The sequence below is a fragment of the Mytilus galloprovincialis genome, chromosome 13, assembly GCF_965363235.1.
Source record: "Mytilus galloprovincialis chromosome 13, xbMytGall1.hap1.1, whole genome shotgun sequence".
Lineage (NCBI taxonomy): Eukaryota > Metazoa > Mollusca > Bivalvia > Mytilida > Mytilidae > Mytilus > Mytilus galloprovincialis.
Genome location: NC_134850.1, coordinates 64,728,295 through 64,800,383, shown reverse-complemented (window position 1 = coordinate 64,800,383; position 72,089 = coordinate 64,728,295). Strand labels below are relative to the sequence as shown.

The 72,089-nt window shown below is 32.8% G+C and overlaps 2 protein-coding genes across 5 annotated transcripts; one reads left to right on the top strand and one right to left on the bottom strand.

The window, feature by feature from the left end:
• Nucleotides 1-39,828: 39,828 nt before the first annotated feature.
• On the bottom strand, nucleotides 39,829-64,381 carry LOC143056925 (dnaJ homolog subfamily C member 11-like). The gene is made up of 17 exons (XM_076230121.1): nucleotides 64,266-64,381; nucleotides 62,100-62,229; nucleotides 61,298-61,371; nucleotides 59,810-59,902; nucleotides 58,994-59,058; nucleotides 52,874-53,051; nucleotides 52,251-52,318; nucleotides 51,208-51,272; nucleotides 48,335-48,462; nucleotides 47,598-47,692; nucleotides 46,915-47,031; nucleotides 45,592-45,747; nucleotides 45,125-45,194; nucleotides 44,095-44,198; nucleotides 42,460-42,553; nucleotides 41,786-41,915; nucleotides 39,829-41,081 (listed from the first exon to the last, which is right to left on the bottom strand). The coding sequence occupies exons 1-17, from the start codon at nucleotides 64,335-64,337 to the stop codon at nucleotides 41,047-41,049; spliced, it is 1,674 nt and encodes a 557-aa protein (XP_076086236.1). The 5' UTR covers nucleotides 64,338-64,381; the 3' UTR covers nucleotides 39,829-41,046.
• Nucleotides 64,382-64,448: 67 nt separating this feature from the next.
• On the top strand, nucleotides 64,449-71,629 carry LOC143056926 (dnaJ homolog subfamily C member 28-like). Of its 4 annotated transcripts, none has more exons than XM_076230124.1 (6): nucleotides 64,449-64,531; nucleotides 65,369-66,095; nucleotides 67,008-67,121; nucleotides 68,434-68,600; nucleotides 70,135-70,335; nucleotides 71,199-71,629. In XM_076230124.1, exons 2-6 carry the CDS (start codon nucleotides 65,478-65,480, stop codon nucleotides 71,587-71,589), a joined length of 1,491 nt encoding a protein of 496 aa, XP_076086239.1. In that variant the 5' UTR covers nucleotides 64,449-64,531; nucleotides 65,369-65,477; the 3' UTR covers nucleotides 71,590-71,629. The 4 variants fall into 4 exon arrangements, with proteins under 4 accessions (XP_076086239.1, XP_076086237.1, XP_076086241.1 ...); XM_076230122.1 differs by having other exon boundaries at nucleotides 64,449-64,592; XM_076230126.1 differs by having other exon boundaries at nucleotides 64,461-64,484.
• Nucleotides 71,630-72,089: the final 460 nt, after the last annotated feature.

Below are 72,089 nucleotides of genomic sequence, written 5' to 3'. Positions count from 1 at the left end.
TAAATGTTCCTTCTTCAAGAGGAAAGTCAAGTACGTCGGACATGTTGTATCAGCAGATGGTGTTGAGATCGATCCAGCAAAGACAGAGAAGGTAGTGAGTTGGCCTAAACCTACTAACCCGGAAGATGTCAGGAGATTTCTAGGATTTGTTGGCTATTATCGACGATTCATCAAACAGTTTAGCCAAATCAGCAAACCACTTTCCGATTTGATGCCAAATCCAAATGTAAAGAAATCATCAAAGAAACACCAACAGAAACCATGGCAATGGGGAGAAGAAAAGGAGTCGGCATTTAAGACGTTGAAGGAGTTGCTTATATCAGCACCTATACTAGGATACGCCAACAGTGAATTACCTTATGAACTGCACACAGACGCCTCCGGTACAGCACTAGGAGCAGTTTTATACCAGGAACAACAGGGAATTAAGAGGGTAATCAGCTATGCCAGTAGAGGTCTTACAAAGTCGGAAAAGAGATATCCACCGCACAAACTGGAGTTTCTAGCACTAAAGTGGACAGTTAGCGACAAATTCAAAGATTATCTCTATGGAAGCAACTTCACGGTACTTACAGATAACAACCCCATGACCTATGTGCTTACAACAGCAAAGCTTGATGCCACTGGACACAGATGGTTGGCCGCTTTAGCCGCATTCAACTTCAACATAGTTTATCGTCCAGGAAAAAAGAATGGTGATGCAGATGGACTTAGTCGTCTACCACAACCAACTGACAAGGATTCCACCAACAGAGAGACTATCTCCATAGAATCTGTAAAGACCATCTGTAACTCTATTCTTCCAGGAGCATACATTGACAGTCTTGCTGTTAACCCAACTGTAATACCATCACAGGAAGAAGATATACCGGATACTGAAACAGTTGATTGGGCAGCTGCACAAGCCATGGATACTACCATCAAGCCTCTTATAAAGTATGTCATCGAAGGAAAGAAACCGACAACTGCAGATATTGGACCAACACCACTACTGCGACAGTTCCAATACCTCAAGATGAAAGATGGTGTACTTTACAGAGAAGTTACTATTGGAGAAGACAGGAAGTCACAGTTAGTTCTGCCATCAGAAAACATCAGCGTTGTATTAGAGGCACTTCACAACGACATGGGACATCCCGGAAAGGATAGGACTCTGTCACTGATTCGTGACAGATTTTACTGGCCTGGGATGGACAAAGATGTGGAGGATTGGATACAACAGTGTGGCAGATGCATAAAGAGAAAACACCAGCCCGTCAGAGAGCACCTTTGGTCAGCATTGAAACTCAGTTTCCACTTCAACTTGTCTGTTTGGATTTTCTCACACTGGAGCAGTCAAAAGGAGGTCACCAGAACATACTGGTTATTACCGACCATTTCACCAGATATGCTCAAGCAATAACAACCAGAAATCAAACAGCAAAGACCACAGCACAGGCACTCTTTGATAACTTTATTCTACATTACGGAATACCACAAAGGATCCATTCTGATCAGGGAGCTAATTTCGAAAGTAAAGTTATCAAGGAGCTATGCAATCTAACTGGAATGAAGAAGTCAAGGACTACACCCTATCATCCCATGGGGAACGGGATGTGCGAGAGATTTAACCGTACTCTTCTTGGTATGCTTGGAACCTTGGAATCTCATCAGAAAGCCAACTGGAAGCTCTACGTTTCACCCATGGTACATGCGTACAACTGTACCCGTCATGAGTCCACTGGAGTAGCACCCTACTTTCTAATGTTTGGAAGAAACCCAAGACTACCCATCGACTTAGCGTTTGGCCTACATAAAGATACCAAGTTACCAACAACTCAGTATGTAAAGGATCTACGAGACAGATTATCACATGCATACCAACTTGCAGCTGAAGCATCAAAGATTGCACAAGCCAATCAGAAGGAGGGTTACGATCTACGTGTAAGAGGAGCAGCAGTACAGAAGGGAGATCGTGTACTTGTAAAGATTGTGGCTTTTGACGGCAAGCACAAACTATCGGATACATGGGAAGATACTCCATATGTAGTCATTGACCAGCCGAATTTAGATATTCCTGTTTTCACAGTTGTCAAAGAGAACGGAGAAGGACGAACAAGGAATCTCCACAGGAATTTATTGCTACCTGTCGGGTATATCAGAGAAGAAACACCAACTGTTATACCAAAACCAGTTCCAAGACCAAGGACAAGATTACAGAGGACAATAGCTGAACACCGGACTACTTCAAGTGAATCCAGTGATGAGTCATCTGATGAATCAGTGGATTATTTTGATGTAGACTATGTGCTGGAGAGGACAGTTGACAGTGAACCTACATTCACTGATGAACCAGCTGTAGATGCAACAGAACCAGCACAGGATGCCTTCATTCCATTAGGGGACGCCCAGCCTGAGGGGAACCAAGGGCCAGAAATGGAGACAGCTTCAGGAAGCGCTTCAGATATTGTTGGGGAAGTTATTCCACAGGAGGATACACTTGTAGAACAGGAAGAACAACCCCAGGAACTAGAGATTCACCGGTACCAGTCAGACGATCAGGGAGAGACCGTAAACCACCAGCATGGATTTCTTCCGGTCTGTACGACATCTCAGCTATTGGGACTACCTCTGTTGGTCACACTATCACCAAGGAACATTCGAAGCCAACAGCTGAGTGACAAGAGAAGGCTGAATACATTACATCTTTAGCGAGAACACCATTATTCTCAGGATTACAACGAGAAGCAGCCTTAGCCATTCTAGATATAGTGAACCACCATTAGTTTGAGGAATGACGGGACGTCATTTTATAGCTGGGGGGAATGTGTGGTAGAGCTATATTTTTATGTTTTATGTTATTTAAGATTTTATGTTATTAGAATATTTACTGGATATATTCTATTTACAGTTATTATAATTTGTAATATGCTAGTTTACTCAGTTAGAACATTTCTTATTGTTTATATCTTTTCTATTGGTCAGTATGATTTAGGCGGGAATCTTTTGTTTAACTATTCTTTGTTCTGGTCACTTGGCTAAAATATTTATATGAAGTGGTAGCCATTTTCTTCAGCTCTATTGGAAGTTGTTATATCTTTAATTTGATATTGAAATAGTCTAGGACTTTCATATTCTTTTATAAGGTCAGTTTATTACTAACATATTCATTACAATAACATTCAAGTTTTAATGTTCAAGAGTGAGTGATATACAAGTGTATAATTGTATGAATAGGTGACCGTATTATGAAAGGTGTGTGCGATTGATTAAATAGTAAAGTTATGTGTAAACTATTCATAACTCATAAAGTAATAAAGATAAACTTGATAATATAGTTTTATTTGTAAGATTTAATAAACTATATAAATCCTACATAAAACTGGTAAAAGTATGATTTATACTTTAATTTCTAGTAACATTAATATATAATCTATTTTAACAGTTTGTATGAGTGAGCGTTAAATGATTTTATACTTCTTTAAAGTTAATACAAGTAAATATTTGATTAACCAGATTTAAGGATAGATAACTCTGATTATTCTAATCTAGCAGTATAAATAAGGTTTCTATGATTTTAATATTTTGTCTTCAGGTTATATTATTGAAACAGAATGTAAACTGATTCAAATCAATCAGTTGGTGAAAAGACCTTTGCACTACATGTGAGGTATGTTTATATGTATACAGTTTGTATTGTTCATGTTACTTTTATGTTGCTTTGCTTAAATGTATTGTCTGCTTTGTGTAACTGTTGCAAAACGGAATGTCTTGTTTGCACTTACAATTGCGTGTTATTATTATGTTTAACTAACTATTTTTGGTATGATACTACAAGCGTAGCTATGTATTAGCTGTGAACCTAGTCTGTCGTTGCATATTTCACAATGCACTAAATACAGAGAAATATAGAATGTACTTATTTAATACAGAATTCGGAATGGTGTAATATCGTTTTGTGTAGCTTGTAAAACTATTATTTTAAGGGCAAAGGAAATCTACAGTTTTCTTCTATGCATATAGATATATTGATTTTATAGTAATTGATAATTACTACTGATTGAATTGTATAAGAATTATATTGTTATTATTTCAGGGTCATTTTTGTTAGAATATTGACATCAATTCTGATGAAATAAAGAACCTAAGACCTATCAACGTGTTTGTGTTTATTTAAATACATGGGAAGCACGACTACACAGTTTCTAAAGCTACAAAGAAAGCTTTCAAGTTCATGCAGGTATGGTATGCGGATATCATGCAAAGTCTTACATTCCAGAAGGAAGTGATCTACCGTTTCTGCGGATTCTTTGCATAGTAAGCAGGTTGGATCTACACTATTTTGATTAAATGAAGCTTTGTTGCTTTGAAGATAGTAGGTGCCTGTAAGAAGCTTTAGTTTTGTTTGAAGACGACTTATATCCTGAGATGATGTGCCTACACTTGCAAGACAAGGATGAGTGTTTCGCCAGAGTATATTGTTAGTGGATAGATAATTGAGAGAACTATATAGGGATACTTTTGTTCTCAATTGATCATGCCAGACACTGTCAACTGCTTTTTTTACTTGTGTTTTCCATCAATTTGTGTTGATCGGATTGAGCATTAGATCATGAGCTGAAGGTAGATTATATTGGGCTAGAATGCATCTTGCTTTTGAGAACCAGCTTTGAGAGTTGAAACCAGACATAAGTAGTTGTCGTTCAGCTAGATCCTTTTCTATTGAGGATTCCATTCCACATATTTTGTTATAGATATTTATGACAGCTTTATGTATTGTTCCTTGTATTGGAATTACTCCTGTCATAGTATGGACAGCTGCATCTGCAGTATTATTTGGCAGTGATAGGATTTGTTTCATTGCTTTCCTATAGAATACTTCTAATGGCTCTATGTGTTTTTTGTCTGGAAGTAATATATCTAGTCCATAAATAAGGACAGGTAGGATATATATTTGAAAGATATGTAGACAAGTAATTGGGTTGAGCCCATTCTTTCCGTGAAGACCAGCACCCATTAGGCTATACATTGTCCGTCTGGCTTTAGATATATTTCCTTCAATATGAATGTTGATTGTTTTCTTTAAGTCAGAGCTGTGTTTAATTCCTATATGAGGAGCCGAGCTTGGCTGAAGCATAGCTGTATTATTGATCTCAAATTCAAAGTCTGTATTTCTTGTGGAGGGCACATTTTTCAGTACAAGACTCTTGGTGGGTTGGAGTTTATATTTTTCCTGAATACTGTAGTTTTCAACTGTACTTATCATTGACTGGAGATCTGAAGGTGAATTTGCAACCAGGGCGACATCATCAGCGCAGGTCGGCGAACCACAATATATATTCCCAATGTAGGAACCCAGACCGCTATTTTCCAGTTGGTCTAGAATGTCGTTTATATAAACTTTGTAGAGTTCGGTACTGAGAATTCCACCTTGTCGTACTCCTTGGTGAACAGGGAATGGATTTGATATTAAACCATTCCATTTGATGATGTTATGGCATAAGTACTAAGTTGGCGTATTAAGAGCCAGAGTGTTCCACCTACTCCTGATAAGAAGAGTTTACGATGCAAGCTATCATGGTTGACGACATCGAAAGCAGCCTTAGCATCCAGTAGAGCAACAAAAATAGGTAGTTTTTGGTCCATGGATTCTGCAATTGATTCTAATAGTATGAGAGCACTGTATAGTGGAGAAACTCCGGGAGTAAAGCCTCTTTGTAGACATTTTGAAGAATATCAATAATGTCTCTGATCAGCTGTCTGAGGAGTATTTCTAGTATTTTCCCGATAATTGGAAGTACAGTGATACCTCGGTAATTTTTTGCATCTGTTGGTAACCCTTTATTTTTGAAGATAGGGGTTAGTATTCCATGTTTTAGGCAATCTGGAACTGAGGCTTCCTTGCAAATGTTGTTAATAATTGCTGTTACTCCTTGTAGTAAAGCATCACCACCATATCTGATGTGTTCTGCTGTTATGCCATATATATCTGGCGCTTTGTTGGTGTTAAGCTGGTTTATAGCTTTGTCAACTTCTTCTGATGTAAAGACTAGAGGTTCCGCATTTTCTTTGCAAATTTCTTCAATGATATCAATATCAAATTTCTTGTTGGTATCAGATTTGAGATCAGTAGTTTCCGGTGTTGCAAGCTTGCTAAAATGCTCATTCCAGCCTTGGAGTATCTCTTCTCTTGTAGAATACGTTTTATCTTCTACGCATAGATCTGATATGCCATTTCTTTTCGACTTCCTCTGTGCATTAACTAGTTTGTAGAAGATTTTACTGTCTCTTTGTTTTGCATTCATAATTGTCTGTAATGATTCATCCCTTTGTCGTGCAATTTCTTGTCTTCTGGCTTTTCGCAGTTGTTTCTTGGTTCTTTTTCTGACTTGCATTGTTTCACCAATCTGTGGTTTCCCCTCCATTTTCCATTCATAGAGTGCTTTTTGTTCGTTTTTAGGGAATTTTCAATCTCATCATTCCATATATGTTTGCTACGTTGTGATGACTTTTTTGATGTTGGTACAATACTTTCTTGAGTAGCTATGATGGTATCCATTAGTTTAGTTATTGCAGTTGGATCATTTTCGAAATCAATTATATTCTCTTGGAGGCTTTTGGTTAAACATTCTTGATATTGAAGTAAATCAATTTTATCCCATTTAATTTTGTTTGAAGTAAAATTTTTATCTTTTTCTTTCCCCAGAATCCATTTCTATTTCAATTTCTGTTAATAAAGGATAATGGTCAGAGGTATTGTTTGGTTACATGTCTAGCCTAATGGTGTTGTTGACTTTGTCGGCCAAGTTGCTATGCACAAAGATATAATCAATTGTAGATGACTCATTGCCATTCGGATGGATGAATGTTAGAGGAGTAGGTTTAAATGCAAGTTTTTTAGAGTTGATAAATTCTTCCATCCAGATTGATCTTGCCGGTTTCTTTGAGGATTTCATCAAATCACAGTTCCAGTCGCCACATAAAACTGGGGTACATGTATCTGAGTATTTGGTAATTATCTCATGAAGTTGATCTAAACATTCTTTGAAATGGGTGTTTGCTTGTTTTGATCCATTACAGGGCATATAAGCACATATCAGTAAAATTGGTTTTGGTTTAACTTTCAGTTTAATACATATGATTCTTTCTGATCCATCCTCAATTTTTTCTACGAGATGATCCATGCTTTGCTTCCAAAGAATAGCTACTCCACCATATCCTCTTGGTCTTTGTGTTGGTGGTATTGGATTGTTTTCATCAACAGATTTGCATGTCCATGAAGTTTTGCTAAACAGGTCACCAATATTTTCTTGTTCAAATTTAAACAGCCAATGTTCTTGGATACATATAAAATCACTAAAATATAAAATATTCTTTATACACGCTTGAGAGTTATATACATTTTTACAGTTGAACGTAGCTATTCTTAGAAGCGCAGAATGTTCATGTGCTATGGGATCATCGGAGGTTTCTGGCAAAGTTCTAAAAAACAATTCGACTTAGTATCGGTAACATTATCCAGTAAATGGGTATCGGACCTAGTAGCTTCTCCTTGAGGTTGTACCTCTTCCATTATCCGAGTCATCAATAATACAGATAGGTTTAGGAATATAAAATCGATAACTGCAAGTGTGAACCATTTCCGGAATCTTTTTCTTTCCAAACAAGCTAGATACACATATTGATAAATTAAAATTTCATATATACTTATTTATTTACGGTTGAAAATGAAATATTTATAATATAGATTAGATGAATTGTAATGTTTTATTGTTAAACAGAGAGAAATCCTGGATTTCTTGTTAAAATAAAGATACCCTTCACTAGAATGCTGGACTAGTGAAGTAAATTGTTAACAGCAAGCAATACATAGATTGTTGTTCTGATAGAGTCTTTTCCTGTTCTATCTTATTTAAAGTTATGATGACTTCCTTATCTAGGCTTGATGATGTTTTCTCTGTATAGGGTTTAGTTTGGATAGAAATTTCTTGATTCATGATATGACTGGATGGTGTAGAATGATCTAATTTGTGTTGAGTACTACTGTCGATGTTTTTTGACACTCTCTTGTCCATATTGTAAATTTGCACCTTGCAAGTTTTGATGCGTTGAGTGCTGTTTGTTTGAAGTATCAGTTGTTTGTTGTCTGTACTGATAATTTGGAGGTGGTATATTCCATACATGTGGTGGTATTTGTGATTGGAGTGGCCTGTGTAGGTAAGATTGATGAGTTGGCACCAATTGTGGTGAACCTGGCCAATATGGATGCATAGGTCTATGATTAGGAAGATGACTTGGCATTCTTGTCATGTATGTAGAACCAAGAGATGTAGGATGCTGCATTGAAAATGGATTGAAGTGACATGGTTGATATTCTGGTCTAAAGGATTGTTGCTGTAGAGATGCTTCTAAGTTTTTGAGTCTTTGCTGAATAGATTGAAGTTCCATGTCATGCATCTGTCTGTATAATTGACGGGTATTCTCTATGTGAGTTATACGATCGTTGATAATATTGTTCTCTAAAGTTGAGATATGTGTATTAAAGTTGGATGCATGCCCATTAGCAAAATTGGATGTATGTCCATTAGCACATGATGATGGACCATTGTCTTGTGTATTTGATGGTTTTTGTCCGGTTGTTGAATTGCTTACATCTAGTGGTTGTGTTCCTACAATCTTCATTCGTAAAATACGATTGGAATTTTCAAGTTCTTTATAACTTTTGCCTCTAGATTCAGGGAATAAGATTTGAGATGCGATTGATCTTTTATAGCATCATTAATTATGACCTTCTCCGTTTTCAGCTCTTCTTCCATTTTACGAAGCTTATTTTCTTTTTGTCGTAATTCTTTATCTGATTGAGAGCTTGATATATCTGTTTTATTTCTGATATTAGAGATCGGAGCTGCTAGAGTTGTTTTTGCTGCTATTGGAGAGTGTTGTTCGATTGGAGGAGCTTTATCATCTAGTTGATTTCTGATAGTTGACTCTTCATTAAGAATTGCCATTGCACCAGTTACTCCACAAGCATCAGTTGAATATATTTCCGGGACAACAACTGGCATGCATCTCTTTTGTTGTTGGATTTGATCAGTGCTTTGGTTGTTTCCATTTTTTCTATTCCTTGGGAGATGTTGTTGCATGTCCGTAATCTCTTTTTTGTCTATCTTCCGGGTTTTTACGCAACACCATGCGCATGTCCGCAATCTCTTTTTTGTCTATCTTCCGGGTTTTTACGCAACACCATGCGCATGACCCCGGTATACAACTCGGCCCGCGGACCACTCGGCCCATATATTTCATAAATTTTATTTATAAATTAAAAATACAATGATTATGGAATTGTGGTTATTCAAATATTTTACATAATTATAATTTTGTAAAAATGTTGATAATATCCAAAATGAACAGATTTTTTAAACAAATACATTATTGACCATTATTATGTTTTGAGTACTCAGTAATTATATATTTTAAGATACACGTTTAGAGACGTATTTCATAACATATTTTAACTTTAAAAGTTGTCAACGAAAATTAACACAAAATGCCACATACAACAACTGTTGCGTAAAATTACGTAATTTATGACACCTGCTGATATTTTTACCTGTACCTGTAATTTTAGTTCTACATACATGTATATTCAGACGGCAAGAAATTCAAATTTATAAACAAACAAAGTTATGTAATACAATTCTAGAAGAGCCAAAAATTGTAATTTTAATGCCATTCTCTATATAGTTTTTGATATTAAAAATGTTTAAATTATAAATTATATATATATTTATTGAAGATTTAAAATTCATGTCATCACTGAAAATGAAATAAAATACATGATAGATTTGCACAGGGACAGACGTTGAAAAAAGAGCCCATTGTTGGTTGCAATGCTTAGTCCTTGATATAATGAAGTAGTGTACAAAATTTCATGAAGATCTGACTTGTAGTTCCCGAGAAATTTAAGAAAATGTAAAGTGTGACGGACGAACAAACGGATGGACGTTGGCGGGGTATAAAACATAAACAAGGTAGAAAAGACCGTTCACCAATGTCAATGAAGATATATGTCTTGTATTTTAAGTCTTATTTACAAACAAGTAGTAATATGCCAACATATTATGAATTACATGTAATGTACCATACGAGTAACATGTACATGTATAACTATAAGGTAATAATTTGCACAATTGTGCAAACTTACAACCGAAATTTCACTCTCCCAGGGAACAAATCACAGATCAATAAAAGACGTCCAATGCTAAACCCCCATGTATCATATAATGACTTGTCAGAGTACAGTGTAGGTCAGCACCTAAATTGTAAAGTCTATATACATGTACATTAGACATATGACGATCGCAAACTCAAATGAGCATGTCATTTGTGATTCATTCCTAAAACTCTAGTTGAAAACCTCTCAGATATTTACAAAACATGCAAGTGGCCAGTATGACTAAGGTACAACATGTAAACAATGTACATACATTTCGAATGTTAGTTTGCCTCGTCCTTTATGTTTGTTCTTTAGTAATTATTAGTGACCTGAACCTGTACATTTTATCCACTTAGAAAAGTCTAAGCCCTAAGGTCAGATTATCAACTGCATCCCATTTCTAACAAGAATAATGGATATTTCCTCTGCATTTAACATTAAATTGCTATCTCTTCAAAAGGGCCGTCGTCACCGCATTTACATGTAAATATTGATATGACTTTCTCTTATTATTTTGACTAGGATAACATGAAGAGAGTAAAAAAAGGCCTTCCACCAATATCAATGGAGACCAATGTGTTGTATTTATAGTCTTTATTATAACCAATGTATAGCTAACATCAGTAATGTAAACATACATGTATTATGAATTACATGTAATCACTGAAGGTTCCAGAGAATGGTGTAATAGCAGGATAAACTCAATAATTTTGATACCAAGACATATACTGTAAGTAATCAATTAATGCCAAACTACAGAAACATGCTGTTTGTAATGTTGGAATATTTTTATATAAAACCAGGTGCTCCGCAGGGCGCAGCTTTATACGACCGCAGAGGTCGAACCCTGAACAGTTGGGGCAAGTATGGACAAAACATTCAAGCGTGATACAGCTCTGAATTTGGATTGTGATCAAATTTTTGACATTACATGGTTTTTTTTTACACAAAACAAATGTCAAGATTTTACAAATCAATTAAAGATTTCTTCTTCAAACTTTTTAAATCTAAAATTAAATAGTTGACACAGCATAGGTTTCTGACACAGAATGAATGTGGTCTAATGAACTTAAAAGTTTTTTTTTGCCTTTGAGCAATTCACTATATGCTGTTGAATATTAATCCTCTCAAAAAAATGTTTGAAGAAATTTTCTTTTTATTTATGAAATCTGAAATGAGAAAAATTTAAACCCCCCCTTTTTTCACATCCCCGTTTCCCTTTTTCCAAAACTGATATCAATTCAAATTTCTAATGGAGTTTGCAACAATAACTACTCTTTTAAATACATCATAAAATATTAAAATGTAAAATACAGTGCTTGTTATCACTGAATGGTAAAGATTGGTTGGTAGTAAAAGTGAATATACATTGTTTATTGTATAAAACAATTAAAAAAACTTCATCAGCAACATTTTATATTGACAAATTTCCAATGAAGTTATTTACATAAAGTTATTGGCAAATAAAAATAGAAAATGACACCATAGTCATGTCTGGCAAATGTCCAACATACATTATCTAAAAACATTTTAGATAAGATAAGGAAAAAAAGCTTCATCAGCAACATTTTATATTGGCAAATTTCCAATGAAGTTATTTACATAAAGTTATTGGCAAATAAAAATAGAAAATGACATCATAGTCATGTCTGGCAAATTTCCAACATATATTATCAACTACTATTCTATACAAAGAAAGATAACTCCAATTGAAAATTAATTGCTATTGCACAATATTGTGCAATTAGATATTTCTTGCTATTGTGCAATACTGTGCAATTGAAAATTTCTTCTATTGCACAATACTTGATATGGAATCCTGATTTGGACCAACTTGAAAACTGGGCCCATAATCAAAAATCAAAGTACATATTTAGATAAAGCATATCAAATAAGCCCAAGAATTTAATTTTTGTTAAAATCAAACTTAGATTAATTTTGGACCCTTTGGACCTTAATGTAGACCAATTTGAAAACTGGACCAAAAATTAAGAATCTGCATACACAGTTAGATTTGGCATATCAAAGAACCCATTTATTCAATTTTTGATGAAATCAAACAAAGTTTAATTTTGGACCCCCATTTGGACCAACTTGAAAACTAGGCCAATAATTAAAAATCTAAGTACATTTTTAAATTCAGCATATCAAAGAACCCCAAGGATTCAATTTTTGTTAAAATCAAACTAAGTTTAATTTTGGACCCTTTGGACCTTAATGTAGACCAATTTGAAAACGGGACCAAAAATTAAGAATCTTCATACATAGTTAGATTCGGCATATCAAAGAACCCCAATTATTCAATTTTTGATGAAATCACACAAAGTTCAATTTTGGACCCTTTGGGCCCCTTAAAATACCCAAATGCTTATTTGGGCCCCTTTTTGGCCCCTAATTCATAAACTGTTGTGACCTCAACTCCAAAAATCAATCCCAACCTTCCCTTTGTGGTCATAAACCTTGTGTTAAAATTTCATTGATTTCTATTTACTTATACTAAAGTTATTGTGCGAAAACCAAGAATAATGCTTATTTGGGCCCTTTTTTGGCCCTTAATTCCTAAACTGTTGGAACCAAAACTCCCAAAATCAATCCCAACCTTCCTTTTGTGGTCATAAACCTTGTGTCAAAATTTCATAGATTTCTATTTACTTAAACTAAAGTTATAGTGCGAAAACCAAGAAAATGCTTATTTGGGCCCTTTTTGACCCCTAATTCCTAAAATGTTGGGACCAAAACTCCCAAAATCAATCCCAACCTTCCTTTTGTGGTCATAAACCTTGTGATAAAATTTCATTGATTTCTATTCACTTTTACTAAAGTTAGAGTGCGAAAACTAAAAGTATTCGGACGACGACGACGACGACGACGACGCCAACGTGATAGCAATATACGACCAAAAAATTAAAATTTTTGCGGTCGTATAAAAATTGAAGCATCATTTCATGGTCTTTGGTATGCACTTGCGCAATTACATTTGTAACGGGAATAATAAGGAAATTACGGACTGAATAATAATAACATTATTTTCTGAATTAAGCAATTGTCACTTGTCAGAAAACACAGTTATATAATTTAATGCATACTGACAACATACATGTACATGTATAAGTACATGTATAATTTACACTTTTATACAGTACACAGTAAATGTCAGTTCTTACAGTCATAGTATCCTTAAAAGTGGGGATAAGTATGAAAAAATATTATTGACTCAACGGGAAACGAAGGCAACAACTTCGTGCATGACAGATATTACGTCATTTAAAACGACTTGCAGCGCTCAGCATCATGGGATTCCGACCATGTTCTTATCAGAAATTACGTCACATTAAACAAAGGGATTCTTACCACTATTTTGCCAGGGGGGGGGGGCAAGGGGTTTAACTGTTATGCTGTTATGGGGCAATTTAATTCTTTGTTATCTGTTATTTTGAAAATATATTTGCTGTTAGCTGTTATTGTCTTATTCTTTGTTAGCTGTTATTGGGCTTTTAGTTTTTTTGTTATCTGTTATTGTGATAATGTATTTGCTGTTAACTGTTATTGAAAATTGGAATGTTAGCATTTTATTTGACAGTCAATATTCGGTATAAATTGAAGATCATTGGACATTGGATCATTGGGGTCTACCACTACTGATATGTTTGTCCCGTATTCAGAGAAGGATTCCATTAACATATACCCATCACAGAAGTAAAGGTCCAGGACAATTCAAGTATATCTTATGATTATCCTTTGTAATAAATTCCATTTTTTGTATGAATGTGTATTTAGAATTATATTAATTTTTTGTATGAGAATAATGTTCCTTGTTTCCCCTACGAACATATTAAATTAAAACAATTCTTAATATGACAAAAAGGAAAACATATGGCCAGGAATATCTGACAAGGATCTCAATTAAGGACTAGGTCCTAACAACCACTTAACCTTTTATATAATATGCTACATAGACTCAGCTCTGTGATTCTTTTCAAAGCAGAACCAAATGCATTGTACAATGAAAGTTCCAACCATGTACTTTGGTCCGAAGCTGCACATAACTCATTACAAACAAAGATTTATTTCGTTTCAAGCCATTGTTTCCCTACTGAACTATGTATTCTACTTACTAGTACACTTGATACAATAAAAAAACAGATAAAAAATTGTTCAAATAAGGCCTTTGAAAATAGTGGAATAAATTGCTTTTGGAGTGTCAAAATTCGTTCGAAGTACTTGATAAATTACATGCTTATATAATTGGTGCTTTTGATTTTCTACCCTATATACCACTTTGCCTAATAGTCTTATTAAGAAAAATTTACACACCTCATTAAATGGTCATTTAGAAAAAGTCAGAATATTCAAACTCTTTTAGGTCATTTCTTTTATTAGCAACAAAGGAAGCTTCAGTCAATATATATAAACAATACACCAACGTTTCATGAGAACTGCTGAAAGCATTTTTGAGTTATTTTTGAAAGCTAGAAAATACCACCTTTTTCTAATGAATAAAATCCCTTAACTCAATAACATAAAATCTAAAATTAATAAAAATCGAAAGGGAGTTTACAACAATATATATAAACATTTCAGCAAAGTTTCATGAGAACTGCTGAAAACATTTTTGTGTTAATGTCTGAAAACTGGAAAATCCGCCATTTTTAATTAATAAAACCCGTTAACTCGGAAACGTAAAATCTAAAATTTATAAAAATTGAAAGTGACCTCATATAGATATAAACAATTCACCAAAATTCCTTGCTTTGTGAAAGCATTTTTGAGATATTATCAGAAAACTAAAAAAAAAAACCCACCAATTTTATTGAATAAAAACCCATAACCCAGAAACTTAAAATCTAAAATTTATAAAAAAAAAGAAAAAAAAAAGGGAGCTCACGTCAATAGATATAAACAAGTTTCCAAAGTTTAATGCAAATTGGTTAAGGGCATCCGATACAGTTTCTCGATATAATGTCATTTTTATAATTTTGAAATATGTTGTAGGCCTTGGCGAGTTATAAAATAAAACACAAAATAAAACATAGGTCACCGTGCTTGTTTTCGAGAAAATTGAGGCTGAAAATTGGGGATTTGTGCAATTTTGTAAAAAAATTAGGCAATGTTATAAAATTTTTGGAGCAGATATTCTTCGTCATAAATTATGAAGATCGGGTTCAATCTGAAGCTGTGATAAGTGGCAATAAGGACAAAAATAAATCACTACACGAATAACTATAAAACTATTCAAGTCCTGCTTGACATTGCGGACCAGATGCTCAAAGTGGTATTTTTCTAAACCTAAAAAATGGAAAAAAACTGTTTCTGAAAATGTCATTTTTATCATTTTTCTGCATAAACTGCATTTTGTCATGCTTTCTCCAAATCTCAAATAAAAAATATAGGTCACCGTGCTGGATTCCATGATAATCGCGATTTATCCTAAAAAATTGCGTCACCCCTTTGTAACCTCAACGTTTGCGCTAAAGTGCACGACGTCGCTGGCAGACAATTTCGACGTTATCGCTTCAAATTACCGGCGACATTTTTCAGATGTATAAATATTGCTTGTAAAGTACTATCTATAAATTGGTAACATTGTTTTCGGAAGTAAAATCACGTGAATAACAAATATCTCTCTGTGTTTGTGGTCTAAGTGAGAAACATCTCAAGAAAAGTTATTACGGACTGTTGATAATTTTTACGGCTTTCAAAAATTAAAGACTCGGCAATTTAGAACATGACATACAGGTACATTTACTGTACACACTCGTATATTATTTCATACTGTATGATGACCTCAAGATTTTGTTTGGTTGGCTGCTGTTTCATTACACATACCGGTACTCCTTAATATCCTTTAATTCACGTTTTTATCACTGAGAAAATCCGTTTTTGTTGATACGAATTTTAAAAAAGTTAGCGTCGTTTGGACAGTAATCAAATTTGACGCGCATTGCAATTTGAATAAGAATTTACGTTAGGACGTAAAACATTTCGAATGCGAATTAAACTAATTCGAATTACGTGTGAACACAGCATTATCCTGCAAACGGAACTTCTTTTTTGTACATAAATTGCAGCACATACATAAATTATGCCGTTACTTTTCTCGTTTGAGTTGTTTTACCATGTCGTTTCGGGACCTTTTAAAGCTGACTATGCGGTATGGGCTTTGCTCATTGTTGAAGACCATACGGTGACCTATAGTTGTTAATTTCTGTGTCATGTTTGTCTCTTGTTGAGAGTTGTCTAATTGGCAATTATACCACATCTTCTGTTTTATGTGGTCAGAAAACAGAAGCAAAATCTTACAAAGGAGAATCTTCAATTTACTAATGGATGCTTTTGTCCAGACAGAGAAACTATAATTTTGAAATTTTTGATTTGGCAAAAAAACGATTGAATTAACAGCGAGAGGACTGGATATATACGATTAATTGCGATTAAAATCATTCTCTCATAGCGTAATTCTATTGGTAAATAACTATATATTTTTTTTCACCACAGCGCGTACATAAAATAACGCATGTCCACTCCCCTGTCTGTCCTTCCGGACTTCTGGTTAATTAGATTTTTCAAGTGTACAATTCTTGCCAACTTTCTATAAAACTGATATCGTATGGACACGTTCGAAAATCAGTGCATATCAACTATTCTTTAAAAGAGTTATGTTTTTTGGAAATATTAATTATATTGAAAAATGCATTGTATTTTCTGTCATTCCGTCATTTCTTTAATATATCTATAAAAAAAAAAGAAAGAAAAAAATAAACAGCTGCGCTTCGAGCGCATGATACGCCCTTCGTCTTATGAAAAAAAAAACCAACATAATATATGTTTTTAAAATAACACGGGGGTTGTACGGGAAGTCATGCTAGGTATATCCTGACTCATTCATTATTCTTGCTCAATAGGAAGTTTATATATCACAACATGTTTTATATGATCCCCAAATTGAAGCTCAATAAAAATTCAAGAACTCAAAAATGAATTAAAGAATCATCACGAAAAAGTATACACATCTTAAGAATAATTTAACTAAAAAGTATGTGAAGTTTTATGCAATAATTATAGATAGTTTCTGAGATACGGCGCGACATGTGAACCCCACCCCCTTTTTGTCATAAACTCAATAACTCTAAAATCAAATTCTGAATCATTCTCAAAAGTATATACAAATTCTTCAGAAGTGTGTAAGGTTTTGAGCAATAGTCATAAAACGTTTTCTATATACAGCGCGAACTATAAAAAAAACTGTTCTAGTTTCAAACTCCAGTAACTCATAAAGTTCACCATAAATTATACAGATCGTTTGACAATCATGACTGAAAAAACAAACATGTTCAGTTTAATGATAATATGCTGTACCATATTTACGACGGACAGACGGACGCGGGCATTTTTATACCATCTTACGTCCCGTTAAAATTTTTACCGGTGTATGAACATATTGTTTGCTATTGCCTTTTGTAAGATAAACTACGTGCAACGTGGAGGAAATAGAAACTTTGTTCTTTTATAAAAGTTGTATCATTGTTTGTATTAGCGGCATACCATTATTTTTTTACATAAATAAATTGAATAAATTGTTCAGAAAGGAAATTGACTTCTTGTGTACATACATTTTCGGTATTAGTTTTAAAATATCATTGGTTTTCTGTGCTGTAATAAAAAATCGGACACGGACCAAATCGTGGATGATGAATGATAATAAAATTTTAATTGACATACATGATATTAGTAACACCAAAAGGGTCAGTCGTCTTGACGAGATTGCTCACTATACGATATTTGTTTACAGTAATGTGTTTTATTTCTTATTATGTTATTAGACTGTTATCCTGGTAGAATCAAATGCAAGTTGACTAATATTAATGGCGTAGAAATTAGCATGCGGGAGAAACAGAAATAGGAGCATAGAAATTCCACATTACGTTTTTTATTACGGAAAATGACACGAATTACGTCCCGCAAAAAGTGACGTTTTGAGGGAATTCAAGCGCTTAACGTCTCGCCAAGAGTTAACTCCCTTGAAACTGTATCGGATGCCCTTAAAGAGTTTTTGAGGTAATGTCCGACATGTTGACAACAGACGGACAACAGTATACCATAATACGTTCCGTAAACGAGCGTATAAAAAATATTATAATATATTGAGTAAAACACATTCTAGATACATAAATTAATACTAAAAACATAATCATAGAAAATGGAATGCATTACAAAGGATTATATCCGTAATAAGAAATACTGATTTGTCAAAGACCGAATTATTTTAATATTTCATTTACTGTTATCTGTTTTTGTCCATTTTAATTCCTTGTTATCTGTTATGAGCCAAATCAATTTGCTGTTTTGCTGTTATTAGGACCCCCCTTGCCCCCCCCCCTCTGCCAGGAATCTCACTTTCTTTGTGTCTGGAAAAAAACTAAAAACATCCAGGTTATGATATCTTTCAACTGTAGAGACCAATTAAAAACTCGGTAGCATTTACATGTAAAATATTGATGGTGTTTTTCTACACGAAAAACATAATAAGGTAAGAAAAGACATTATAACTCTACTTGTAGAAATCTTATTCGTTCAGGCATTGCACACCCCACCTTTTATGGCAATGTTGTATATAAAGCGAAAAAGCATTTTCATCATCAAGAACGATTAATTAAACCTTTGAACAGATTAATTCGCAAGGGATTTAGATACGATATTGTTGTCAAGTCGTTATACATGGTTTTCTTTGGTAAGAATATTGACATTTTGATAGGGTCTTTACGTCATAATTAAATCTATGTTCTAAATTCTAAAACCTGATATTAGCCTAGCACGGGTTATGTTTTTATGGTAAACCCTGGCTCGTACGGGAGGCAATATGGTTGATGTTTTGCTTGATGCATAACTTTTTAATCAGTCTGTATACAGTTCGGAGCTGGCATGTCAGTTAACTGCTAGTAGTCTTTCGTGAATTTATGTTATGTTATTATTATTTTATTGGTTTAGTTTCTTACCGTTTTTTCACTACTGACTCGAACTATATATTTACTGATTTTTACTGTATGTTTGATTGATATTATTTGATTACAATGGCTATATAGGGGGAGGGTTGTGATCACAAAAACTAGTTTAATCCCGCCGCATTTTTGCGCCTGTCCCAAGTCAGGATTTTAGCCTATTGTACGTCTTGTTGCGTTTTTACTTTAGTTATACATGTTTTGTATGTCTTGGAGTCTAGAAGGGCATCTATTTAACCTGCTCTGGTGTTAGTAATCAGAGGCCAATTGTAGACCATCCTCTGGTGTGGGTTTACCTCACCGTTCATTGAATACCTCCGGATGGCCTTCAGTTGTATATTTTTCATTGTTGGGTTGTTGTCTTTTTGACATATTCCCCATTTCCATTTACTTCCTATTTTATCAATATCAATGGAGATTTGTGTTTTAATGGACTGATTTAGAAATTGTACTGCTTTCTGGTTATTCACGACGTCGTCGATTGGTCAAGACTTATTTTGCGAGTACACTGCGACGCCGCAGTGCTGTTTACCAGGACGGAAGTTGAATTTCTGAATTAGTCCATTACAGCAGCAATATGAGCATATTATGAATTACACGTAAGGTACCATATGAATAACATGCACAATGTTCATGCATAAGGGGATGCATGATTCAAAATATTTTTCAAACTTAAACAATCTGTGCCAATAGCTCTAGCCAAAAGACCGAGCACTAGTAAAAATTCATTCGGGTAGTGAAAAATACTAATTTTTTGTTTGTTCATTTAGTAACATTTTATAAGAAGAGGCTCGAATGAGCCTTAATCGCTCACCTGAGAATCTGTGGGCAAATGGAAAAAAACGTGATTAAAAGCATTTCTACATGCAACAGTGAAAAATTTGGGCAGGGGTTCTCCTATTGCAATAGGTTTAATAGAATCTTTCATGATTTGCAAAATGCTGAAAATGTCCCAATTTGATTTGTCTCATCACCATTCACTTCAGAATTCCAAGTTACAGAAATATATCAAATTTCATTGAAATCAGAGAAATTTAAAAAATCGGTAATTATATTTTAAAATGTTGGTCTAATTTTTCTCAGGAACTACAGGCCCCAGACGCTTGAAGCTTTACACAGGTCTTCATGCAGTAGTACCATACCGTGTGTACCGATTTTATGCTCCTACGTCATCTACTTCCTGTTTACCGAAAACTGGTACATTTTTTACATCGTAATTATATGTAAAAAGTTTGGTTGTATTTTTCTCAGTAACTACAAAGCGTGGAGGCTTGCAACTTTACACAAGTCTTCATACAATATTACCATACCGTGTATACCGATTTGATGTTCCAACGTCATCTACTTCTGGTTTACTAAACACCTTTAGAAATCTTTCACATAGTTATTTATATGTAAAGATTTTGGTCGCATTTTTTTCAGAAACTACAAGCCACAGAGGATTGAAACTTTATATAGATCTTCATACAATAGTACCATACTGTGTATACCGACTTCATGCTCCTACGTCATTTATTTTCTGTTTACCGATAACTTAAGCGCATGGGACATTAGCTATCCCTGGATTACTTTTATTTATTTATGTCGCCTGCAACATGTTGCTGGAGAGACATATACAAATACAAATATTTTATTAGCATAAACTCATAGCAAATACATGGTTATGGCCCAAATAATATTGTACATAGTTTCAAGATGTGAATAAACATACATAAAGTTATTTATAATACATCTATAAAGCGAAATTTTATATATGTGACAATATATATTTGCATGCATATGGTGTTTAAATTTTTCAATTGATTTGCTACGTTAGAGCATGTTCCAACTACTCTGATTTCCTTGAACGCCATAAACATCTGTGTACCAGACTTCTAAGCCAAGAATACGAGGAAATGCGTCTAAAAAGGTCTCTTACAAAATTCTTTTTCAAATACCAAGATTTGGTTGATAAATATTCAGTATCTTCTACTACCATCATTGAAGATTGTTTTTTGTAACTTTTCTTGGTGGTTTGTTTCTACTTTACCTATTTTGACAACAGCATATCGATGTTGATTACCACCACTGGTACATTTATGCCGTAATGGAAACGGGAGGTTTAGCGCGCTGTAAAACCTAGATTCAACCCACCATTTCCTTTGAAATGCCTGTACCAAGTCAGGACCATTACGGTTACCATTTCCCGGTGGTGTGATACCAATTTTGTCACAAGTCTTATGGACTTCCGAGTTTTGTTAATACTGTTATGTACCTTATTTGATTTTTCTATATTTATAGATTTATTTAAGTGCGTCTCGAATTCTAAAGCAATCCTGTATATATGCGGAGGACATTCTCATAATTTTTGGATTTTTATTATCTAGAAGAATTGATAATTTAGATATAGAACTGGTATTAATAAAATAGGGTATTATTTTAGTTATGTTTTCAATTAATGTTTTTCTGTTATCTTCAAAACATGCACAATGAAGTAAAAAATGTTCTTCATTTTCAATTTGTGCAGTGCTACAAAGTGTAATACATAATCTTTCTGATATGGGAATGTTTAGATGTCTTCCCTTTTCAATCATTAATATGATGACCGTTGAACAGTTGAAGGCATCTGTTTGGGTAATTGTACAGAAAAGCCACATGTATATCGGAGAAAGATTAGTGGTAAAATCAGTACAGCAGAGGCTTGAAACTTTACTCTTCACATCATAGTACCGTGTATCCTACATCATCTTCCTGCTTAAGGAAAACTTTTTTACATAGCAATCATATGTAAAAATTTTGGTCACACTTTTCTCAGAAACTACAAGCCACAGAGCTTGAATATTTACACAGATCGTCATGCCGTAGTACCATACCACGAATACCAAATTTATGCCCCTACGTCATTTACGTCATTTTTACCGAAATTTTTCTTTACCTGTAATTTACCTATAAAGGTCATACCTGTAAAGAAAGTGTAAAAAAGTGTCTCTTGTGTAATGGTTTGTACTGTAAGTAATGTGAAGCTTGTCATTACCAATGCAGATTTCCAACAGTTTTACATCTTCGCTAGCCAAGGGTTGCGATCAGCTTACTCATCTTCACCCTTGGCCTATTTCGATACCATTTCGAAGATTCCATGCCGCGCCACCTGCTGGAAAGTGGCAGTTATGGCCCTTGAAATGTCAATTTACCGACCAATGAGTGACGATTTTACGTACTTGTCATTCAATTTTTGTTTGTTTAATCTGGAATTTCATAAAGTTCAAGATCGCAGATAAGGACGCTTACATTCTTCAATAGACTCATAATAACTTGTGAAACGCGATTTGATTGGCCACTTACTAATAACCGGCTCCAATCAAAATCAACGCCGCGAATCTTCGAAATGGTATCGAAATAGGCCAAGGGTGAAGATGAGTAAGCTGATTGGAACCCTTGGCTAGCGAAGATGACAGTTTTATTACTAAACCGTTTTCGGAAGATCGGGCGGAGCTAACCTTTAAATTTGCATACGGCGAGTCGACATAATTTTATGTTTGTCCATGACTCGTATTTTTATTCTGACTGAGTTCTTCTTGATCTGTTAACCTGTATTGATTGATATTGAATATAGTCGTTATGGGAAGGTGAATAGTGTCCACGTAGACAGACAAAGAAAGTTCTGTCGGGTGTCAAACTGGGTATTGAAACGAATTCAAGATTGAACGTAAACAAAGTTAAAAATTGATCCAGATAATTAAGTGTACATTTCTTAAAAGGCCTATTTAAAAACACCTTTTTAGATGGAATGGTCCATGTTCAGTCAGCTTGAAATGGTTAACGCCCGATCGAGTTAAACCATGGCAGTAATACATGTAACTCTTCTCTTACATGTAAATATGTCAAAAAGGAAGTTAATTATTGAATGAATCTGTTATTCAATAAGTTTGATGGTTAGCAATAAATTCCATTAGACTAGCTTTCATGATAGAAACACTAAATCCCTAACATATAAGCATAACTCAGAATGTGACCAACATTAAAATCCAGCACATATTACAAGAACTTGTGGTGTCAACAGGTTTTTACACGTTAACCCTTCTTATGGGTAACAAACCTCGGGTTGATCTTCTATGCAATCATTATACCTTGCAAATTTATTTCTGGTTGCAAACTGGGATGCAGATTAAATGCCTTTAATATGTCCATTTTTTCCTACTAGGAAGACTTGTATTGTATTTAATATGTTGTACATGGAAGAAACTTCTTCGCTAAGTTACGTCTTATGTTAAAGAATTGAAATGTAAACCATATATAATTAAACCAATTGTTGTTTATTAAACATATGAATCAGATACTTGAAGAAAAAAATTCCTTTACCGAAAATATGTCAGAGTTTTTAACAATGCGGTTACTTTTCATCAAATAAAAACTACAAATGTATTAAGCATTCGCTTACCTTTCTAAATAATGAAAATTATTGGTTGCATAAGAAGGAAAGTAGTTACAAAGTGGTTGACACCTAAGAAATGTGAAGCTTGTCATTACCAATGCAGATTTCCAACAGTTTTACATGTAACTCTTCTCTTACATGTAAATATGTCAAAAAGGAAGTTAATTATTGAATGAATCTGTTATTCAATAAGTTTGATGGTTAGCCATAAATTCCATTAGACTAGCTCTCATGATAGAAACACTAAATCCCTAACATATAAGCATAACTCTGAATGTGACCAACATTAAAATTCAGCACATCTTAACAGAACTTGTTGTGTCATCCAAACCAACATTTGTAAAATCAGAACAATGAAATAATCTGGTATGAATGACTGGAAGAGGTGTCATAAAATCATTGAGTGTATAGATAATAAAGTATGTTAATTAGAAGTGATAGAATTAACTAGTATTTCAATTGTTTGTAAAACAATTGAAAGGTCTTTCCTGTAAAAGTGATGTTTTCGTAATGTACTTTGTACGACCTTTCGTTTGATATACGACAAGCATACCTTCTCAAACTTTTCGGGAATTTGATATTTCAAATGTACACATCATGACCTTTCATTTGATATACAACAACCCTATCTTAAAAGAAAATTTATTTTTGCACTCAATAACCCCATCCAACCCATTTTTGGAAAACGTCAATTTGAAATTTAAAATGTACGCTTTATGTTCTTTCATTTGATATGCGACAACCTTACCATCTGAGAAATTTGAATGTTTGCACTAAATGACCCCACCCTTCCGCCTGGGATGAAAAAGAGGTTTAAAATTTTCATTTTTAAGTAGAGTTTATTGAGACCTTCAATTTGATATATCAGATGACCCCATTTGACAAAGTGCCAAAAATGATGCAATATCAACTATATAAATAGAAGTTATGAAACTTACAAAGTCATTGCAAAACTTGAAAGTTTCAAATTGATTTTTTGGTGTTTTTTTCCATGGAATGTTTTTGGTATTTGGTCAAACATATAACCATGTCAATCTCTTCAATTTCTAAAACATTTTAAGTGGTAAGCTCTTGATGATTCAGAAATACATGCCTCCACTCGCAAAACTTCAAATTGCATTATCTCTAAAACGACAATAGATATCTCAAATCTGTTAAATGATAAATGATCTACAGTTGAAGGACAACATTATAGAAAAAGAATTGGGACAATTTCAAAGTTCACCAAGGTCACAATTAATCATCAAATATATGATGCAATACCAAACTTAAGAACCGGAAGTCGTAGAGACATGGGACTAGCACCATTCAACTCAGGACCACTTAACCTTTCAAATATCACAAGGTCAAGGTGAAATTTCGTCATGACCTGACATTGACCTCAAATTGAAGGTCTTGAATTACTGATCATCTTTGCAGTTTATAGTAGGTTGATATCTGTTACCTTTAAAAAGATATACACACAATACTATACTTTTAAGACTTATCCCGTTGCAACTTTTGAACAGACGGTCGGACATTTTTGGACTTATAGTATAAAATGTAGAGCTCGTCGAGAACAACATTTTATACGCTGTATGTATGCAGCAAAGTCTTATCGTTTTCCTAATATGTAAGCTTGAAATTGCAGCTTAATTTTTTTTTTGCACTCGATGACCTTTGACCTTAGGTGCATATTAAAGGTCATATGAATTTAAGATTATTGGTGAAGGTTCCAAGTCTCTATGACTTCCGGTTCTCGAAATAGAATTTTTGAAAAATTATTTTAAATTTTTAAAGGGAAATAACTCCATATAAGGGTTAGTAACAAATTAATTGTTTATGTTTATAAACATTGCCATCTGTTCTAATACATGCTGTCATTTTCAATTCAATTCTATCTGTAATACTTTTTGAGAAAAATGCAAATAAAAGAAATTGCTTCAAGGGGATACAACTCTCAAAGGGGATGATGAAATCTTATGCAGCCTCATATGGTAATACATCATGATGAGATCTACATATTGTCCAAATAAAGTCATGATATCTTTTAACACATTTGTGGGGGACCATGTTGAAAAAAATCAATAAAAGGGAGATTACTTCTAAAGGGGATGGTGAAATCCTACAAAAGTTCATCTGGTAAAAGTTCATGTTTAGGTCTATCGATGATTCAATTTTGGTATTGATAACTCCAATAGAAGCGGTAGGAGGGCGTGCCAAAAAAATGCTGGAAGAAAAAAAAGAAAAAAAAACATTAGAAAAACAATAAGGTCTTTCCTCGCGGAGAGGAAAGACCTTAATTATAGGTTTATAGCAGTGAAACGTTCAGGCAAATGTAATCCTTCCTCATATGATAGATATTGATTGCTTCTATGAGAGCATAAGGATTTCCACTATTTCATCTAGAGATTTAATTCATCCATTGATCATCTTTCTTGCCTTTTTTTCCCTCAAATGATCAAAATATGTTAAGATGAAATAAGAGTCACGATTTTTGTTGCAAAGACACAATATCTAACTGACAAAAGGTTTTTACTTGTAAACCCTTCTTATGGGTAACAAACCTCGGGTTGATCTTCTATGCAATCATTATACCTTGCAAATTTATTTCTGGATGCAAACTGGGATGCAGATTAAATGCCTATATATGTCCATTTTTCCTTCTAGGAAGACTTGTATTGTATTTAATATGTTGTACCTGGAAGAAACTTCTTCGCTAAGTTACATCTTATGTTAAAGAATTGAAATGTAAACCATATATAATCAAACCAATTCTTGTTTATTAAACATATGAATCAAATACTTGAAGAAAAAAATTCCTTTACCGAAAATATGTCAGAGCTTTTAACAATGCGGTTACTTTTCATCAAATAAAAACTACAAATATATTGGCTGCAATAGATTTCAGAATATGAAAAGGAAGGATATGGAGTGAATGTGCGTGTGACAACAGATCACACGATACAAGACCAAAATAAATATGTTATCAAGGAACAGGGCTTTTATTCCTGTTCTGCGTCTTGATGTTGCATGAGGGTATTCAACAATGAACAAATAGTTCATACTCTCAAACAAGATCAAGAAGGCCCCTAGCGTGCACATGAGTGGAATTCTTGATAAAAAAAACCAAGGTTACTCTCTTGATCCCCACCCGCCATGGAGTGCCAACTTGGGCGATGCTTCGAAATAATCAACAAAAAGCACCAGGGCTACAATAAGAGACTAGTTATCTTGAAATACATCGATCGCTGCTAAAATATGTCAAAGAAGCTACTTACTTCGGGAGCGGTCAACGAAAAAAGTCTTAAACGGGCAAGATTTGACTACAAATATTCATCATTAATTTCCCAACAAGGTATAAAGTATAGAAACGATACACGTGAAAAACAAAACAGAGCAACTGGATCCCAATACAATTGCTCATACATAAAATATGAAAACATATAACATTTAACATAGAGAACAAGACATGGTACTTCAAAATATATGTAATCAAATCTAGCAGTGTAAAATAAATTTGAAAGGGCAAACAACCAATAGGCAGATCCTTGCAAAATTTCTACAAAAAATTGAAAATATTAAACTGGCCAAAATCTAAGTATGAAGTAGTACCAATGTGAGATATTCTCACGAACAAACACACCATAATTGTAAGTATATAAGAGCATAGGTCTCAAGTCTCAAATCTCAGAAGTCTTCAGCAATTTTTAAGCATTCGCTTACCTTTCTAAATAATGAAAATTATTGGTTGCATAAGAGGGCAAGTAGTTACAAAGTGGTTGACACCTAAGTAATGTGAAGCTTGTCATTACCAATGCAGATTTCCAACAGTTTTACATGTAACTCTTCTCTTACATGTAAATATGTCAAAAAGGAAGTTAACTATTGAATGAATCTGTTATTCAATAAGTTTGATGGTTAGCAATAAATTCCATTAGACTAGCTTTCATGATAGAAGCACTAAATCCCTAACATATAAGCATCACTCTGAATGTGACCAACATTAAAATCCAGCACATCTTACAACAACTTGTGGTGTCAACAGGTTTTTACACGTTAACCCTTGTTATGGGTAACAAACCTCGGGTTGATCTTCTATGCAGTCATTATACATGGCAAATTTATTTCTGGTTGCAAACTGGGATGCAGATTAAATGCCTACATATGTCCATTTTCCTCCTAGGAAGACTTGTATTGTATTTAATATGTTGTACCTAGAAGAAACTTCTTCGCTAAGTTACATCTTATGTTAAAGAATTGAAATGTAAACCATATATAATTAAACCAATTGTTGTTTATTAAACATATGAATCAGATACTTGAAGAAAAAAATTCCTTTACCGAAAATATGTCAGAGCTTTTAACAATGCGGTTACTTTTCATCAAATAAAAACTACAAATGTATTGGCTGTAAAAGATTTCAGAAGTCTTCAGCAATTTTTAAGCATTCGCTTACTTTTCTAAATAATGAAAATTATTGGTTGCATAAGAGGGCAAGTAGTTACAAAGTGGTTGACACCTAAGTAATGTGAAGCTTGTCATTACCAATGCAGATTTCCAACAGTTTTACATGTAACTCTTCTCTTACATGTAAATATGTCAAAAAGGAAGTTAACTATTGAATGAATCTGTTATTCAATAAGTTTGATGGTTAGCAATAAATTCCATTAGACTAGCTCTCATGATAGAAACACTAAATCCCTAACATATAAGCATCACTCTGAATGTGACCAACATTAAAATCCAGCACATATTACAACAACTTGTGGTGTCAACAGGTTTTTACACGTTAACCCTTCTTATGGGTAACAAACCTCGGGTTGATCTTCTATGCAATCATTATACATGGCAAATTTATTTCTGGTTGCAAACTGGGATGCAGATTAAATGCCTATATATGTCCATTTTTCCTTCTAGGAAGACTTGTATTGTATTTAATATGTTGTACCTGGAAGAAACTTCTTCGATAAGTTACATCTTATGTTAAAGAATTGAAATGTAAACCATATATAATTAAACCAATTGTTGTTTATTAAACGTATGAATCAGATACTTGAAGAAAAAAAATTCCTTTACCGAAAATATGTCAGAGCTTTTAACAATGCGGTTACTTTTCATCAAATAAAAACTACAAATGTATTGGCTGTAATAGATTTCAGAAGTCTTCAGCAATTTTTAAGCATTCGCTTACTTTTCTAAATAATGAAAATTATTGGTTGCATAAGAGGGCAAGTAGTTACAAAGTGGTTGACACCTAAGTAATGTGAAGCTTGTCATTACCAATGCAGATTTCCAACAGTTTTACATGTAACTCTTCTCTTACATGTAAATATGTCAAAAAGGAAGTTAACTATTGAATGAATCTGTTATTCAATAAGTTTGATGGTTAGCAATAAATTCCATTAGACTAGCTTTCATGATAGAAGCACTAAATCCCTAACATATAAGCATCACTCTGAATGTGACCAACATTAAAATCCAGCACATCTTACAACAACTTGTGGTGTCAACAGGTTTTTACACGTTAACCCTTGTTATGGGTAACAAACCTCGGGTTGATCTTCTATGCAATCATTATACATGACAAATTTATTTCTGGTTGCAAACTGGGATGCAGATTAAATGCCTATATATGTCCATTTTTCCTTCTAGGAAGACTTGTATTGTATTTAATATGTTGTACCTGGAAGAAACTTCTTCGCTAAGTTACATCTTATGTTAAAGAATTGAAATGTAAACCATATATAATTAAACCAATTGTTGTTTATTAAACATATGAATCAGATACTTGAAGAAAAAAAATTCCTTTACCGAAAATATGTCAGAGCTTTTAACAATGCGGTTACTTTTCATCAAATAAAAACTACAAATGTATTGGCTGTAATAGATTTCAGAAGTCTTCAGCAATTTTTAAGCATTCGCTTACTTTTCTAAATAATGAAAATTATTGGTTGCATAAGAGGGCAAGTAGTTACAAAGTGGTTGACACCTAAGTAATGTGAAGCTTGTCATTACCAATGCAGATTTCCAACAGTTTTACATGTAACTCTTCTCTTACATGTAAATATGTCAAAAAGGAAGTTAACTATTGAATGAATCTGTTATTCAATAAGTTTGATGGTTAGCAATAAATTCCATTAGACTAGCTTTCATGATAGAAACACTAAATCCCTAACATATAAGCATAACTCTGAATGTGACCAACATTAAAATCCAGCACATCTTACAACAACTTGTGGTGTCAACAGGTTTTTACACGTTAACCCTTGTTATGGGTAACAAACCTCGGGTTGATCTTCTATGCAATCATTATACATGACAAATTTATTTCTGGTTGCAAACTGGGATGCAGATTAAATGCCTATATATGTCCATTTTTCCTTCTAGGAAGACTTGTATTGTATTTAATATGTTGTACCTGGAAGAAACTTCTTCGCTAAGTTACATCTTATGTTAAAGAATTGAAATGTAAACCATATATAATTAAACCAATTGTTGTTTATTAAACGTATGAATCAGATACTTGAAGAAAAAAAATTCCTTTACCGAAAATATGTCAGAGCTTTTAACAATGCGGTTACTTTTCATCAAATAAAAACTACAAATGTATTGGCTGTAATAGATTTCAGAAGTCTTCAGCAATTTTTAAGCATTCGCTTACTTTTCTAAATAATGAAAATTATTGGTTGCATAAGAGGGCAAGTAGTTACAAAGTGGTTGACACCTAAGTAATGTGAAGCTTGTCATTACCAATGCAGATTTCCAACAGTTTTACATGTAACTCTTCTCTTACATGTAAATATGTCAAAAAGGAAGTTAACTATTGAATGAATCTGTTATTCAATAAGTTTGATGGTTAGCAATAAATTCCATTAGACTAGCTTTCATGATAGAAGCACTAAATCCCTAACATATAAGCATCACTCTGAATGTGACCAACATTAAAATCCAGCACATCTTACAACAACTTGTGGTGTCAACAGGTTTTTACACGTTAACCCTTGTTATGGGTAACAAACCTCGGGTTGATCTTCTATGCAATCATTATACATGACAAATTTATTTCTGGTTGCAAACTGGGATGCAGATTAAATGCCTATATATGTCCATTTTTCCTTCTAGGAAGACTTGTATTGTATTTAATATGTTGTACCTGGAAGAAACTTCTTCGCTAAGTTACATCTTATGTTAAAGAATTGAAATGTAAACCATATATAATTAAACCAATTGTTGTTTATTAAACATATGAATCAGATACTTGAAGAAAAAAAATTCCTTTACCGAAAATATGTCAGAGCTTTTAACAATGCGGTTACTTTTCATCAAATAAAAACTACAAATGTATTGGCTGTAATAGATTTCAGAAGTCTTCAGCAATTTTTAAGCATTCGCTTACTTTTCTAAATAATGAAAATTATTGGTTGCATAAGAGGGCAAGTAGTTACAAAGTGGTTGACACCTAAGTAATGTGAAGCTTGTCATTACCAATGCAGATTTCCAACAGTTTTACATGTAACTCTTCTCTTACATGTAAATATGTCAAAAAGGAAGTTAACTATTGAATGAATCTGTTATTCAATAAGTTTGATGGTTAGCAATAAATTCCATTAGACTAGCTTTCATGATAGAAACACTAAATCCCTAACATATAAGCATAACTCTGAATGTGACCAACATTAAAATCCAGCTCATCATACAAAAAGTTGTTGTGTCATCTAAACCAAAAATCAGTACAATGAAATAATCTGATATGAATGACTGGAAGAGATGTCATAAAATCATTGTGTGTATAAATAATAAAGTATGTTAATTAGAAGTGATAGAATTAATTACAGGCTTATAGCAGTGAAACATTCAGGCAAATGTAATCCTTCCTCATATGATAGATATTGATTGCTTCTATGAGAGCTTTAGCTTTTCCACTATTTCATCTGGAGATTTAATTCATCCATTGATCATCTTTCTTTCTTTTTTTCTCTCAAATGATCAAAATATGTTAAGATGAAATAAGAGTGACGATTTTGGTTGCAAAGACACAATATCAAACTGACAAAAGGTTTTTACATGTAAACCCTTCTTATGGGTAACAAACCTCGGGTTGATCTTCTATGCAATCATTATAGACCATTATACATTGCAAATTTATTTCTGGATGTAAACTGGGATGCAGATTAAATGCCTATATATGTCCATTTTTCTCATTTTTCTTAACTAAATCGATTGCTACAAGGTCACCAAATAAAGGCCCATCATCACATATATAGGCCCGATTATTTGTATCACATTTGCATTTATTATTCTTAATCATCATCTAATATCCTATTTAATAACCCCTCCACATCCTTTCAGTCTCAAGACTAAATTTAAAAGATCAATTCTTCACAAGTTATCAAATAGCTTAGAAAATGGGAGATCCTTGGTTTTTTTTTGAAAAAATATGCTGTGGAGCAAAATTGCCAAAAAAAATAATTTGTCCAAGGAAGGTAAGAAAAAAAATAATGTGGAACAGAAAAGTCCCTATATGACGTAATGTTAAATTTGAAAAAAATAATTTGTCGCGTCGCGTCCCAAAAATAAATTTTCTGTCCCAGAAAAAAAACCAAGCCCCCCCTGGAAGTAAATTATTTTTAGGGGCCAACTTTAGTCTCTCCCAGAGTGTGGGTTTTGCTCACCTATTGAAGACCTTGGGACGGCCTTCGGTTGCTTTTACAACACCCATAGCGACAAACTCACAAAGATGTGAACGAGTAAATAACTGTTCCGGCCAAACTGTACAACTTATTTAACAATCTTTTCTAAAAATATATCTCAAAATAGCATAGTGAGCGATTGTCACGGTTCAAATTTTATGAAAATGTGTAATGTTTATTTGTGCAGGGTAAAAATTGACATCAGTAAACAAGTGTTTTTACTAACGTCCCATTTAACAGGTCGGGCTCAGTTGTTGTATCGGGTGATTATACCCCGAACGGGTGATTATATCTTTAGCTGGTTATTTCATAATATCCCGATCGGGGTATTCTGCAAAATTTTATGTTCTTACTGTATATTATTGGCAGTTATTTTGATTTGCGCAACATGTTAATGATATAGGATGGTAGTTAATAAATATATAAATCAATTTTAGTGGTTTTTATGAACTTCGCATGTCTAACAAAATTCCAGCACTCATTGCAGTATTTTTCCTGGCATGTCCAATGATATAAACATTGACATTTCTGTCTTATTTGGCAGCCAGTTCTTCTAAATTTGCACTATCACATATAAATTCTTAAATTTTAATATGTGTCAGTCAAGTGTAAACAATAATATTCTCATATATTTATTGATTAAAAGCAGAATAGATCAGAATAAATCTTCATAACTGTTAAGGATTAGTGTGACATTGAAATTACTATGTGCAGTGTTGGACTTATTGTTAAAGTGCGATAAAACTGCAATTTTATTTCCAAGACACAATGAAAGGCCATGCATTATGAGTGAATTAAATTGTTTTTATTTTTGCAACTTTTAACCAGATGCTCCGCAGGGCGTAGCTTTATACGACCGCAGAGGTTGAACCCTGAACGGTTGGGGCAAGTATGGACACAACATTCAAGCTGGATTCAGCTCTAAATTTGGATTGTGATTAAATAGTTGACACAGCATAGGTTTCTGACACAGAATGAATGTGTTCTAATGAACTTAAAATTTTTGTTTTCTCTTAGAGCAATTCACTATGCTGTTGAATATTAATCCTCTCAAAACAAGAATGTGTCCTCAGTACACGAATGCCCCACTCGCACTATCATTTTCCATGTTCAGTGGACCGTGAAATTGGGGTAAAAACTCTAATTTGGCATTAAAATTAGAAAGATCATATCATAGGGGACATGTGTACTAAGTTTGAAGTCGATTGGACTTAAACTTCATCAAAAACTACCTTGACCAAAAACTTTAACCTGAAGCGGGACAGACGGACGGACGAACGAACGGACAGACGGACGGACGCACAGACCAGAAAACATAATGCCCCTCTACTATCGTAGGTGGGGCATAAAAATGTTTGAAGAAATTTTCTTTTTTATTTATGAAATTTCAAATGAGAAAAATTGAACCCAATTTTTTTAATCACATCTTCCTTTCCCTTATTCCAAAACTAATCTCAATTAAAATTTCTAATGGAGTTTGCAACAATAACTACTCATTTAAATACATCATAAAATATTAAGATGTAAAAAAAACTGCTTGTTATCACTGAATGTTATTTATTATAATTTATCAGTTGGTAGTAAAAAGTGAATATACATTGTATATTGTATATAACAAAGATTTAAGTTGATTCTGGACAAAGAAAGATAACTCCAATTAAAAAAAAATCTTGCTATTGCACAATATTTTGCAATTAGATATTTCTTGCTTACTATTCTGGACAAAGAAAGATAACTCTAATTAAAAAAAAATTTGCTATTTCACAATATTGTGCAATTAGATATTTCTTGCCATTGCACAATACTGTGCAATTGAAAAGACTTGCTATTGCACAATACTTAATATAATAATTTTAGATCCTGATTTGGACCAACTTGAAAACTGGGCCAATAATCAAGAATCTAAGTACATTTTTAGATTCAGCATATCAAAGAACCTAACTGATTCATTTTTTGTCAAAATCAAACTAAGTTTAATTTTGGACCCTTTGGACCTTAATGTAGACCAATTTGAAAACGGGACCAAAAGTTAAGAATCTACATACACAGTCATGACAGTTAGATTCGGCATATCAAAGAACCCCAATTATTCAATTTTGATGAAATCAAACAAAGTTTAATTTTGGACCCTTTGGGCCCCTTATTCTGTTGGGACCAAAACTCCCAAAATCAATACCAACCTTCCTTTTATGGTCATAAACCTTGTGTTTAAATTTCATAGATTTCTATTTACTTATACTAACGTTATGGTGCGAAAACCAAGAAAAATGCTTATTTGGGTCCCTTTTTGGCCCCTAATTCCTAAACTGTTGGGACCTAAACTCCCAAAATCAATACCAACCTTCCTTTTGTAGTCATTAACATTGTGTTTAAATTTCATTGATTTCTATTTACTTAAACTAAAGTTATTGTGCGAAAACCAAGAATAATGCTTATTTGGGCCCTTTTTTGGCCCCTAATTCCTAAACTGTTGAAACCTAAACTACCAAAATCAATCCCAACCGTTCTTTTGTGGTCATAAACCTTGTGTCAAAATTTCATAGATTTCTATTAACTTAAACTAAAGTTATAGTGCGAAAACCAAGAAAATGCTTATTTGGGCCCTTTTTGGCCCCTAATTCCTAAAATGTTGGGACCAAAACTCCCAAAATCAATACCAACCTTCCTTTTGTGGTCATAAACCTTGTGTTAAAATTTCATAGATTTCCATTCACTTTTACTAAAGTTAGAGTGCGAAAACTAAAAGTATTCGGACGCCGGACGACGACAACGACGCAGACGCCAACGTGATAGCAATATACGACGAAAAATTTTTCAAATTTTGCGGTCGTATAAAAACCTTTCATTATACACTGTGTCAATTATTGAAGACAAATTTAATTGAATAGTCTAAAAATGTAAATAAGGAACGATAATTCGGGATGTTACTGTGAAATCGTCTGGTCGTAGTTTTATTCTTACTTTAAACATCTCACCATGCAAGTATATTTGTTCGGTTTTTCTTTGATTATGATCGTTTATATTTTAATCGTGTTCATGCACCTCAATATTAGTCATAGTCTTTAATAAACATCTTTAAAATGGTAACGCGATCACTCCATTTGTATTATTATTAACCTATGCAAAACTATGCACCAGTTTGCGCAGCAACTCAGGCTTCAAAGCAACTAAACTTCACTGTCTTTCATTCACTAAGAGGGTGATATAAAATCATGATCTATTGGATGGATGCGATTACTGCGATTTTATTTTTTATTTGAGTTTTCATGTCGAGATATCCCGGACAGGGTATTATGAAACCGCCCGTTTGGGTTATAATCACCCGTTCGGGGTATAATCACCCGATACAACAACTGAGCCGGACCTGTTTAAGATGACCCTTAACAGCGTCAGTCAGACTTTCAAAATTAAAGAGTGCTGATGCTGAAAACACGCTTTTTCATTGGTCAGTCGATATCAATGATTATTCATGAGTACGAGAAAAAACCCATGAATAGGCCCACGGTCGGTAAATGAAACGAATTGGTAATGCAACCGATCGTGGGTTTCCGACGATGCGGTATAATATACATGACATATTTAATGTTCTAATATTTGTACAGTTTAGAATAAATTTCTACAGAATCACTAAATAAAGGCTTGTTACCATACAAGGGCCTAATTTTTATCACTATTACAACTACAAGTCATTCAGACAAAAAATATACTTTTCTTATTATTATATGCAAATTAACAAATTAAGACTGACAGACCAATAATATTGCCCTTCTTTGAGATACTTCTTATCTCTATATCTTTATGTCAATCTTATTTCAGAAGTTCACTTTAAAACGCTTGCAGTTCACACCCACAACCATACATATTCAGTATACTAGTGCATACTGGTAATAATAATAAGCTTATTCTTTTACATATCCTTTCCACGTCCCTAGCTTAAAAATGCGTAATGATGAAAAAAACAACTTTACAGGGTTTGCATGGAGCCTCTTGTTTTCAAATTTGGTTTTCAGAGAAATAGGCACCATCTATGGTGTGTAGACATCATACTGACCAAATTGTAACATATATCATAAAAAGGATGATTTTATCCTGAATATTAAAAGGCCACCGTTATAATAGAGTTTAATAACATGTAAAACTAATTAGATTATACAAGATAAACAGTAGCAGAGTGACAAAGAGAAAATAATCAGTTGTTGACAGCTCAATTTAACTTACATCATGATGACCTTTTAGTTTTACATGCAATAGTTAGAATGACATAATAGAATAATTTGCTGTCAGCATCAATCTATATTACAGTTTCTTTACATGTGTTTAAACTGTAAAGGTCATGATGTAAAACAAGTGTGAACCAGGTGCTCCGCAGGGCGCAGCTTTATACGACCACAGAGGTCGAACCCTGAACAGTTGGGGCAAGTATGGACAAAACATTCAAGCGTGATACAGCTCTGAATTTGGATTGTGATCAAATTTTTGACATTACATGGTTTTTTTTTACACAAAACAAATGTCAAGATTTTACAAATCAATTAAAGATTTCTTCTTCAAACTTTTTAAATCTAAAATTAAATAGTTGACACAGCATAAGTTTCTGACACAGAATGAATGTGGTCTAATGAACTTAAAAGTTTTTTTTTGCCTTTGAGCAATTCACTATGCTGTTGAATATTAATCCTCTCAAAAAAATGTTTGAAGAAATTTTCTTTTTATTTATGAAATCTGAAATGAGAAAAATTTAAACCCCCCCTTTTTTTTCACATCCCCGTTTCCCTTTTTCCAAAACTGATATCAATTAAAATTTCTAATGGAGATTGCAACAATAACTACTCTTTTAAATACATCATAAAATATTAAAATGTAAAATAAACTGCTTGTTATCACTGAATGGTAAAGATTGGTTGGTAGTAAAAGTGAATATACATTGTTTATTGTATAAAACAATAAAAAAAACTTCATAAGCAACATTTTATATTGGCAAATTTCCAATGAAGTTATTTACATAAAGTTATTGGCAAATAAAAATAGAAAATGACATCATAGTCATGTCTGGCAAATGTCCAACATACATTATCTAAAAACATTTTAGATAAGATAAGGAAAAAAAGCTTCATCAGCAACATTTTATATTGGCAAATTTCCAATGAAGTTATTTACATAAAGTTATTGGCAAATAAAAATAGAAAATGACATCATAGTCATGTCTGGCAAATTTCCAACATATATAATCAACTACTATTCTATACAAAGAAAGATAACTCCAATTGAAAATTAATTGCTATTGCACAATATTGTGCAATTAGATATTTCTTGCTATTGTGCAATACTGTGCAATTGAAAATTTCTTGCTATTGCACAATACTTGATATGGAATCCTGATTTGGACCAACTTGAAAACTGGGCCCATAATCAAAAATTCGTAAGGGTTCCACGGAACCCGGTGTCTCGCCTACTTTTTCTGTTAATCGCAGACTCAACAAAAATGAGGAAAAACATCCATAAAAATTTCCCTCACAATACTGTCTTTTGATTGAAAGAAGCTTCCAAGTTTGGTAAAAAAATCCAGGATAGTTTATGAATCTAATAAATGTTTTATAAACTTTAACTGCAGACTGTATGTAATGTTAACTGGAAGAAAAACTAAGTCCATTTATAAGTAAAATACGGAAAAAGTGAATTTTTTTTTTACAAAATTTACTTCTGAATAATATCTTATGATCAGAAATAAGCTTTTGTCTAAGTTTGGTAGAAATCCAGGATAGTTTAAGAACATTATAAAATTTTAAAAACTTAAACCACAAAGTCCATTTATAAGTAAAATACGGAAAAGTGGAAATTTATTTTCACAACATTTTCTTTTTGATACCATCTTATGATCATAAACAAGCTTCTGTCCTAGTTTGGTACATATCAAGGATAGTTTATGAAAGTTATTAAAATTTTAAAAACTTTAACCACAGAGTGAATGTAATGTTTCCTCGCAGAAAAACTAAGTCCATTTATAAGTAAAATACGGAAAATATGGAATTTTATTTTTACAAAATTTACTTCTGGATACTTTCTTATGATCATAAACAAGCTTCTGTCCAAGTTTGGTAGAAATTCAGTATAGTTTAAGAAAGTTATTAAAATTTCAAAAACTTTAACCACAGAGTGAATATTTGTGGACGCCGCCGACGACGACGACGCCGACGGAATGTAGGATCGCTTAGTCTCGCTTTTTCGACTAAAGTCGAAGGCTCGACAAAAATCAAAGTACATATTTAGATAAAGCATATCAAATAAGCCCAAGAATTAAATTTTTGTTAAAATCAAACTTAGTTTAATTTTGGACCCTTTGGACCTTAATGTAGACCAATTTGAAAACTGGACCAAAAATTAAGAATCTACATACACAGTTAGATTTGGCATATCAAAGAACCCATTTATTCAATTTTTGATGTAATCAAACAAAGTTTAATTTTGGACCCCCATTTGGACCAACTTGAAAACTAGGCCAATAATTAAAAATCTAAGTACATTTTTAAATTCAGCATATCAAAGAACCCCAAGGATTCAATTTTTGTTAAAATCAAACTAAGTTTAATTTTGGACCCTTTGGACCTTAATGTAGACCAATTTGAAAACGGGACCAAAAATTAAGAATCTACATACATAGTTAGATTCGGCATATCAAAGAACCACAATTATTCAATTTTTGATGAAATCACACAAAGTTCAATTTTGGACCCTTTGGGCCCATTATTCCTAAACTGTTAGGACCAAAACTCCCAAAATCAAACCCAACCTTCCTTTTATGGTCATAAACCTTGTGTTTAAATTTCATAGATTTCTATTAACTTATACTAAAGTTATGGTGCAAAAACCAAAAATAATGCTTATTTGGGCCCCTTTTTGGCCCCTAATTCATAAACTGTTGTGACCTCAACTCCAAAAATCAATCCCAACCTTCCTTTTGTGGTCATAAACCTTGTGTAAAAATTTCATTGATTTCTATTTACTTATACTAAAGTTATTGTGCGAAAACCAAGAATAATGCTTATTTGGGCCCTTTTTTGGCCCTTTATTCCTAAACTGTTGGAACCAAAACTCCCAAAATCAATCCCAACCTTCCTTTTGTGGTCATAAACCTTGTGTCAAAATTTCATAGATTTCTATTCTCTTAAACTAAAGTTATAGTGCGAAAACCAAGAAAATGCTTATTTGGGCCCTTTTTGGCCCCTAATTCCTAAAATGTTGGGACCAAAACTCCCAAAATCAATCCCAACCTTCCTTTTGTGGTCATAAACCTTGTGTTAAAATTTCATTGATTTCTATTCACTTTTACTAAAGTTAGAGTGCGAAAACTAAAAGTATTCGGACGACGACGGCGTCGCAAGATACGACCAAAAAATTAAAATTTTTGCGGTCGTATAAAAAGTGTGACATCTGTAATTATTTGCACTGTATATATATATATATATATATTATATATATATGTTCTCATCAGCTTTACACATTCTTTTATTTGTGTAGACTCTCAATATGGCTAAATAATTGACTCTTTTCAGAAGGTTTAAAATAAAATTACAGTTTATTCACATGTATGACTTTAGGTGTACAATAATTTTTTTCACTAATACATGTAGTTAAAACAAAACACACCGGTAAAATAAGTCAATAATATAAGTAAAATACATTCTACTCATGAGTAAAACAAGTTGGTACAGTGAATAAATGTGCAGACCAAGAGAAATGAGTCTTGTTTGCTTTAAAATCAATCTTTTGCATAGAATATTTGGTCAAGTGTCAAAACAATGAATAATGTTAATACCAATTCATTCATTCTATTTTGGCATGAAGAAAAATACAAAGTGTACCACAAAAATAAATCACAAATAATACAATTGTGGATCTTTTTTTTAAAAATTACTTCCAATTAGCATTGGTTTGCTCCATCAAACACTAGGTCTATATTATTTGATGTAGACTAAGAGGGAATGCAGGGTGAAGTTTCTGAATAAAATTGATATGCTAATATAATGACATATGTGTCTAATACAATATTTATAATCTACTGTATTGAAGTAATTGTTCATAAAGCCAACTGATAAGAAAGCACCAATTTTGTATTGTAAAATTTTCATGAACAGAAAAGAGAAGAGACAGTGTCATCTACAGTTGAGATTATTATACACATACATCACTGTATATTTAATTTACATTATGAATAATTAAGTGTGTACAAATAACAATGATCTTAAGTTGCACTAATACTACTTGAAAGAGTAAACATGGATATCGTAAACAAGTTATGTTGGTACATACTTTATTTCATGCTTACCACTTTCTATGCATCATCTCACAAATTTATTGATTTTCTAATGGTCTTCTATTGGAGCATATTATCAATAATTTAACAATAAACCTTATTTATATACTTAATAACAGTCTGTTGATACTTAATATGAAAACAAAGACATAGAATCGCAAATCCTATGTCTGGTCTATTAATAGATCTAAACATGACAGTGAATAATCAAAATATTCTCTGTACCAGATCATCTTGCAACAAGTAATTAATCATGCTTCAACAACTTCTCAATAATTAAGATTTTGATTGGTCAATATGACAGAAACCACACTCAGCAGTAGTTATCACTCAAATGATCAGATTCTGTAAGGAACCATTCTGTTCAGTGATAAAACAGACTCTGATAAGAGTTCTTCAGTCAGCTGGTTTGTTTAGAGTACAGATTGGCACACAATTTTTCTCTAACTATTTCCCGTATGTCATACACCTCCAGATTCTTCACTTATAGAATGACCTGAAAAAATAATCAAATTGTCTTAATCTATCATTTAGGTGGTAGACTAGGGAGGTAGGCAGCACTTAGCCGACATTAATTGTTTGAATTGACTTTTTTTTTGTTCCCCACTCAAAGCATTATAGGCCTAGGTGACCTATAAATACCAGGATTCGTGCTAAAAGTGTTATGCCACAATGTAAATATCAAGCGGTCAATAAACTTGTTTGTAGATATGGTTTGTTGACTATTTTATCTGTTTACTTATTCTCTCTATCAACTGAATTTTGCTTAAAATGCAAAAATGGTCAAAAGTCATCAGGTGAGGGCAATAACTCTTATACAGAGTTGTCTGACAATCAGGTCATATTGCTTTATTTGTAAATCTTGTCTTACTACTGTTTTCAAGATAGGCTTATACAAGGAAATTTGTTACAAATTGACATTTCACAGGCAATCCCAAAACAAGTTTTCCAATTTGAGGATGCTGACCTTCTGATCAATTTTTACTTTTGTTGCATCTGCTTCAATATTTTTTAGATATAAATAATAGGAACATAGTTGACTTAATTTGATACCCAGATCAACACATACAATCTGATTGGTTCTGAACTGACAGAGACTAATAGGAATAATTTTGTAAATGTAATATCTGTGTTCTTTATTGGCAGAGACCATCTGCTTACTTTGTAAAGGTAATCTGATTGGTTAATCATTGTACATACTTTTTAAAGGTAATCTGATTGGTTCTTCATCTGGTACTGTTGTTTCATGAAGTTGGTCTCTAAATCTGTATTGTATATAAAGTGATTTGGCTACACCTGGACAAGGATCATAAAATCCTGGGATATCAGCCTGCAAATACAAAAAAAAAACAAATAAAAACCAAGACCATTTAAATAGACAAGGATCATAAAATCCTGGGATATCAGCCTGGAAATATACACAAACAATGTAAACCAGCCTTTAAATAGACAAGGATCATACAATCCTGTGATCAGTTAGCTAATAAACAAGGAGTAGGGAAATCAACTTGCAAATGCAAGAATTTGCTTATTTTTTTCAATAACTTTAACATGAGACATAGTGACCTCTAACTCAATACAGATAATCCTCTCATTATGCATGACAATATTCAAGTATAGCTGTAATACCATTTAGAGTATTTATTTATCATCTATTAAGCAAGATGGGTAAATACTACATAACATTGCTATCAAAAAGAAATGAAAAAATTTCTTCTCACCCTCAAAGAGCCAGAAGTTTCATGCAAATGTATAATTATGTTATACATGTTATACAAACAATTGCTCTTAGAATCAGCTTGTGAATCTCTTTGTAAAGAATCCTAGAAAATATGAATTTAATATTCTAGTTTTAGACCAGTTCAAAATAATACCTTAGATTTACTTTCTGGTAGCTGTAGTCTGGAATCCTTGACTAGACATTGTAAAGGAATGGTCACATTTATACATTCATCTTCAGATAATTCCCTGTAAATATATAGTATTAGTTCAAATATATATCATTGCTATATTATTTAATTAAAGAAGTATTTGTCTGCAGAGCATTTGATGTCGTTGCTAGTACTGAAACAACAAGAATGTGTCCCCAGTACACGTATGCCCTATCCGCACTATCATTTTCTATGTTCAGTGAATCGTGAAAATGGGGGAAACTCTCTAATTTGGCAATAAAAATTAGAAAGGTCATATCATAGGGGACATGTGTACTAAGTTTCAAGTTGATTGGACTTCAACTTCATCAAAAACTACCTCAACCAAAAACTTTAACCTGAAGAAGCGGGACAGATGGACCAACGAACAGACAAACGGACAGACGGACGCACAGACCAGAAAACATACTGCTCATAAATGGGGCATAAAAATTGCATCAATAATAAAAGGACATAACTTTAGAAAGGCAAGTTAATTGCTTCCCAAGTTCTAACTCTGACTGCAAGTTTCAGTTCTAAGCGTTGTGTATAGGTCTCATAATATTACATGAGGCAAAGTTTCTTTTATCTTTATCATGCTGATCTGTAATTATGGTAACTTACCCTTCTGATAGAAATCTTCCATAAACAGCTTTTGTTATAATTAGAACATGTTTATCTGTTACTATGGTAACTTACCCTTCTGATAGAAATCTTCCATAAACAGCTTTTATTATAATTAGAACATGTTTATCTGTAACTATTGTAACTTACCCTTCTGATAGAAGTCTACCATAAATAGCTTTTGTTATAATTATACCCTGTCTATCTGTAACTATGGTAACTTACCCTTCTGATAGAAGTCTACCATAAACAGCTTTTGTTATAATTATACCCTGTCTATCTGTTACTATGGTAACTTACCCTTCTGATAGAAATCTTCCATAAACAGCTTTTGTTATAATTATAACATGTTTATCTGTTACTATGGTAACTTACCCTTCTGATAGAAATCTTCCATAAACAGCTTTTATTATAATTAGAACATGTTTATCTGTAACTATGGTAACTTACCCTTCTGATAGAAGTCTACCATAAACAGCTTTTGTTATAATTAGAACATGTTTATCTGTAACTATGGTAACTTACCCTTCTGATAGAAGTCTACCATAAACAGCTTTTGTTATAATTATAACCTGTCTATCTGTTACTATGGTAACTTACCCTTCTGATAGAAGTCTACCATAAACAGCTTTTGTTATAATTAGAACATGTTTATCTGTTACTATGGTAACTTACCCTTCTGATAGAAGTCTACCATAAACAGCTTTTGTTATAATTAGAACATGTTTATCTGTAACTATGGTAACTTACCCTTCTGATAGAAGTCTACCATAAACAGCTTTTGTTATAATTAGAACATGTTTATCTGTAAATATGGTAACTTACCCTTCTGATAGAAGTCTACCATAAATAGCTTTTGTTATAATTATACCCTGTCTATCTGTTACTATGGTAACTTACCCTTCTGATAGAAATCTTTCATAAACAGCTTTTATTATAATTATATCCTGTCTATCTGTTACTATGGTAACTTACCCTTCTGATAGAAGTCTACCATAAACTGCTTTGGTTATTATAAGACCACTTTTATTTTCCTCTGTTTCTATTATTCTCTCCACTGTTCCCATCATCAGATCTACCTGTCAATAAAAGAATACACAATCAACAAAACCATTAACAAGAGGCTGTCACAACGACAGCAAACTGGATTGATTAACATTTATTTGTGTCCTGGCAATATCACAAGAACCATAACTGATGAACGGTGAAAGTGAAAATCATCAATAACAAGTTTGACCTCCATTTTGTCATCAGTATCAACATATTAAAATTTGAAACGCTTAGGTTGAATGGTTCAAGAGTAATTTTTTTTTCGATCTTTCAAGAACCATAACATCTGGACATTATTGAACTTGACCAGTAACAACATATTGAAATTTGAAAAGCTTTGGTCGAACAGTTCATGAGTAAATGCACCGACACAACTGGAAATGCCATTTTCAATCTTTCAAGAACCACAACTCCTGAACGGTAAAAGTCAAAATTGTTATTACTGAACTTGACCTTCATTTTGTTGTCAGTAACAATATATTAAAATTTTAAAAGCTTTGGTTGAACGGTTCACGAGTAAATGCATGGACAACATTTGGTTGCCGGCCGCCCGCGGTACATCCCCAAATCAATAACCGACATTTTTGTCGCAAAAATCCAGTTAAAAACACTGATTACACTAGGAATTTATAAATGTGCAACAAAATCAACATCTCAACCATTAAATTCACATTTTTTTTCAGCTAAAGCTAGCCCAGGAAAAAGTAAGGAAATAAGGGGGGTCTTTTATTTGAAAAGACTGAAGGTCTTCATAATTGACATGACCAAGTATGACTTCTTATACAAAGAGAATGACCTGAATATTTGCAATAAGCAAGTATAAATATCGTCTAAGCAATCTATAACATTTACGGCTTCTAATGCTTGTGCCATACTCCAATCTCAAGCTTTCAAACTTGCTATTTCTAAGGTTGATTATTTATGAACGAGATGAGCCTAAGTGATCTATACATACAGCCGATTCAGCCTCTTCTTTTTGTTGGGCAAACGTCTCAGCATGGTCTTTCTTCCTCTTTTCCAATTCTCTAAAATATATGATACTCATTGTATAGGGAAAAAACTCTTATTTTAAAATGCAATGTTAAAAGACACAATTTCAATTTAGAATTATTTCTTTGTTGTTTTTTTCTATTTGCCACCACTGTTTACTTTATACAAATTTTGTCATTGTGATTTTACACAGAGACAGTAGTAAAGTACTTATAACAAGATAACCTCCATTTTACACAGAGAAACAGTAAAGTACTTATAACAAGATAACCTCCATTAAACAGTAAAGTACTTATAACAAGATAACCTCCATTAAACAGTAAAGTACTTATAACAAGATAACCTCCATTTTCTTCAGTTTAACAGATATTATTTGGCAACACATGTTTCATCTGTTCCCCTTACCTTTAGACAGGTAACCAGTTTACTTACTCTTCTTCCTGCTCTTTGAGGTAGGGTGTCACAACAAGTTTACGCACAGCAAAATACACAACCATAGGGAAAAATGTTCCATAGAATATAACATTGGGCATTATGTGTTCGGACAATTTCACCGGAAAAACAAAGGTCTGCTGTCCTCTAACTAGTCTGAAAGAAAAAAGTCTTAATGCTATATCATTCATAAAACAAAGCTTATATTTTAATTCAGCAAACAATATTGCACATTCAGAAATATCTCAACTGTTATAGTAATGACCTGACTATATAATCATAATATACTTAAAAATTACTTAATAACTTTTTTTGACCTGTGACTATATATCTTGTTGAAGACTGTATATTCATGATAATGACATCTACATGTATTTTTTTGTTTATCTGTTTCAAATTCATTAATGTCATACTTTATTATCATAAAACAACCATATCAGATGTAAATAATTTGAAAACTCAACTTAAATCAAAACTGAGTTTCCTTTTCCAGGTTGGGGAAGATAGGGTGCCCACAAGCATGTTTAAACCCACCACATTCTGCATGTGCCTGTCCTAAGTCAGGCGCCTGTAATTCAGTGGTTTCTGTTTATTGCTGTACATGTATATCATACTTTTTTCAGTTATTGTTTCATGCATTACTGAGGCTGTTAGTTTTCTTGTTTTATTCTTGTTCAACATTTGTCATATCAGGGCCTTTTATACTTGCTATGCAGTATGGGGTTAGCTTATTACTGATGACTGCACGGTGACCTATAGTTATAGTTGCTTACTTGTACGATATTTGGTCTCTGGTGGAGAGTTGTCTGACATCTTATTTTAATCGACCAGACTTTACATTATGTTTTCTTATCATTTTTTGTTTTCTAGTTTAAATGTTGTGGTTGTGGATTCATTTCACTTTAATTTTCAAAATTTTTCAGTACTACCTGATAGCTTTAACCCAGTTCATGTTTTTTTTTCCTGAAAAAGTGTGTATTTACCTCATTTGTACATATACCCCAAATGGAACCCTTATCATCATTTTAGCATCAATCCAGCTGATAAAACATACCTCATTTGTACATATACCCCAAATGGAACCCCTATCATCATTTTAGCATCAATCCAGCATGATTTGTACAAATACTCCAAATGGAACACCTATCATAATTTTAGCACCAATTCAGCTGATGAAACATACCTGATTTGTACATATACCCCAAATGGAACCCCTATCATCATTATAGCACCTATTTAGCTGATGAACATACCTGATTTGTACATATACCCCAATTGGAATCCCTATCATAATTTTAGCACCAATCCAGATGATGAACATACCTGATTTGTACATATACCCCAAAAGGAACCCCTATCATCATTTTAGCACCAATCCAGCTGAACTGTGTGATTTTTTTCTGAATACCATATTCAATATAACTTTCTATTGTACCAAGCCTGAAATATTAAAATATTAACTTATCAATACAGATCAATGATAGTTTTATACTGTTTCTCAAACACATATCTAAAGCTTTTCATTAAATGTATACTTTTATCATAGGTATCATTTTTCAATCAACAAATTTTCTTTTAATGGTTGATTCTTTTTCTTTGATACTGAAATGATTTTACACAATTCACCTTCTGACATAATAAATGTCTGTGTTTGTATTATGAATGAACTCTTAAACTAAGGTCAAGCCTAAAAGACTTTTGTCTGATGCACATTAATTCTTTATACCTGTAACAAATATTTCCTGAAAAACTTTAACATAGACATTGAAGTTTATTAATATAATTCCTCAAACTGCACATCAAAGTTATATAACCCTATAAAGGGACAGTAAATACAAACCAAATTTGAACTAGATCTGTGATTTGTGGTAATAATTATATAAGCATTGTGTATTATAAGTTTCATAATATTTGTTAAAGGCAAACTAAAGTTAGAGAACAGAAATTTATTTTGGGATGTACAGACAGTAACAGGGACAAAAAAGTCTTTTTGCAGCCATACTTACTTTCCTGCTACACGAACCTCAGCGTCGTGTGATGTAAATTTTCTAGATAAAGCAGCCTGAATGAAATTAGCTGGTATCCCCATCTGTACACCTAACTGTAAGACAGAAAAAACATAGATAAAAGTGAACTTGTAAGCTGACCATGCAAGACAGGTAGTCAAGGTTGATAAAAAAAATAACTAGTCGTCTATGTGAGTCAGTAATTTGGTAGTTCATATTTTGGTTTGTTTTTATCTCACACATGCCTGTGCTATATAGTGTAGAGATTTATCAAAACTACAAGATGGACTCCATTCTACACTACACTTTAAATCTCCCTGTAAAAAGCCTGGAGGTAGTTATAAAAGATGAAATGCACACCTTTACTTCCATATATCTATATCAATTTTTATGGATTGGAGGAAAAACTTTATTTTTTAAATACTTGATTCCCTGGTTTTTTGTTTTTTTCAAATATAAATGAAACCTTAGTTCACCAAATGTACAAAACTAGTACCCAAAATAAGTCATCAATCCTCTTTTGACAATTAATACAGTTTAGATGAATTCTGTTCAATGGGTGGATGTTACAATGATAAAAGCAGATTTCACGGTGCACTCTTGCTATTAAAGTCTCATATAGTTTTGACTTCAAAATAACATTGTCTGACTAATAAGACACTGCTATAAATATTGCCAGTGAACTTTAACTATAAATCTAATGTTGAAAATCAGATCAACAATTAAAGTACACCTACCTGTAATGATAATTTAGCTGTGTATGGTTGATGTTCAAATATAAGCAGAGTTTTCACTGAGGAGGACGACATACTGGCATTGAAAAGCATTTTTCCTTGTAAATTTTTGTCCAGCTGCCAAGCAATCACTGAAAAATAAATAAAATGTAGTCAAGACTCAAAAGGTACATACAAGAACATACAATAGGAATTTTTTTGGTCTGGTTGTTGTCTCTTTGACATATTACCCGTTTCTATTCTCTATTCCATTATAATACAGAAATAAACTAGAGGCTCTTAAGAGCCTGTGTCGCTCACCTTGGTCTATGTGCATATTAAACAAAGGAAACAGATGGATTCATGACAAAATTGTGTTTTGGAGATGGTGATGTGTTTGTAGATCTTACTTTACTGAACATTCTTGCTCCTTACAATTATCTCATTATCTCAATTTATAATGGACTTGGCCCATTAGTTACAGAGGAAAATATTTTGTTAAAATTTACAAAAATTTACAAAATTATTAAAAATTGACTATAAAGGGCAATAACTCCTTAAGGGGTCAACTGACCTTTTTGGTCATGTTGACTTATTTGTGGATCTTACTTTGCTGAACATTATTGCTGTTTACAGTTTATCTCTATCTATAATAATATTCAAGATAATAACCAACTAGAGGCTCTTAAGAGCCTGTGTCGCTCACCTTGGTCTATGTGCATATTAAACAAAGGACACAGATGGATTCATGACAAAATTGTGTTTTGGTGATGGTGATGTGTTTGTAGATCTTACTTTACTGAACATTCTTGCTTCTTACAATTATCTCAATTTGTAATGAACTTGGCCCAATAGTTACAAAAGAAAATATTTTGTTAAAATTTACAAAAATTTACAAAATTTACAAAATTATTAAAATTGACTATATAAAGGGCAATAACTCCTTAAGGGGTCAACTGACCTTTTGGTCATGTTGACTTGTTTGTGGATCTTACTTTGCTGAACATTATTGCTGTTTACAGTTTATCTCTATCTATAATTATATTCAAGATAATAACCAAAAACAGCAAAATTTTCCTTAAAAATTTCCAATTCAGGGGCAGCAACCCAACAACCAGTTGTCGGATTCATCTGAAAATTTCAGGGCAGATAGGTCTTGACTTGCATAACAATTTAACCCCCATGTCTGAATTGCTCTTAATGCTTTGGTTTCAGAGTTATAAGCCAAAATCTACATTTTACCCCTATGTTCTATTTTTAGCCATGGCGGCCATCTTGGATTGGTTGGCAGGGTCACCGCACTCATTTTTTAAACTAGATACCTCAATGATAATCATGGCTAAGTATGGTTAAATTTGGCCCAGTTGTTTTAGAGGAGAAGATTTTTGTAAAAGATTAGAAAAAATTACAAAAAATTGGTAAAAATGACTATAAAGGGCATTAACTCCTTAAGGGGTCAACTGACCATTTAAGTCATATTACCTTATTTGTAGATCTTACTTCGCTGAACATTATTGCTGTTTACAGTTTATCTCTATCTATAATAATATTCAAGATAATAGCCAAAAAATGGTATAATTTCCTTAATATTGCCAATTCAGGGGCAGCAACCCAACAACTGGTTAGAGGGCCAGGTGAGCTAAAAACAGCAAAATTTCCTTAAAAATTTCCAATACAGGGGCAGCAATCCAACAACCAGTTGTTGGATTCATCTGAAAACTTCAGGGCTGATAGATCTTGACTTGCAAAACAATTTAACCCCATGTCTGAATTGCTCTTAATGCTTTGGTTTCAGAGTTATAAGCCATAATCTACATTTTACCCCTTTGTTCTATTTTTAGCCATGGCGGCCATCTTGGTTGGTTGGCAGGGTCACCGCACACATTTTTTAAACTAGATACCTCAATGATGATATTGGCCAAGTATGGTTAAATTTGGACCAGTTGTTTTAGAGGAGAAGATTTTTGTAAAAGATTAGAAAAAATTACGAAAAATTGGTAAAAAATGACTATAAAGGGCAATAACTCCTTAAGGGGTCAACTGACCATTTTAGTCATATTAACTTATTTGTAGATCTTACTTTGCTGAACATTATTTCTGTTTACAGTTTATCTCTATCTATAATAATATTCAAGATAATAGCCAAAAATAGGTATAATTTCCTTAAAATTACCAATTCAGGGGCAGCAACCCAACAGCCGGTTGTCCGATTCACCTGAAAATTTCAGGGCAGATAGATCTTTACCTAATAAACAGTATTACCACACGTCAGATTTGCTCTAAATGCTTTGGTTTCAGAGTTATAAGCCAAAATCTACATTTTACCCCTATGTTCTATTTTTAGCCATGGCGGCCATTTTGGTTGGTTGGCAAGGTCACTGGACACATTTTTTAAACTAGATACCCCAATGATGATTGTGGACAAGTTTGGTTTAATTTGGCAGAGTAGTTTCAGAGAAGAAGATTTTTGTAAAAGCTAACGACGGACAACGGAGACGACGGACACTGGACGTCGGACGCAAAGTGATGAGTTTCTTATTTTACTGACCCATATTGACCTGCAATGACCTTTTCATATACATGTGTACTAACTTATATATGTAGGGGTTTTCATTCCAATTGCTCAGGTTGTAGCATTCAATGTTTACTCTTGGTCTGTTTGTCAATTTGTTTATGATAATTTGTGAGAAACATCCAAAGCTCTTTTTGCAGATCTGTTAAATATGTTTATTTTGTATGGTTTTAGAAGATTTCTTCAAAACAACAAAGAACAGTAAAATGTTAAATTATTCTACATTTTAATCATGATAGATATTGATAATTTGATTATGCTGATACAAATGTGTATTATTTAGATAAAAGATTTTGTTTTTATGTAGAGGCAATACACAACTCACCTGACGATAATCCTGGTTTTATTCCATTTGGTACTGCTAAAATTGATACTGACCCTACACAAAAGCTGAAAATAGTACAGTTTGTCTAATAATGAAATGTAAATACACCCAAACAAATCAGAAATTTTTACATACATGTAGTATTCATCGATATTTTCTTTGATCATTTTGTGTGATACTTTTCTGTCAAGCTTTTTGACTTCTGATTTTTATCATTTGAGTGAGAAAATGATAGTCATAAGTTGAAGTCATGAATATCACTTTCAATGAGATTGTAGATCATTTGTTTTAAAATCAATAGATAGTCTATTTGTGTTGTTTTCTTGATTGTACTATAACACTAGTCTAACAGCATGGGTGAAAGTATGAAACAGACTGTTTGTTTTCTTGTTTGAGTTGTTTTACATTTGTCATTTCAGGGCCTTTTATAGCTGACTATACAGTATGGACTTACACATTGTTGAAGGCTGTATGGTGACCTATAGTTGTTAATTTCTGTGTCATTTAGTCTCGTGTGAAGAGTTATCTCATTGGCAATCATACCACATCTTCTTTTTTATATTTTTAGTAAACATCTTTAATTTCTTTATAATCTAGTAAGTGGTCAGTTTGCTAAGCATAGAAAATTCATGCCAAGTGGTGAGATATATCATTGTTTACCATGTACCATTGTTTGATTTTTCTTTGTTTATTTCAGCTATTATGTACACCAATCAATGACTTTCATGTTTATTAGGGCCCTTTATAGCTTTCATTTTTTGGGACTTAATAACTTTTCTTTTTTCATCTATAGCTTGATGTTCTATGTGAACCAAGGCTCCATGTTGAAGACTGTACTTTGACCTGTTATGGTTTTCTTTTACAAATTGTGACTTGGATGGAAAATTGGCTCTTCACATTCATACCACATCTTCATAAATCTATTTATTATGGGTTTGAATAAGTCTTCAGTAAGGTATTTGTTTATCATTGTATGGAGTTTTCTGATTTCCTGTGTATATTCCAAATCCAGACTAATGTACACCTTTTCATCGTTATATTACCATCTTCTGTTGATTTGATAAAAAGACTGGAGTCCTCCTCTAAAACCATTACCAACGGACACTTGAAACTACAAATGATAAATTCTACTTTAAAATCATGATTCATATGACTGAAATGTTTCTGCATTAAATATAAGTGTAAAAGAGGAGCTGAGCATAAAAAAATGTTATATAAAATGAAATTAAAAAAATGTATATTAACATGTTACACTTTTAAATTGATAATGCTCATTGAGAGTTCATTTTAGCAAAGCAATAAATTTGTTAGCAGTATTTCAAAAAACATACATGTACATATATATATGAACATTCAATTATATATTTTGATTAGAGAACCCTTTCCATTCCATTTATGCATATTTTTTTTTAACCTTTGTAATCAAGCTTACAAATGTCATTTCCTATATTATCATATAAAGAGTAAACATCTTATTGATGTATACCCTATTTGTCATTTATTCATATATATTTGAACACCTTCAAATTTGGTGTAGTTCTGTTCAAGTGTTTTGAAGGACTTGCAGATAAAGTGTTGGTTCTCCATCACTCTTACATACATAATTTATCTAACCATTGCATTTGTTATTGATATTTGAAGAAAAAAGATTGTATGATCATATTACCTCATTCCAACCTTTAGCTGACCACACCCTCCTCCACACTGTTGTAAACATGCCCTGTCCGTTTCCATTCTGTGCTGTCACATTCCCACCAAGTCTGACAGTATCTCGTCTCGTCAGAGGACATTCCACAGTTTGAACTAAACTCATACTACTGACCTCTAAACCACTTAAACCAGAACTATAAAAGAGCAAATACCATTATCACAAATATATCATAAAATAGGAAATAAACCAAAAACTACAATGTCCAATAGTATCTCAACAACAAACCAAAATTATAATGTAACACAGACTTTTACTTGAGCAAATCAGTTGTCATGACATCGAACATCACAAAAGCTTTATCGAGTCTGAATAGAACACCAAAAGTGTAGTATGAATCTGGATAGAATCTGGGAAAATAATTTTTCTGGATGCTGAAGAACTAATATTTTGACCTACAGGAATTGGAAAACTCTTTTTTTTTTGCTTTCAAAACTGTACTTCTACATTGTTCAAACAAATGTATAATCTATCAAAAAACAACTATAAATATATTTATAATACTAGTTTTTTTGTAGGATATTTTGTTAAAAGAGTTCTGAAACTATAAAATAAGAAATAATTATTGTTATAAGATTGCATATTTTGCAGGATATATCACATCCCTCTTCCATCAAAGATGAAATGTGCTAGAACTCTTGAGGGTCTAGTTGAGTGGGTCAACAATGGGAGATAAGAAAAACAAAAAGTCGACAGCTGATATATTGCAAGAGAGTAGACATGTGCTATATGGAGATGAAGTCGAAGTGGCTACAGTCCTAGAAAATGTTTTAACACTGTTAAATAGAATGGACACTAGGCTTGTATCCATTGAGAAAAATACGAGTAAAAATACAAGTACACTGACTCAAATGAACGATAAGTTAAACTCGTTGACAGCGAGAGTTATTACTGTCGAAACCGACATAGTAAATGTGAAAAGTAGGGTTTCAGATTTGGAGACAAGTTCAGAGGGAACTGGTAATCTTTTTGAGGAAGTGAAGAGTAAAACTTGCTCTTTAGAAAAAGATATCGAACAACTTAAGAGAAATAACGGAGATTGTAATGATTCTCAGAGTATTAAAGACGAACTTAGAAAATTAGAAAGTTATAATGAGAAGCTAAAAGGAAAACTATTGGACATGCAATGTAGGTCTATGAAATATAATCTCATTTTCACGGGACTTCAAGAGCAAAGGGATGAAAACTGTGAAATGAAGATTAGACAGTTTATTCACAATGAAATGAAGATCCAAAAACCGTTAGAATTTGGAAACATTCACAGATTTGGTAAAAGTGAGCCAGGGAAACCGAGACCAATTATTGCAAGATTCCTGTATTATTCTGACCTTGATATGGTGAAAAAAGCAGGACGAAATCTAAGAGGTACATTTTACGGTGTAAACGAGCAGTTTCCACCAGAAATAGAAGAACAACGACGAAAGCTATACCCAATAGCGAAACAGGCGAGAAAAGAGAAATTAAAAGTTGTAATGAAAAGAGACAAACTTTACATTAACGACAAACTTGTTAAGCCAGATGAAATCGCAGACGATACCGAGCATAAAGAGCCTCAAAGATCAACCACCAGACCGAATAAACGTCCACGGGTGAACTCTACTCCTGAACGAGATAAATATTTAAAACACTCTTTTAGTGTTATGTCACAGGTGTTTGTGAAACTTTTTAATATTATATTTGACAGTGGAACTATCCCTGAAAATTGGCTTTCTGGAAATATTATACCTTTATTTAAGAATAAAGGTAACAAACATGATCCTAGCAATTTTAGACCTATAACAGTTATAAGCTGCTTTGGGAAATTATTTACTTCTATTTTGAATTCACGTTTGAATAAATTTTCTGATGATTTTTGTTTACTATGTCAGAATCAAGCTGGTTTCAGAGAAGGTTATTCTACTACAGATAATTTATTTGTCATCTACATGCTTATTAGTATCATGAAAAATAAGAAAAAGAAACTATTCTGTGCATTCGTAGATTTTGCTAAAGCCTTTGATACTGTTTGGAGAAAGGGTCTTTGGCATAAATTACTTGTGAATGATATTAACGGTAAAATGTATAATGTAATTTTTAATATGTACACTGGTATTAAATCTCGTATTATGTATAATGGTGAAATGTCAGAATACTTTTCATGCAATATCGGTGTAAGACAGGGTGAAAATATGTCTCCTTTTTTATTTTCATTGTATTTGAACGACCTTCAACAGTTTATTGAAGAAAAAAATGTATGTGGTTTAAATTGTATTACTGATGAAATAGAGAATGAGTTTGATATCTACTTAAAACTGTTTGTGTTATTATACGCAGATGATACAGTGTTATTTTCGGATAATGCATCCGATCTGCAGTTGCAATTAGATATATTCTTTGAATATTGCAGTACCTGGAAATTAAAAGTTAACACAAGTAAAACTAAGATTATAATTTTTTCTGGTGGTAGATTACCCCAAAATATTAACTTTATATATGACGGAAATGCATTGGAGATAGTCAATGAATTGACATATCTTGGGTTGAATTTTTCAAGAACAGGTAGCTTTATGAGTGCTAAGAAGATTTTACTTAGAAAAGCAAATAAAGCAATGTATGAAGTATTGAAAAAGGGGAGGTTGCACAACTTGTCAGTGAAATCACAATATGATCTTTTTGATAAAATTGTGAAGCCAATTCTCCTGTATGGGTGTGAGATTTGGGGTTTCAGTAATACTGATATTATAGAAAAAGTGCACCTAAAATTTTGTAAATTATTATTAAACCTTAAGAAGTCGACACCCAATTTTATGATTTATGGTGAACTTGGTATTTATCCCATGTCTTTATATATACAGCTGCGTATGGTTAATTTTTGGTCAAAAATGGTTAATGGGGATGATAACAGGATTGCTAAAATACTATACAAATACGTGTTCTTGAAAAATTCGGACAACCAATTTAGGTCAGATTGGTTGAAATGCATTAAAGATATATTAGATAAATGTGGATACAGCAATATATGGTTGTCACAAGGAAATTTTAATTCTAAGTGGTTGGGTATTAGTTTAAAACAAAAGTTATTTGATCAGTTTCAACAGAAATGGAGAGCTGATATTGACTGTTCGCCAAAAGGTTTGGCCTACAAATTGTATAAACAAAATTTTGAATTTGAGGAATATCTGAATATTTTAAATGATAAAGATAGAATAACATATTGTAGATTTCGTACGGGTAACCATAAGTTACCCATCGAAACTGGTAGATGGAATAAGATTGAGCGAAACCTTAGATATTGTAACTTATGTCATTGTAACGAGATTGGTGATGAATTTCATTACACTTTGCAGTGTAGTTCTTTGGCAAATTTTCGAGCACAATATTTGGATACTTTTTTCTTGCACAGATGTAACATACTAAAATTTGAAAAACTATTTCAGTTAAAAATTAACTAGAGGCTCTAAAGAGCCTGTGTCGCTCACCTTGGTCTATGTGCATATTAAACAAAGGACACAAATGGATTCATGACAAAATTGTATTTTGGTGATGGTGATGTGTTTGAAGTTCTTACTTTACTGAATGATTTTGCTTCTTACAACTATATCTATAATGAACTTTGCCCATTAGTAACAGAGAACTATATTTGGTAAAAATTTACATAAATTTACCAAATTAATGAAAATTGTTAAAAATTGACTATAAAGGGCAATAACTCCTTAAGGGGTCAATTGACCATTTAGGTCATGTTGACTTATTTGTAGATCTTACTTTGCTGAACATTATTGCTGTTTACAGTTTATCGCTATCTATAATAGTATTCAAGATAACCAAAAACGGCAAAATTTCTTTAAAAATTACCAATTGGAGGGCAGCAACCCAACAACCAGTTGTCCAATTCATCTGAAAAATTCAGGGCAGATAGATATTGACTTGATTAACAATTTAACTTCTCGTCAGATTTGCTCTAGATGCTTTGGTTTCATAGTTATAAGCCAGAAACTGCATTTTACCCCCTATGTTCTATTTTTAGCCGTGGCGGCCATCTTGGTTGAATGGCCAGGTCATCGGACACATTTTTCAAACTACATACCCCAAAGATGATTGTGGCCTAGTAGTTTCAGTGGAGATTTTGTAAAAGATTACTTAGATTTATGAAAAATGGTTAAAAATTGACTATAAAGGGCAATAACTCCTAAAGGGGTCAACTGACCATTTTGGTCATGTTGACTTATTTGTAGATCTTACTTTGCTGAACATTATTGCTGTTTACAATTTATCTCTATCTATAATAATATTCAAGATAATAACAAAAAACAGCAAAATTTCCTCAAAATTACCAATTCAGGGGCAGCAACCCAACAACCGATTGACCGATTCATCTGAAAATTTCAGGGCAGATAGATCTTGACCTGATAAACATTTTTACCCCATGTCAGATTTGCTCTAAATGCTTTGGTTTTTGAGTTATAAGCCAAAAACTGCATTTTACCCCTATGTTCTATTTTTAGCCGTGGCGGCCATCTTGGTTGGTTGACCAGGTCACGCCACACATTTTTTAAACTAGATACCCCAAAGATGATTGTGGCCAAGTTTGAATTAATTTGGCCCAGTGGTTTCAGAGGAGAAGATTTTTGTAAAAGATTACTTTAATTTACGAAAAATGGTTAAAAATTGACTATAAAGGGCAATAACTCCTAAACGGGTCAACTGACCATTTTGGTCATTTTGACTTATTTGTAGATCTTACTTTGCTGAACATTATTGCTGTTTACAGTTTATCTCTATCTATAATAATATTCAAGATAATAACCAAAAACAGCAAAATTTCCTCAAAATTACCAATTCAGGGGCAGCAACCCAACAACCGATTGACCGATTCATCTGAAAATTTCAGGGCAGATAGATCTTGACCTGATAAACATTTTTACCCCATGTCAGATTTGCTCTAAATGCTTTGGTTTTTGAGTTATAAGCCAAAAACTGCATTTTACCCCTAAGTTCTATTTTTAGCCGTGGCGGCCATCTTGGTTGGTTGACCAGGTCAAGCCACACATTTTTTAAACTAGATACCCCAAAGATGATTGTGGCCAAGTTTGAATTAATTTGGCCCAGTGGTTTCAGAGGAGAAGATTTTTGTAAAAGATTACTTTAATTTACGAAAAATGGTTAAAAATTGACTATAAAGGGCAATAACTCCTAAACGGGTCAACTGACCATTTTGGTCATGTTGCTTATTTGTAGATCTTACTTTGCTGAACATTATTGCTGTTTACAGTTTATCTCTATCTATAATAATATTCAAGATAATAACCAAAAACAGCAAAATTTCCTCAAAATTACCAATTCAGGGGCAGCAACCCAACAACCGATTGACCGATTCATCTGAAAATTTCAGGGCAGATAGATCTTGACCTGATAAACATTTTTACCCCATCTCAGATTTGCTCTAAATGCTTTGGTTTTTGAGTTATAAGCCAAAAACTGCATTTTACCCCTATGTTCTATTTTTAGCCGTGGCGGCCATCTTGGTTGGTTGACCGGGTCACGCCACACATTTTTTAAACTAGATACCCCAATGATGATTGTGGCCAAGTTTGGTTTGATTTGGCCCAGTAGTTTCAGAGGAGAAGATTTTTGTAAAAGTTAACGACGACGACGACGACGGACGACGGACGACGGACGACGGACGACGGACGCCGGACGCCAAGTGATGAGAAAAGCTCACTTGGCCCTTCGGGCCAGGTGAGCTAAAAATAAGTTGAAAAAGCTGTGCAAATTTATCAGGGTTATAACTTTTCAAGTGAGTCTTCCTGGTTAATCACCACTCTTCTTTACTATACTGTTTATCATGTATTATTTGATATTTTCATCTCATCTTGTCATGTGTGTTTGTGTTATGTTATATGACTTTTGATGAACTTCTTTGTACCATTGTATCTTTATGGTGTTTAAGAAATAAAGAATCTTGGAATCTTGGAATCAAAATTATAAGGATCAAGAGTATATGTTTCAATCAATAATCTTCAGTCATTCATTACCATGGGTTCCATTTAAGTGTGTGTGTGGGGGTGGGGGGCATTGTACTCAATAATTGTTGTTTACCTGTATTCTTTATATTCTTCATTATAAAATAAATCAGAGGCATTGAGTTCTATTACTACTTGACCCTGCAAAAAACAAAAATAAAAACAAATTATTTAGATGGCTGGATCTTACAAATGATAAAACAGTTTTACAAAATAATAATGATAAGGGGTGGGCAATATAAACTCCATGAGACTTTCAAATGGTTATACAATTGCATACAAATTATCTTAAGACTAATATTAGTATTTCATTTTAAACTGATCTTATTACAAACTTAAACATGTGAACTATGCAAAACATTAAAAAAGTCAATATACCATGACTGAGGCGTAGGAGCCAAATTATCTTCATGGAAATTAGAAGTACAAATTTTAAAACAATTACATACCAAATATTATGGGCTTCCACTAATGGTTCCCCTTAAACTGACCTTACCACAAACTTATACATGTATGTATTCAAACTATGACATGACTGAGGGGGTTGGAGGAACCAAATGATTTCTATGGAAATAAGATGTGTCCATGCTTTACAACTGTATTAATTTTATTGACCTACCACTACCTGTCCCCAATATGTATATATTATATAATGAACTTATCATAACATATAATTTGTGACGTTGACATTTGAAACAAGACAATAATGAGACAGCTAATAAAAAAAACCCCAAAAAACCAACAATACTATTAAAAAGTTCATCCATATATGTAAAAATTTCATCTATATCAAAAAGCATGACTTTCACTGATCACCTTATATTTCTGTGTAAATATATATTAATCATGCTAATCATGATAATGTCAAAGGTCATTGCTTTGTTAATCTTACCCTTGGATTAGTCATCTGTTGTAACTTTCTTTCCTCCTCTTGTTTTGCTAACTCTGCAATTATTTCAGCTGCTGACTTTGATTTTGATATTAACTGAAAACAAGTCAAATATTTAAAATCTATTATTATTTGGTTGCAATACTGTCAAAAAAATGTATACTCTAGAGTCAAGTCGTTTATATGAAAATCATCTATTAGAAGTGTTGCTTTTATATGCAGTAATAGAGTTGACTTGTAAATATTTTGATGTACATATATATGACTTCAAATACTTTGCTTAATTTTGTGAACAAAGAAAATGAGGACTTTTCTAAGTGTTGATGTGAATAGTTTTTAGAAATTTTTCCTTCTCATAATTCCAATTTACCTCCCCTTGTTAATAGGGGCAGAATGCTGATGGAAAGAGTGCTTGCTAGCTGCTATCTTTTCAATCAAAATCATATAAAACATCTGTTTTTGCATTTGTTTATACATTAATTGTTGCAAATGAAATAGCATGACTGTTTTGACATCCTTGGAAATTGAATAAGCCGTAAAGGTCATCTTATATACCAACCAAGGATCCGGAAATTTTTTCACCTAATTTCGGTCATTTTGAGATAACTTAAAAGTTGGTGCCCTTTTTCAAAAAAATATTGTCAAAATTACATTACTGAGTATGTTCATACTCGTAGCCTCAACAAACTTGTTTTACTGTTGCTTGCATCGCATAAAGCTTACGTTTCTGAAGACAAAATTGCAAACCAGATGTTTTGCAAAATTCTGAAACGAGCAATTCCGGATTTAGTCTTGTTTATCAAATTCACAGGAAGTCATCGGCTTTTTAATTTTTTACCTTTGATAGTGTTTGAATATGAATGATAATAGTTGCACTTGCTTTATTTAGCATGAAATAATTTTGAATTTACGATATAGTGTCTAATCGGCGGAAGAGGATTTTGACATGTATGCGTATTACATAGTAAACAAAGCACTTGTGTTAGTTATAGCGACAAAATACTTTTCTACTTATATTAAATCAAGTTTTAATTTAATTTTAAATCAGAATTGACAATTGTCTTAGCTGAAAAGTAATTAAATAATGAAGACAGTTGTTATGGAATTTTAATTTCTTTATAATTTAAGTTCTGAGCTTGTGATCAATAGCCCCCGCAATAGCCAAGCGGCAAGTGTGAATTAAAAACACAGGTAAAGAGATTAGCGATCATTAGCCAATACTGCCCAGAGGCATCAATATAGTTATTAGGAGGGCCCTCATGATTATCACTCTATACTTGAGTGGCAGTTTTATTACAGGAAAGGGATAACAAAACTAAAGTTCAAAATGGCGATTTAGAAACTCGATCACAACAAAATGACCAAAATTATTTCTGTTGAAAAATAAAATATGTCCTAAATCCCAATTCCACGTTCAGGACAAACACTTTCAGTAAAGGTCAAGACTGTCAAATATGACCGTTTCCGGACCCTTGATACAAACATACATACCTCCATGCCTTCTATTTCTAAACCTTTCATTCCAAATTGGTCATACACTGGTCTTTTGTTTGGGTCAGTTAAAACTAAAATATAATATAATAATGTTCTCATCAACTAGTTCCAAAACTACTCTTTTAAAAATTCTAATAATTAAAATAGTTTTTCTTATAACTCCCAACTTTTTTCTTCATTTACAGGCACATACTGGTTTATTTTAATTTTAGACATTCTACAACTTATCTAGCATGTCTAGTTTGTTTTTGTTGATTCAGATTTAATTCTGTTTGCTGTTCAGAGATTCCAATATGGTAAGAGCAATTTTATGACAATTTACATGACATTGACGCTATTACCTAACAAATGCCCAAGCAATCTTTGTCACTTATAAATCTGTTACATCTCATAATAATAATTAGGAATACAGTGCATATATTCTCATCAATGCAAGTTGTCATGTCATCTACATGCAAGTAAAAGAGATTTCCATTTGAATATAAGTGAAATAATTAAGACATGTTTGAGAAATTAACCTTAGAGCACATGCATGACTTGTTGAGATATATGGTCTGAATACCAAAAAATATTAAATATACGTCATGGAACCTAGGGAGTGAACTTGGAAACTCCAATTATGGGAGGGTGTAAAGTACAGTGAAATTGTTTGTAAAATTCTAAATTTGTCTCTTTAGGTAATACCCAATTTTGAAAGTATTTTTCCTTCTTTGAGTCACTCATCTCCTATACAATGCTACATGTACATGATGCATATATAAATGAGCTTTTGAAAATTCATATTTATTTTATCGTTTACCTTCATGAGCCTTCTTGATTTTATTGAACATGTTTTCTGCATGCTTCTTTTTTTTATCATCTAAATGTTTGTCTGGGTGGAAGATTTTACTGTATCTACGAAACGCTGTATTGATTTCATCTGTGCTAGCCTGAAATATAAACAAACTTCTGGTTAACATGGTTAACTTAACCCTTTAAGGCCTTACCATGCCGTGACTGTCATATGGCAGGCATACCCAAAACAACGTTATTTGGCTCCAATGGCGTTCCATTCTTTAAGAAGTCCACTTTATGATACTTATGTTAAAATCTATGCATGTTCCGTCAACCTGAGGCTATCCATATTCATGTTTCTCATGTACAAATGATGTATAAGTTGCATTTTGAGCACAAATACGGTCTTGGAAAATTGAAATCGGCTGAAACTCGGTTTTCTGGAGGGGTGGGCTTCACATCTGTGTCTTACACAGGAAGTTCAGTCATAAAACTTGCAAAACTAGTGCAAACCCACGGCCATATAACTACTGATCGTTATTATTATTGAAATACGCAAAGGAAACGACTACTTCCGGTTTCAGGTCCGTTTGAAGTAAAAAAAACGGAAAAAATCATGAAATTCCATATTTTTGGTCCAAATGACCTTCAGCAGACTGCTGAACCAAGATCAGATTCACTCCAACCTAACAACTGTTGGGTCAATTTGTTTAATAGGGTCCACTCTTCATGCCGGCTACAGCTGGATACCTTTACCAGCATCCCTGGGTCTTCTGGGTCAAGAGAAAGGACGAAAAATCGTCAAAATTGATGCTTTTTGTACCTGATGACCAACTTTGGGGCAAATTCCCGCCTCCTCACCCTGTGATCACCTATATTAGATCTAAAGGAATAAATATGCTACAGCAACAGGGCTAAGCTCATTTGCATATAATTTGCATATTTTTGCAAATAAATGAAAATTAGACATTTTCTGAAAACAATTCAGCATGCATATGGTCAGGGTTAAACTGTTGGGACCAAAACTCCAAAAAGCAATCCCAAACTTTTGTGGTCATAAACCTTGTATTTAAATATCATGGATTTCTATTTACTCTAATATATCAAAGTTATTGTGCAAACACCAAATGTCTACGGACAACGACGACAACATGATTCCAATGTACGGTCGTATGAAAATTTAAGAAAATAAACATCTAGCAACTCCCGGTAAACAGGAGTATAAAATAGACAATTTTCAAATTGATGCACATTACCTGTAAATTTTCTATGTCACAATTCGAAAGAATTAAATCACAATAAGACCTGATTGATTGACGACAGCGTTTACAACAACTGACCTAAGGTAAACCCATTAGAAGATCATGTAAATATATCAGCTAGTTAGGTGGTTGTTTATTTATTCAATCTACCAATACATCTTATCTATTGATAACTGGACCTCACAAAGGTTCTCTTAAAATTTTGATGTCATAATACAAAATATCTGACGTCACAATGGAAAATTGATTTTGTATGACGTCAATAGCTCAAGCCGAACATATTCAGAGTTCAACTTGGACAGATAGTCAGATTTCCAAATAGCAATAAGGTGTATGCAGACATTAGAATACACCTTATCTCTATTTGTCTCTAATACTAGAAATCACACAGGTTCCCGTAAAGTTTTGATGTCATAATACAAGATATCTGACGTACGCCACAATGGAAAAGTGATTGTTGTACACCTCATCGATATTTGTCTGCAATTACTGGATATCATACTGGTTCCCGTAAAATTTTGACGTCGTATGACAAGATATCTGACGCCACAATTGAAAAGTGACTGTTTTAAGCCGTCAAAAGTTCAAGCAGCCGGGTCAGACGGGATAGCGATAAGGTGTATAGACTATAGTTCAAGCCGGACAGATTCTCATGTCAGCTGGGAAAAGCAATAAGGTGAATAGAAAGCCGTTTTATTAATCCCATGTATAGTTACAAGTTCTATGAGTTTATACGTATTTCTTGACATTAAAACTTGACAGACTTATCCAGATGAGATGCAGAAATTACATACAAAAATAAATGAAAAATGTGCATGATGTAATTCAATGTCAAAAGGGTCAGTTTAGTCAAATATGTGGCTTTAAATTTGAAATCAAAATAATTTGTCATAAACAGTTCTTAAATGATAAAATTGCTATATTAATACCTTTCGCTCGACGTTTAAAACAGCATATAAATCTTCAGATGCAAGACCATCTTCTTCCATGAACGCTGCCATTCTTCAATCTGGTACCCTACAAAAATACAATAGAGAGCAAAGGCATAAATATGCTGTTTGACACCAGGTCGATAGTCAAACTGGTTTACGTCCTACAATACCAGTATGTATAGGTCATGATTGGGGTCATGTTGTTTTTATGTAACGGTAAAGTTTACGGCTATGCTGAGGAGCATCGAGCATACACATTTCAAGTATAACAAAGAAGATTAGGCTGATTAATGTGACGAAGTTGATATATGATATATTGTTGATGTATATTTATTTATGTCTAAATAATTTATGATTTTATTAAGCAAAAACTGAAAAAGCAGGATTAGAAAACAACTGTTATATGCACCATGTGCACAAGGATGAAAAAATCCTTGCTATAGAAATTTGTGTGTTTTAGTATCTTAAACTGGCCACATGCAACATTTTACAAACATTTTATCGTGAATCGTTTTTCAGAAAAAAATTGCCATTAGCCTTGCAAGATGTCATAATTATTGGGACTACAGTACAGTCAATACAGTAAGACCTGATCAAAGCTAAAAAAAAAAAAAAGCATTTGAAGATGTCATAATTATTTGGACTAATAATTTGTCTCATGAAATTATACCCGGCTAGCTCAACAGTTTACTTAAGACAGTGGATGCGTATCCAATTTGGCTTTCGGAGGCTATTCATACACGCAACTGATTTTATAAGAAACTGTCACATGATCGGGAATGAAACGTGAAAGATACACAAAAAATATTGGTTATAGAATGCAAATAATAAATAATATTTTGTATTAAATGCATTCAATAGTTATAGAAAAAAAGAATTAAACGTAAATGCACATTAAAAGAATAAAATTATACTGAATTTGAATAAAATAAAAAAAAGAATTAAACGTAAATGCACATTAAAAGAATAAAATTATACTGAATTTGAATAAAATATGTTAAAAGAAAAACAGACACTTAACCATGTTAACCATATTTGTTCTAGGTTATTTCTGGGTAATTAAAATAAACGATATGATAATTATCATGATTATTTTACAGAAACAGAGAAGTAAACACTAAAGATGATTTGAGAACAACAGTCATCATCACAGGTCTTGTTGTTTCGAGGAGAACAGTCATGATATTCACTAATACAGTCACCTAGGAAATGTTACAAAACAGGATACACATATTACATCAACATGTTCATTTATTACCACAGAAAAATACATTAATCCGCTCAAACATCAGCACATATCAACGATCTTGTCGCTGTTGTAAAAGACGGACTTCAGTCAATGTGATGTCTACATTTACATTTTGTTGTAACAGGCTTATTTCAACTGCTCTGGTAGCGAGGTCTTTAAGTTGTGGTCATAAATTTACCTCAAACAAACTGATAAATGTACCTAGAGTTAACGGCGAAGGATCACATGTCATTTTATCCTACTTCTCCATGTCAGGTTCAGGACAGAAAGAAGCAAATTTGAGAGGAAAAAACAAATTGTATCAGAACTTTTCTTCAGTTTTATGCTTGAAAAGAATGGTATTTGTCTGCGGACAACACTTCTTTTCCACCAGTAGTATTAATTGTCAGATTGGTTATAAGCTAAAAAACAATGTCAAAGACTGTTATTCATTATTTAACCTGTCACCTGACTGTTCAGAGGAGGAGGTACGAGAGGCCTATCTACGACTGGCTAAACAGTATCATCCAGACAGTGGGACATCAACAGCATGTCCTCGCAAGTTCTCACAGATTCAGGATGCTTATAAAGCCATAAGGGTATGATCAGTGGTTTCATCAATTGAGATTGAGATCCTATAAAAAAATATCCAGAATTCAATGTGTGTGAAATGCATGATGATATATTAAACAAGATCAATGGACAGTAATGGAATCTGTGTCTCAAATGCATTTTTAGAGCATAGGTTATGTTTGCAAACTTTTTCAATTGTAAACCTAAAAAATATTTGTGTCTTTGGTTACATTACTATATGGCATAAAGAAATCATAAGAAAGGAAGAAAATTAAATGTCAAAATTGATTTTTTTTTTAATTGAGAAATAATATGGGGACGAAGTCCCCAATTACGGTAGAAAAATCAATGAAAAAAAAAAAAAAAAAAAAATCGGGAAAATTTCCCGAATTTTTCATTCTACTAATGAACTCAAAATCGTTAACTTTTTTTTTCAGATCTAGTTCCTGTTCCGGGTTTCCCCGCATTTGCGTAGAAATCTGTCTTGTTTGCATGAGACTTCGAAAAGAAAATTATATGTATCAGTCTAGTAAAATATAAGATTGGAACTCAATACAATTTCATTTTTAATTATTGTTTGATTTGAAAAAAACTTTACCTGATGGAAGCGTTTCTTTTGTTTACATTGAATATGACGTCATAACTTAAACAACGTCACAGCTAAATCCCTAACCACAGAACCGAAATCGGGAACGTTACGGTATTTCCGTATCCTTTATTAACATGTTTGAGGTAAAAAAAAAAAATAATACATACAGACTTCGTCCCCATTCACAGGTTATGCCTGCCTCATATCAATAGACTACATTTGTAGCTATAAAATGTAAAAGCACCATCCAATATTTGACACAGTAAATTTCATATATTTTAAGTGTGGCATAGTGGCAACACATTTTCTGATCATTGTAAGTTAATAAATAACTATTTTTTTTCTGCAGGCAAATATGAGAGCTGATCTACAGATGCCAGTTGACATGGTTGAAGAGCAGGAAGAGGGTATATTTGACTTTCCACACACACTACCTCAGCATAGACAATACCTTGGTAATGAGGTATGTACACACACTTACACACACACTGAGATTGATACATTCAATTTCCATGGAGATTACAATGTATTGGACTTGGCTCCTCAGTCATGACAATTTTGCATAATTTACATGTAAAAAAAAATGTGATTAGGTCTGAGTTTAAAACCTCTATTAGTATTAAATGGTAGGTAATTATTTTTTTGTAACTGTATGCTTTTATACATTGTATTAGCATAAACACATCTCATTTGCAAGATTTCATGGTACCGTTCTCAGTGATGGTTCAGTGACTTTTTGATTTTTTTATGCCCCACCTACCTACGATAATAGAGGGGCATGATGTTTTCTGGTCTATGCATCTGTTCGTCCGTTCATTAGTCCGTCAGTCCGTCTGTCCGTCCATCCTCTGTCCCGCTCAAGGTAGTTTTTGATGAAATTAAAGTCCAATGAACTTGAAACTTAGTTCACATTTTCACTATGATATGATCTTTCTAATTTTAATGCTAAATTAGAGTTTTGACCCCAATTTCATGGTCCACTGAACATAGAAAATGATAGTGCGAGTGGGGCATCCGTGTACTATGGACACATTCTTGTTTGCATATATTTGTAGTTTACATGTTTAGGTGTGGCTAGTTTAGTGTACATGGAACCACTTATTATATGTCAATGATATGTTTATACCGGAGCCGGAATATTTTTGCCAATGCATTTCATAAATGCAATAAAATTTTGTTGCAATACAATTTTGTTGGGGAAAATCTTTTTTTTTTAAAACATTACGAGTTAACATATTAAAAAAAAAATTTATGACAAAAAAAGAGCCGGAATATTTTGTTCTAAATATTCCCAGGCCCCAAAAAAATCAAATGGTATGTGCCTTATTTAGAGTAGCCCGAGTTGCTCAATTTAGAAAAATAACTTTTTGTCATGTCTGATGTGTCGTATTCCCAACTGGATCGATTTTCTAGTGCGCAAGCTAAGCAGCGGGCTAAAATGACACTCCCACTGTTTTTTATTAAATAAAAAATCACCAGGCCACTTTTAAATGATGTTACAAAACATATACACCATGCCTTACTCATTAACATATTTAAACAAACTGCAGATTCGTTGTTTAAATATGTTAACTCGTATTATAGCGTGGTATATATACTTATTTATGGATGTATAGTAGAACCAATGTTAAAACCATATCGAAATATAAGTATTGACATTTTAATTTGTATATTTATTTCAGGGTATAGGATTTAGTAACCCTAGCCAAAGACAGATCCAATATAAAAAATATAAAGTACAAGTATTGACATTATAATTCGTATATTTATTACAGGGTATAGGATTTGGTAACCCTACCCAGAGACAGACCCAATATGACAAATATAAAGTACAAAGAGCTTCAGAAGTTGTGACGGAGTTCAGAATGAGTAAAAATGTCTTGCAAACAGAAACATCAGCATTAGCAGTTAATAAAAAGCAAGCCAAGAAAAGTAAAATAAGGTCAGCAGTAAAAGTAACTAGCAATATTATACATAACCAGTATGATAATGGCCTATTCAAAGCTTAGGGTTAAACCTGTTTAGTTTTATAGTAAAAATCCCCTCTATGGGTTCTGTTTATTGAAAAATATCTGAATTTTATAGATTAAGGCTATATTATAGAATAATTGATGCTTTTTTTGAAAACATAATAACTTTAAGCAATCTGTGAAAAATGTACTGTGCTTAATTTTTTTTATTTTATTTTCTGTTTTTAAATCCTTTGTTTTTAAACTTCATAGTCACACATTATAGAATAAATATCCTAATAGAGTTACCCTAGAGATTTGTTCATAAAGCTTAAATACAATCAACTTTATTCATATCTAATTCAATACTTTTTTTTAATTTTGACATTTTTAATTCTTTATTGTTTATAAATGAATTACATATATGTTCAAGTTATTTATAGTCTTTGTTTATAAATGATTTACATATATGTTCAAGTTATTTATAGTCTTAGAATCAAAATGATGTCAGAGGAAACCTTTTTGTGCAAAATATTTACAAATATCATTTACTTCACTTACACTTCAGATTCGGAATGATTCTATATATTACAGTTATTCTAATACAGAGAGTGTGTCCTTTCCCAACACATACATTTACATTAGCATCCCAAGTTGTACCAAAAATAACCAATAATTTAAGCAAACAGTAGTTAGTTTAAGTCTGTCGAGCATATTTCTAGAATCAACTCAACATTCAGAGTGTTCAGTTTTGGATCAACATCAATGGTGAAAATTTTATGTGTGAAAAGTTTATGAGTGAAAATTTATTTGCAAGAATATATGAATATTAAGTAAGTTTTTCTTACAATGTAGCTACTGGTTGTGGACTAAACTTAAGCTTCCCAAGTTGAATAAAACAAACATATTATATTGGGATACAGTTAAAGTCATATGAAACCTCAAATTAAAAAAAAATGATGTAACTATATGATTTTTATAAATAAATGGATAGTTTCCTTATAAAACTTATGTACATTTACTTTTTTCTGAAGAAAATTCTTTAATTTGTCCACATTTAGAAGAAGTTTACTATATCCAGAAAGCAATTCGCCGACATATTTTCCGTATATGCAGTGACCTTAGCATGACCCTTCTCGTAAAAATCTGGTGATCGCAATATGTGTGGATCTGTCATTAAAATAAACTATTATGATATCTGATTGTATATGTTATACAATTATTATGCTCAATATCCATGCTTTTTTGTTGATTGTTTACTATAAGGTGACAATTGGTAAACTTCGGCTTTAAAACACGGCAATTAATGAGCTGCCATATTTGTTAAATCATAACAGACAGGGAGAAAAAATTGACGATTAAACGATATCTTTGTGTAAAAAATGATAAAATCATGCACAGAAGACTTAAGTTTATGATATATACATGCATAGGTTCAAGAATTTGATAAACATTATTTTTCACCAGTCACTCATTTCATATCACTTTAAATTAAAGTTTATTTTCAATTGCTTATATTTTTTTAAGTAACACTATAGAGAGAATAGTACAAGACTTGATACAAGAGTCTATGAGTAAAGGAGAGTTTGACAATCTGACAGGTAAAGGGAAGCCACTGGACTATACTGAGAGAAATCCATTGGTTGACACCATGACTCATAATATAAATAAGATACTGATCAACAATGGATATGCACCACAATGGATAACGTTAGAAAAAGAAATAAGGTAAAACAAAGTGATAAAAAATTGTCTCTATGATATGAAATAATATGCAACCAACTGTCAATGCTTTAACCTCTTTACTGAAGAAAGTAAATTGTTTACGTCTCTGAATGTCTTTGCTTTTAAATTAAAAATTGCTGTTTCATCGACTTGGTTAATTTGAGAAGAAAGAACGCTACTGAAAGCTAGTATTGTGAACAACAGGGCAACTTGAAATGGGTGTTGACGGTCAGGCAAAGTGAAGTGGCAGACAAGAAAGCAATTTTATAGCTCTAGCGTGAGCCGTGTACTGTATCTTTGTTCTATCATAGGAGACATATAGATAAATGCAATAAAAAGCCACTATATATATATATATTTAAATTATTAAACTTAACCAAAAAGGCATTTAAAGAGTTTATCAGTTATTTGGTTAATATTGTTGGATTGTGAAAGACCATTACTTTATGATCAATAAAACAAAAAGGCCTTGAAAATGCATAAAAAAGACAATATAAGATAAAGTTCTTTCCAAGTTTTATAAAGGGAAAGTTAGGCTGGTTGTCATATGGATAAACTGGGGCATGGAAAATGTAAGGAGGTGAAAAGAAAGTAGTCATTTAACTTATAAATCCTGTATATAAGTATTCAACCTAGAGCTCTCCAGCTTTTGTAAAATGTTTGTATATACACTGAAAATGTGCACCACATTTGTGTGCACAACTGTTAATTTTTTGGCAGATTTTCCAAATTGTGTAATTTAGTTAAATTTTAGCAGCATTATATTTTGTTTTATCTTCTCCTCATATAGTTCTCATCCCAGAAATTTAAAGGTATAAACTAATGTTTGATGATAAGAAAAAATTATATCTATTTATCATTTATAGGGAGGACATTACAAGTATAAGACGGAGATTGGCGATTGAAAAAAAGAATATGAATAGTCTTACATCATCTTCTTCACTAGACAAGAAGTGGAGGCATCACGTAAAAGTGTTTGAAAATTCAATTTTAGAACTAAATGAAAAAATAATGAAGTTCAACATGATAGTGCCTGTTAACCTTTTACAAAAACAGAAAATACCTTACAATGTTAAAAGAGAAATTCAGAGGGTTTCCGAAAGGTATGAGGAATACATTCCACCCAACAGTCATGTGACGTCTCCAGATATTTCATCAGAAATGGACAGTTATATTGCTGAGAGGGATAGTGAGAGTATAGAATGGAAAGGAACATGGACATTTATTAAAGAGACATTCAAATCTTTAAAATCATAAATAAAATCTGCACTGTATACTATATAAATATTTAAAATAATTTGTTGCTCACTTATGTAGTTTTAAAAGTGTTAAAACTAAAGTATTAATAACACCATTCTGTTTTGAATTTTGATGTTATCTAGGACTGAGGGCAATGAGTTTTCCCCATCACTTGGCATCCATAGCTGTCTTGAGTGGTTTGTTTCCATCTTCTGTCTCTATTTATTTAAAAAAATATTTTCTTCATGAATTACATAATCCATTTATATCAAACTTCACTTGATTGATTCTTAGAGACCAGTTTATCATTTTTATACGACCGCAAAAATTTTAATTTTTTGGTCGTATATTGCTATCACGTTGGCGTCGTCGTCTGCGTCGTCGTCGTCGTCCGAATACTTTTAGTTTTCGCACTCTTACTTTAGTAAAAGTGAATAGAAATCAATGAAATTTTAACACAAGGTTTATGACCACAAAAGGAAGGTTGGGATTGATTTTGGGAGTTTTGGTCCCAACAT

What these genes read in the sequence shown, in the direction of transcription:
- LOC143056925 (XM_076230121.1), bottom strand. Translation starts at nt 64,337, where the DNA reads ATGGCAGCGTTCATGGAAGAAGATGGTCTTGCATCTGAAGATTTATAT. An exon ending in GAGGTTCGTGTAGCAGGAAA is followed by an intron (nt 47,032 to 47,597) that starts GTAAGTATGGCT and finishes TTAATATTTCAG; the next exon opens with GCTTGGTACAATAGAAAGTT. An exon ending in GGGGTATATGTACAAATCAG is followed by an intron (nt 45,748 to 46,914) that starts GTATGTTCATCA and finishes TTTTTCTTTCAG; the next exon opens with ACTAGTTAGAGGACAGCAGA.
- LOC143056926 (XM_076230124.1), top strand. Translation starts at nt 65,478, where the DNA reads ATGTTACAAAACAGGATACACATATTACATCAACATGTTCATTTATTA. An exon ending in GCCAAGAAAAGTAAAATAAG is followed by an intron (nt 68,601 to 70,134) that starts GTCAGCAGTAAA and finishes TATTTTTTTAAG; the next exon opens with TAACACTATAGAGAGAATAG. An exon ending in ACGTTAGAAAAAGAAATAAG is followed by an intron (nt 70,336 to 71,198) that starts GTAAAACAAAGT and finishes TATCATTTATAG; the next exon opens with GGAGGACATTACAAGTATAA.